The 72,089-nt window shown below is 41.9% G+C and overlaps 2 protein-coding genes and 2 long non-coding RNA genes across 5 annotated transcripts in view; 3 read left to right on the top strand and 1 right to left on the bottom strand.

The window, feature by feature from the left end:
• Positions 1-7,606, bottom strand: part of LOC135234603 (copine-9) — a 112,402-nt gene extending 104,796 nt beyond the window's left edge. Inside the window, exons 1-2 of the mRNA XM_064299381.1 lie at positions 7,460-7,606; positions 591-631 (exon numbers count right to left, since the gene is read on the bottom strand). Coding sequence (XP_064155451.1) covers positions 591-631; positions 7,460-7,536 — 118 coding nt within the window. The 5' untranslated portion in view covers positions 7,537-7,606. The remainder of the gene's footprint in view (positions 1-590; positions 632-7,459) is intronic.
• On the top strand, positions 7,228-7,974 carry LOC135234604 (uncharacterized). The gene is made up of 3 exons (XR_010324145.1): positions 7,228-7,493; positions 7,606-7,684; positions 7,838-7,974. It is a non-coding gene; the product is annotated as an uncharacterized LOC135234604 (long non-coding RNA).
• Positions 7,975-18,228: 10,254 nt separating this feature from the next.
• On the top strand, positions 18,229-22,463 carry LOC135234602 (uncharacterized). Its single transcript, XR_010324144.1, has 3 exons — positions 18,229-18,676; positions 19,358-19,526; positions 20,110-22,463. It is a non-coding gene; the product is annotated as an uncharacterized LOC135234602 (long non-coding RNA).
• A 7,122-nt stretch (positions 22,464-29,585) lies between these two features.
• Positions 29,586-68,829, top strand: LOC135234601 (LHFPL tetraspan subfamily member 4 protein-like). 2 transcript variants are annotated; one of them, XM_064299378.1, is made up of 4 exons: positions 29,586-30,723; positions 54,254-54,490; positions 58,044-58,060; positions 64,000-68,829. In XM_064299378.1, exons 1-4 carry the CDS (start codon positions 30,318-30,320, stop codon positions 64,051-64,053), a joined length of 714 nt encoding a protein of 237 aa, XP_064155448.1. In that variant the 5' UTR covers positions 29,586-30,317; the 3' UTR covers positions 64,054-68,829. The 2 variants fall into 2 exon arrangements, with proteins under 2 accessions (XP_064155448.1, XP_064155449.1); XM_064299379.1 differs by lacking the exon at positions 58,044-58,060.
• The last annotated feature ends 3,260 nt before the right edge of the window (positions 68,830-72,089 follow it).

Below are 72,089 nucleotides of genomic sequence, written 5' to 3'. Positions count from 1 at the left end.
CTCCTTCCACAGTCCATATCTGGCCTTGTTCTGCCTCATATTTTTAATGGAAAAACTGACTGTCCCCTGGAATCCAAAACCATCAGAAAGACCTTATAGCCAAGGCCTGCAGATGCTAGCCCACACACACCTTCACACACCGCCAGATAAATTACCCTCTCTCTCTCTCTCTCTCTCTCTCTCTCTCTCTCGCTAACACACTCTCTCACACTCTCTCACCTCACATGCACTCTCACAAACACAAACACGCATGAACGCACGCACGTGCGCACGCGCGCACACACACACTCACACACACACAGAAACCGACAGAGAACGGGGGACATGGTACTTTCTCAATGAACACACTGGCACAGACCAGTGAAGAGAACCACTTTTCTCAGGGCTCTGACTCTTACAGAGTACATACGGTCCCTACTGGAGTATGATCAATACTGCACATTTTACTTTGTGTATGCTCACATCGTCGGGGTGGTTTGGGAGGGTTTCCAGGGGTTGGAAAGTATGCTACCTGCTTCCGCCATCTGCTAAACATTAGTCATCTGCAAAATGAAAGACATTTGATCACAAAAATAAGAGGAGGCACGTACCGGGATCCGACTTGGAGAAGGTGTCCACATCCAGTAGGTTCCTATGGAAACGAGAGAAAGCAGAGTAATGAATGAGGCGGAATGAAACTGCGTTCCTGTGCCCTGGGGTTCTGCACAGTCCAAGGCGGAGGTTCACTTTCAGTCATTATTTCTGTCTGCCAGGCCTGCGTTCTCAATTTGGCCAAGGCTGTGCTGTGCTCTCACTAACTAGACCCAGACTGTGTTTTTCTCTCATTAATTAGACAAAAACTGTGCCGTACTATTAATAATTTGACCAAGGCTGTGCTGTGCTGTTATTAATTAGACCAAAGCTGTGCTATACTTTCATTAATTACACCAAAGCTGTCCTTTGCTTTCATTAATTAGACAAATGCTGTGATGTTCAGATACTCATTTGATAAGGCATACACAATGTACTCAGTTTAAGAGCAGTGCTGTGTTTCGCATCATCCTTCAATACCATCGCAATAACAGAATCCTTGTGCAGCAGAAATTCTCTGTCGTGGCTTCTGTACCATTTATTACTTAATCAGTAATGGCAATCTTGTTCTGAGATGTCATGAACACACAATGAAATCGCAAATGTGAATGTTAACATTGGCAATTATAACAATATAAACAATCACAATGGGGATATAAGACATTAGATCATATTTACTTAGCTCTGTTATACAGAGTTACAATACAGGGGAAATGTGTACTCAACTGTTTCATATGAGCAATAGTACCAGATTTTTTCACTCACAGCCAATACGTGGACCATTCAGGAATACTCTGCATAGCACTCAGTCACAGCAACAGGAATAATCTGCACAGCACTGAGTCAGAGAGACAGAAATACTCTGCACAGCACTGAGTCAGAGAGACAAAAATACTCTGCAAAGCACTGAGTCAGAGAGACAGAAATACTCTGCACAGCACTGAGTCAGAGAGACAGGAATACTCTGCATAGCACTGAGTCAGAGACAGAGATACTCTGCACAGCACTGAGTCAGAGAGACAGGAATACTCTGCATAGCACTCAGTCACAGCAACAGGAATAATCTGCACAGCACTGAGTCAGAAAGACAGGAATAATCTGCACAGCACTGAGTCAGAGAGACAAAAATACTCTGCACAGCACTGAGTCAGAGAGACAAAAATACTCTGCACAGCACTGAGTCAGAGAGACAGAAATACTCTGCACAGCACTGAGTCAGAGAGACAGGAATACTCTGCACAGCACTGAGTCAGAGAGACAGAAATACTCTGCAAAGCACTGAGTCAGAGAGACAGGAATACTCTGCATAGCACTCAGTCACAGCAACAGGAATAATCTGCACAGCACTGAGTCAGAAAGACAGGAATAATCTGCACAGCACTGAGTCAGAGAGACAAAAATACTCTGCACAGCACTGAGTCAGAGAGACAAAAATACTCTGCACAGCACTGAGTCAGAGAGACAGAAATACTCTGCACAGCACTGAGTCAGAGAGACAGGAATACTCTGCACAGCACTGAGTCAGAGAGACAGAAATACTCTGCACAGCACTGAGTCAGAGAGACAGGAATACTCTGCAAAGCACTGAGTCAGAGAGACAGAAATACTCTGCACAGCACTGAGTCAGAGACAGAAATACTCTGCACAGCACTGAGTCAGAGAGACAGAAATACTCTGCACAGCACTGAGTCAGAGACAGAAATACTCTGCACAGCACTGAGTCAGAGAGACAGAAATACTCTGCACAGCACTGAGTCAGAGAGACAGAGATACTCTGCACAGCACTGAGTCAGAGAGACAGGAATACTCTGCAAAGCACTGAGTCAGAGAGACAGGAATACTCTGCACAGCACTGAGTCAGAGAGACAGGAATACTCTGCACAGCACTGAGTCAGAGAGGCAGAAATACTCTGCATAGCACTGAGTCAGAGAGACAGAAATACTCTGCACAGCACTGAGTCAGAGAGACAGAGATACTCTGCATAGCACTGAGTCACAGCGACTGAGCGAGATTCCGGCAATAAGATACGCTATCGCGCACGTCTGTGTGACGGCCCCAGCCTCCACTGCGCTGAGCGCTGGAGTTCTGCTCCAGTTGTCAGGTAGCATAGATCTACCTCCCGATCTTGCGGTGGCAGTGAGCCTTATAGAAGGAGGATCATTGAATGTCACGGCGGGATAAAGAACGCTGCGGCTGACGTCCATCTTAACCGCCCGAGCGCCTGAGCAAGTAAGCAGGCAATCAATTCAATTTCAGCATCGTCTGCCGCTGCTAAGTCTAAATCATGGGCCTCCAATCTTATCTGAAAAGGGTCAATAGAGGTGCAGGTTTTTGTTTTAGCCCACACTGATTTTACTTATCAAAGTCTTGATTGAAAGCTATGATTAGTGTATTAGTTGAATCAGGTGTCATAGCGTTTAAAAAAAATGGTTAATGGAGTCAGCATTGTTGGGGGCTTGGAGACCTCTGTGAATCAGTCGTTTTGTCATTGTGATAACAAAGCTTAGAGACCTCATCGGCTACCTTTTTCACCCAGAAGACCACTAACGACTATCGATGGCTTTCTAATTACAGTATTGGCTAATTAAGCCTTAAAACTCATCCTTAATGAGTTTCCCCTCATTGGTGTCTTCCCATTGGTCCAACGGCAGTGGACTGCGGCTATCAATTGTTCATTTGAGCCTGGTTTCCTGGAGGGGGTTTCCAGATTCAGCCCCCACCAAACATATTACCACAGTCAGGTACGCAGTTCAGTCTCCCCCGCCCTCCCCCACCCTTCCCCATACCCCAGCAACTGTAAATTGCAGCAAATTAGCCCTGCTCTTCAGACATGGGGGAGATTGTCCTCACATAGTTACCAACAAGCTGCCCTGCGCAGTCAGGAAGAGTGCTCCCTGATTCACACGCAATCACAGACCACTCTTCTGTGTTGATAAGCGCTCCTGCCCCGCTTTTAGAATCGATAGGGCCACTTAAATGCCCCTGCCATCCACATCGTCCTCTCTCAACGCCTCTCTACCTCCTCCCTTCTTTCTAAGGATCTACTTCCCTTTCCTTCAACGAGACTCACCACGATTTCTTTTTAACGGTGAGCCGTTTCCCCCATCCCCCATTTCCTCGACATCGCCCAGAACCAATGCCCCACCACCCCGGTGCATGCTGGGAAATTCACCTGACCCAAATCTGTCAGCCCCTCCCCCTCTCCATTACCCCAGCAGCTCAAGGCCAGTCAGGCGATGAATCCGGGCTCCCAGGTGAAAGCTCTTCCACATTTTCAGTGCAGCCCGCCTTTATGTTCTATTCGCTACCATCAGAAAGCAGAAATGTAAAAACAGAGGGAGACGTCCTCGCAGCGACAGACGGGGCTGACGGACAGCTGGCAGCAGCGACTGAAGACAACAAACAGTCGCCATGGCGTCTCATGCGCTTCTGTGTATAGATCGCAACTTGTTCTACATCCCCACACCATAAGACTTATTCACACAGGATTTTCTATTCATGTTCCGAAATCACTGAACTGCCATAACCATTCATCTGCTTGGTTTTTGTCATGTTTTCATTTTAAAAAGGATAGAATAAAAACAAATAGATGGAATTTTACACCAGCTTTATGAGCAGAACCAGAACTGAAAATCCTCCATTCTGTTCAACCCCAAAATGTATCTACTTTCAAGACATGGGTCATCAGGACCCTCAAGACCCCACCAAACGACCAAGAAGACAAAAGGCTTGGAAAGCATTTGGTCATACATCATGTCAAAACCAGGACTGAATTCCAAAGGGTAAAAAATGAAAGTCACATTGCCTTAGAGAACAGCCAAACGTCCGCGGGTGTAGAATGTATTCACAGAGCTGCTGTTTATTGACCTGTGTCGGGTTGAGCGCTGAGCTCAGGGGGGCCTTCAGTAGCACCTGCCCTGCAGAAGGAACTCACAACCTTAACCTTCGGAGAGCTGTCAGCCGTCGCCCCGCGGAACAGCAACGACTTCCCTTCCGAATGCCATCTGCGGAGCGCCTGCCAGCCCCCGGGCCGGCGTCCCGCCCGACCTTGAGGGTGGAGGGGTGGGGGGGGGAAAGGTGCCGTCTGGCCCGTTCGCGCCGAACGTGTCTCCCGTCCGTTACGGTGACGGGGCGACGAGCCGCGGGGCGCGGGCGACGCCTCTCAGGACTCCCGCGATTCGGAAAAGGGCAGAGCGCTTTGGCTCCTCGCCCAAAGAGAGTTCGCTCGTTAGGGCCCGAGACCCGAGGCTGAACGCGGCGTTCGATCGGCCGTCGCCACGGAGACGAAGTGGCGGTGTGGGGCGGGAGGGGCTGGGTTCCATAGCCACTTCCCTCCCTCGGCAAACACGCCTTGTTGGCACCGTAAAAAATGTAAAGTCTTTCCAAAGAAGGTTAATAATGATTTCAGAGTGAATATACACAACTCTGTTGTTGTCAAAGACGATACTGTTCAGAAATTAAATTAAAAAGGAGATTTATTTCCCCAAGTAAACTCCAAAACATATGTTTTAATAATTTACCCCACCATGATCTCTCTTACAATTCCTTCTTCACTCTCTCTCTGCCATCTCTCCTTCAATCTTTCCCTTTCTATCTCACTTTCTTCCCCTCTTATTTGTGACAAACATACGACATATGTCATGTCCCAGAGACTACCTTTATTGGAGCTATAATAGCTGAGGTTCGGGAGCAGAACCACGCCTTCTGGTTTTTTCCTGTAAGAAATCCTCCTGCCCACCATAACCTTTTGTTCCTGTTTAACATGCACCATGCTTCCCACCCCTACCTCTCTCTCCCTCCCTCTCTTTACCACGAGGTCCAGTGGGGCCGGGCCCAGGATCTATGGTGAACCCTTTGCCAAAATATTCCACACACCATAGGCTTGTCGTCCATACCTTTACATTGTCGATACAAAATTGATTGCTTTCAATTGTGAACACCTGCTCAATAAGCATTGACTTGATAATGATATCATAGTACCAAAGCTGGTCTTGGTATTGAAGTCAACATTTTTCAATCGAAGCAACATTGGTGGGTGTGTGCATGTGTGTGTGTAAGTGTGTGTGTGTGTGTGTGCGTGAGCACCTGCTTTTGTATGTACTGTACATACATACATACACATGCAACGAAAGCTGATCATTACACTAATTACCAGCCTAATGAGGCAGAAATTGCTGAGTTTACTGTTCATGTGTACAAAACATAGCATTGATGAAATGTCATTAATAACAATAAAACAGCCCAGTCAGTGGAACGGGGCCAGGAAGGTACTGAACAAACAGGGACAGTCGCAGGGCAAACACCGGTTATGCTACTCAACACATGCACCTCTGCATCACAAACTGTGCCCATCCCTATAGCAGCCACAGGTTAGCAGCTGTCTTTAGTGAGTGCAACTCTCTTCTGATCTAGGCGAATTTTCCTGTAATGTGTGGCCTGTAGGGTGTAAAACAGTCACTGGGTCTCCTTTACTGTGTGTGAACTGTATGGTATTAAACAGTCACAGCCTCTCCAGTGGTACCGTGTTGGCCTGTAGGGCATAAAATAATCACTGGCTCTCCTGCAGTACTGTGCGGTCTGTAGGGTGTAAAATAGTCACCGATTCTCCTGTAGCACGGTGTGTGACCTGTAGGGTATAAAATAGTCACTGGCTCTCCTACAGTAGTATGTGACTTGTACAGTTTAAAACAGTCATTGGCTCTCCTGTAGTACTGTGTGCAGCCGGTAGAGTGTAAAATAGTCAATTGTTTTCCTATAGAGAGCCTCAAACTGGGTGGTACAGTGCTGATTTTGGATGAATGGTTGTTAATGACAAACTTGGAGGAAAACCTGAGAAAATTTTGATCAAAAGAAGCCAATCACATGAGCATTGTATTAATCATTCTCAAAAAAATCAAAACATAATTTCAATTTCTGACCAACACAAAGATAGTCACTTTGGAACGTGAACAAGAAAAGAAATTGGTTGAATGCTGCATTATCCAGGCCAGACACCGAAACTCTGCCAGTAAAGCAGGATAGAGCTGGACAGAATTCTGGTGAGCACATACACCCAATGCCTGTTTGATAAAGGAACTAATCTGTAGTTCGACGTTATCACCAAACCACAGAGATACTAGAGGGAATATGTGGACAGAACCAGTGCAACAGATCGCAGTTCAAGTCTAAAAACAACTAAATGTAAGAATCGTTTATTAGGGATCTGTGGGACTCCACTGTGGCGTTGGTAGCTTGCCGAGCCCTTATCAGTCACGCAACCGCGGCCCTCGCAAAGAAATGAAGGCATTCAGCTAGGAAAACGGGATGTCCATTGATTGAATCGCCGCTTTCGACGCGGATAACAATCAGCTCCCAGAACACAGAAAAGTGTAAAATCCCTTGCGGTTATAACCTACCCATTAAAGCCGTGGGCTTCACACAGTTCAAACTTGACAAAGCAATAGACAGTACAGCACACGACACGAGCTGATCATTTATTCACAGTACATGAGTCACAGGTCTCAGTGTGATTCTAAACTGACCTTTCTGGGGATGTGATGCTTCACGCTCACTTCGGGGAACAGGTACGTACACACACGTAAACAAAGCCAACTGCAAGACTGAGCCGCAAGGCAGTAATAAAGTGCACAATGCCTGTTGTGATGACGGTCGGAGCGCTTATAGACGAGCGCGTTAGAATGCACGGACTGCCAAATCATACGCATTAGACACCTTGTTAAAATGCTGCACACGCAGTTAATCATTTTCTCTGAAAAGCTGTTTGCAAACTTACAGCTTGGACTGCAACCCCTAATTGTTTGTACAGGAAAAATTCATTCGATACAACGTCTACATTATTTTGCATTGTCGCTTACAACACATATAATCTTTCGTAAATTTAGAACTTACCTACAGGATACCGTAACTTCAATCTTAGTTGCAGGTACGCTGGAGTGTAATGGGTCGAATTCCCCAATTGACGCCATCCTCCGTTTTTGATTTTATGTTCTTGATTCAAGTTTTCACCACTTATATTTTGTTTGATCACCTGTCAGAACATATACCTAATCCCGATTCCGTCGCTAAACCGCACGCGTCTTCACAGAGCCGACGGCGTGGATACCTGACAGAGAGGTGAGTCGGAACAATTGCGGTGCTCCCTGTCTGAGGAGTCGGAAGAGCCAATTTCATTCTTCATTGCGAAGCGAGTATGAGGTGCGCGCCGCGCCGGATCCCTGACGGACTCTTTTCTTCTACTGTTTTTTCATTCTCCACTCCTGTCGGCAGGTGGAGTCAGTATCGCATCTGAGACGCGATGAGTACACTACAAGCAAGAAAAAAGCATATGCTACTAAAGAAAACCACAGAAAGTTTCAAATACACTATTTGACCTAGAAACGCATTCGTTTTTCATTACGACCAGAAATCGCTTTTTAAAATTAAACTTGATCATTGAGTCTAAGTACAATTCTGTCCACTTAAGTATTTTTTTCATATGTTTGCTGAAAATGAAAATAAATAAATAGCCATACGTAAATCCCATTGTGTGTACAGAGATAAATAAACATGACGTGTTATTGTCTTGGGAGTACGCAAAACGAATTCATTATTCAGTTTCAGTTAAAGAGAACAAAAATTGCTTAAACGTGTTCGAGGGAACAGTTATAGGAATTTAGGAACTACGAATTGGGAACTACGAATTACTTTCCACATCTGACAACCTACGTATGTGCGTATGTGCAGAAATAAATCGGGGACATCAGTCTAGCCGCAGCCACATGGTCTTTAGGCTCTAATACATAAATAACAAGGCTGCTCTCATTTATAGCTAAGCAAACCCCAACGTCGTCTTTTAAAGAGCCCACAGGAACATTATCATATTTAGAGTTTCTCGACAACTTTTTGAATATGCTATTACATCTTTCAAGCAGCAAACACGTTTTTAATTGCGAAAGCGGAGCCTACTTCCCTTTCCCGGCTTCATCCACTTGTATTTTGGATTCGCGTCTTGTCTCGTGTAATTGGTCGAGCACTGCCTTCTCTAATTTACAGTGTCTTAACACCACAGTAGGCTACAAAAATCTGAGAAATGGGCGATAGTTCCAAGAGCTTCCAACATTCTTGTGTAGCCTAATATGGCTTTGCCAGCGATGGGCAATTTCGATATGTTTTTTAAAAATCGGATTAAACTGGAGTCAGAGGTGTTTTCTACACCAGTGGTATGAAACCACGGTGCTGGAGTGTCTCAGATATTTATGGTTCCTGCTCCACCTGCACCACTAAAATTGGATTGATTATTAGACTTGTCACGTGATGGAGGTGCTTATCCGGGGACCCCTCGGCCTCGCCTTCCGTTCATTTGTCATTTAGCTGATCTGAATAGCTACTGTTTGATTAGGCTTTGGTTCTCTCATATCACTTTCTCCTGTCCTTGTTTTATAGATCAGCTGAAGGAAGGGAAAAACGTAAAATCGACAGTGCGCATTCAGTCCCAACACTGCTATATGAGCCCACACGGGATAAAATGTACTCCATCAGTGGAAACTGTACTCTTATCACTATAAACTATTCTCTAGCAGTGTTAACTGTTCTGTGTCAGAGTAAACTGTACTCTAAACATAAACTGTGCTCGAAAAGTATAAACAGTACTCAATCAGGGTAAACTGTACCCTATCAGTGTAAACTATATTCTATCAGTGTGAACTGTCCTCTAGGAGTTGATTTTACCTGGAGAATTTTGTGGTGAAAACCATGACTTTAGAGTTTAGAAGATATTCAAGCTCATTCTGTCAAACTGTGCAATACGGTTTATATGGGGGAAAACAAACATATTACAGGGCCCACCTTGCCTGTTCTTCAGTGTCTATTACCTTATTCAGTTTAATATTTGAATTGGTTTTGTGCCACTTGGTCCTTCTCATGGCTAATTGCTAAAGTTATGCAGGTGTGGGCTTGGTTAATACTTTGGTGGCAAATAACCACTGAAAATAAGTTGTTGCTGGGAGAGATGTCATTTCTGAACAGAAATGCAAGGCCCAGTGCCTCAAAAGTACAGTGCTGGGGACAGACACCCACCTCCAGATGAGATATTTAACCAACGTCCTGATTTTTTGTTTCCGCAAAGGACTCCATTGATTCAATTCAAAAGAATGTGGGGTATTAACAGTGTCCTTGTCAAATTCCCACAAAAACGAGCAGCCTACATCTGATTAGCCGCACAATCCCTTGCATTTCCTACGCACACTGATTCACCAGCTTGTCACTGCAAAAGAGAACTGGGTTATATAAAGGTTATGTTAAAAAAAAAAGAATTCTCTCAGGAAGAGCAGACTTTGCAAGTTTACTTCCTGTTTTAATTTTTCGACAGACAACAGAGGCTACTGCAGAATTTCCAGCCTTTCTAACTGATTTTAATAGCACTGTCTCTGTGCATGCATGCTTTTAATGTAGGGTATATGCAATATTTTGAAATGGAAATTTGACTCTAAAATAGTTTCTGATGATAAATTTAATTGACCACTGGTATTAAGCTCCACATCTAGACAAGCAGAACTTTAAAGATATTAAAATTGTATAACCTTCATACAGAGGAGGGATCAATGAAACACAATAACATGGGATTAGGTAGTGATATCCCTTCAAAGACCCCATACAGTCAATTCAAAAAAAAAAAAATGTTGCTTACAAGATTTAAACAAAAAAAAATAAAATAATAAAATCTCAACTGAATAAAAAGGCATAATATCACAGTGCTTGTTTTATTTGGTTCTTTATAGATATAATACTTATTGATCATTTTGCTTTTGTAGGTTATTTATGACATTTTGCCTTTAGGTCCGAGTGCACGCGTTGTTTTGATTGAGGCACAGCAGTCATAACTGAAGGATGACCGTTCCCTGAGGGTCACGAGCCTTCCTGAGCTCTGGGCGAGGGGAAGGGCAGATTTTGAAAATGAGCAGAACGGCGGTCGTTGCGTTAGGACTGCCCGACTGCGGTAATTCCTCTCTCTCTCTGCTCCAGCCAGGGTGTCTCTGTTTGTTCAGCTAATTAAACAAACAAACCAAAAATTAACTTTCATAAAACACTCGTCACGGAACCGTCTCTCCGACTCATTTGTGAAAAGGCATTAGGCTGGTATTAATAAACCTCACTGCACATTGGGGCTGTGATCAATACTGTCATTAATCTTGAGGGTAATGGCGAGAAGCACTGATTACATTTAAGCTATTAGTGAGCCAGCGGTAATACTCTGCTCATTTCCAACAGTACCAGTCAGAGTGTACATCCCCGAGCATGCAAGCGTGCCCTGTTCCCTTACACAGTTTGAATATAGAGCATTCTTTTCCAAATATATGTGCTTTTTTGAAACTGTAATCCATGTTTCACAACAGTAATGTGTATATTACCCATATATTGTACAATTTTGCAATACCTTGATAATATATTTCATTTCAATACATTGCTGTATATTCTGTTCCCATCCCTTACAGCAATGGGGCATGGTCTACTGAAAACATTGCAAAATGAAATATATTATCAAGGTCAGAAAATAAATTAATCCCCTTCCTATATATGGGAAAACATGAAAGTGAATGCCATTTTTAGGTATTGCAATATATACATTTCACATACAAATATATTCAGTATTGTATATATTTTTTTACATTTACAGTAATGGCAGAATATTCCCTTTCCTCAAAAGCAGTGGGTCTGGGGGGCTTTAAGCAAAGCAGTACCCCTCTCAGTGCCCCTGTCAGTGTCCCCCTGACTGCTTTCCATTTCATCATGAGACCAAAATGATGGTCAATCTGTTCTAGATCTATAACTCTTGGCTGTGGCACCAGCACTGTGTTGAAGTGTTTATGATTAGATGGCATTGTTTAATTAGCATATGCCCTTTTACACGGTCGCCTACATTGATCAACTGATCAAAATAAATGTTTCCACCTTTAAACAGATGGATATTTGCTGGAAGGATTTGGGAGCATGTAGCCTACTCTGTGCCCACTGTCCACATTTTTCAAAAAGAGAAAAACTATTTGCTGAGTTTGCCCAGCAAATCACACCCTGACCATCCATTTTCAGCTTACTGGAAGAACACAACAAACTGTCAATGGTGAGGTAAATGGAAGCTTCTGGAAGCTGCCTGGCATCACAGAAATGTCCAGACAAAGCTTTTGGAAATCCATGTCAATCTCTTCTTTCAACTTCGAATGACCTCCAGGTGTCACCTACAGTGCTGCTGGAACGAGCTTCTGAGTCAAAGATAAGCATTATCATCTTCATCATCATCACCATAATCATCATCATCATTATTATTATTATTGATAAATGTAAGTTCATTATCACCAGGTATTTTTCAGCATACTGCAATGCTTGTATAATACAAAGAGTAAAGGAAGACCATGCACATGCTACATGTTTTAACAGTGAAAAGGGGAACAGAAATTAGCAGCTGAAGTACAGCGACACAGCTCACAATAGGAGGAGGGCAGGCATTTAATTTTTTTTTTTTAAATCAGCGAGCCGGGTTCTGTTCGTGGCCTGACGCTGCGGTGAGGTGGCAGATTGCTGAAGTTTCCGCACGCGAGAGCGAGAGTCTGCATAGTGCACCGTGACACGTCCCGCAGGAAGGGAAGAAAGAAACAAGGTAATTAGCCAAGAAATGCCCTGGAACAAGGATCACAGATTGTTTTTTTTTTAAAACAAAAGAGGAGAGAGTTCAAACAGAAACACTGTCTGCCTCGTCTGTCTTGTAATTAATTAATGAGGGGAAGCGACACATGCAGGAAAACCTTTATAATTAGGCGAAGAAGTCATGAAACACAAAACATTTACAAAGTAAGAACCGTCGGGAGGATGACGGCAACTTTTTAGAGAAGCGCTTTTTTAAAGAATCCCGTTCTTAAACGAACCGCTAATAACACCTTCCCCAGGCCTCTGTCATATTCGTTGTCTCTCTACATGGTTTTCTCTGTCTCTTTCTCTCTCTTTCTCTCTCCACTTGCTCTGAATTAAGATGAATGGGTGCTATTTGCGTACGCTAGGCGCTTGCACTGTTCTTGAGTCATGCTCAATTTGGTCACCTGATCAAGCAGAAACTGAAATTTCTCATCCCGGAAGAGAGTCATGGTGGACTGATGGATCATGGAAAGATGGGTTTTTTTTCTCAGTTGGTCCTCTGCTCATCTCTATCTGGAGGGTGACAAGATGATAAACTCCACTGCCTCCCTCCTGGGGGGATTTAATTGGTCTTCGGAGTAAGTTTCTCTTTAGCTTTCCTGTCATCGAGGTTGCCAGTTCCTTAGTAGGGAAGGAAAGCCGAGGCAAGTTCATTTATATAGCACCTTTCAAACACCGTGGCAATTCAAAGCACTTCACACAAGCATAAAAGACAATAGCATTGCAGTTAGACACATAAAAACACAGAAAATGTAAAGATAATTAGAACAATTAAAAGAGAAAAAGAGAAAATATAATAAAAACAATAAAATATAATAGTATAAAAAATAGCTGATTGTGTGCTACTGTGCAGAAATGACTGGCCCCAAAAATTTAATTGATTTTTAACCTGATTTATAAAAGGGCCTAATGTTGGAGCAGACCTCAGATCTTCTGGATTATTCAATTCTTCTAGAACATTCTTTTTTAGAAGGGTCTGTGGTTTTCAAGGCCGAAAGTCTGATGCAATCCAATTAAAATATTCTGGGAAGCTTGTTGGTAAAGTATTGAGGCAGAAGGTAGAAGATTTTTGATGCACAACAATTTCCTCCTGGGTTTCGTGGTCAATGGGATTAAAGTCTGTCATGATTACTAAATATGTTTTATGCAGATTCAAGGGTAACATATACTCATTGTTTGGTCTGCTAACAGCCTGTCTAATTTTCTGATACTAAAAGTACTGACGGTATACGACCGGTATTTGATTTTCCAAGTCTTATATGAAAAGTAAACTCTAGCTTTTTGTAACTGTACTGAAATAATGCTAAACGAAAATGCACTAATAATAAATTTGAGTTTATTATTATTAGGAACATGAACCGTAATGTGTAACGTACAAATGTTTGGCTACTAGGCTACTATACCAAATATTCAAGCAAAAAAAAAAAAAAAAAAGAAAGCTTCTGGGCATGGAAAAAATAAACATTAACACTCTTCTATTGGGTGGTATGACCTTTCGGCTTCTATGCGAACACGTGGTCACAGAAGAAAAAATGTTTGTATGCTTTATTTTATAACTCACTTTATTTTTATGAAAAAGAAATCAAAAGCACTAAATAATTTAGTTTTATTATTATTTCATGATGAAATTTGGGGATATACAATGTTCAGGTTAACTAGGCTTACTAGCAAATTTTCAAGCACAGTCTTCTTGCGGCATGGAAATATTTTGACACTCTCTCTTTGCTGTCGGTATACCTTTTCTGTTTAGCGAACTATGCCAGTTAAGATGTTTGTAGTCTTATTGTGATTGACTTGCAGATTTTTATGAAAAATTCTGCTTATCTAAAATACAATTTTTTTAATTTTCCTTTTTTTTGTGGATTTTTCATCTACAATTAAAATTTAGAAATTTTGTGTGGCGGGTATTGTGGTATTGTTATGCTAAATGTATTCCACATTTCCCAGAATTAATTCTTAAATTTCATTCAGTGTTTTGTACATGTACGTATGTCATTTCTGTTTCCAGGTTTGTTTGTCTTATGAGTTACACAATATGTAAGACGCTTGGTTGTTGGGTTGATTATTTTTTTCTGTTGATAAAGACCTACGGTAATGAACTTCTCATATGTTTCCGCAGTCCATGTCAAACCATTTTTCTTCAAGTTTTGGTTTCTTTTTAAATGTTATTTTTGCCATGTTAGTTTTTATTGCAGCTGTCCTGAAAATCATACACACAGCAGCCAGCTTTACATCTGCTTAATGAGCTAACTTGTTAATGAAAATGACGATGAATATGTATATAGTTATTTCAGTTGAACAAGTTGCATTTATAAATTCACCTGTCTTGTCTGGAGCTCATATGAGTGTTTCATATAATTAAGTGAAACTACTTACAATGCTATGTCTGAGTGTTTCTGGTTTGCCCAATTTGTTTCAGAAACATCAATTTGATTAGTGGCTGAAAGGGAGGTTTGCTGCCTGACAGCAAATGCACTGATATAGTAGGGAACCATCCATGTCAGTGATTGCATAATCAACTACACTTGTCTCACGAGCTGAACAATACATAAGTATCTCTAAAGAGTCCCCTCTGACCCTACCATTAAGAATTTTCAGGCCTACGGCTCGGCAGAGATGCACTCACTCTCTACCACTCTCGATCAACTATGGTATCTGGGTTGTTTCTTTTAATGACTGTTAGTGTGGTGTATAGGGCAAATATGTGGCTGTTTCCCTCTGTGTCAAGAGAGTCAGGTTCAGTCCCTGTTCCGGCATTAAAATTACCACAGAGAAACACATTTCCCTGGGCCTGAAAATGGTTGGTCTCTGTAGGGAGTTCAAATAATTCCTCCTCAAAATACAGCGATTCTAATGGAGGTTTGTAAGCAATCTATACATGCATTTCCTTATCTCCAATGTTTTTTTTGTTGTTGTTTGTTTTTTAATCCACTTTGAGCCATATATGTGTTTTCCCTTTTGTAATAACTGTGACAGTTCCCCTCTGTACCAAACCAGCATTCCCCCGGAGTCTCTACCATGCCTTGTTCTGTTCTTTTTTTATAGAAAGCAATATATTGTCATTATTGCCTGAGGCACAGTGAGCAGGCATATCTTCAGGGCAACATGTCTCTAATAATACTGAAAAGTCAATATTTTGCACATTTCTAAGGAAGTCAGGGTCTGTACCCTTCAGCCCATGTTCCATGAGCAAACCATGATTGAGCTCATAAAAATCTTAAATGGAATTCAAAGCAATAATAAAGCTAATAATTATTTTTGAATATAATTACAGTGTGTTGTTATTTAAAACCCTTTCTGGTTTTTGCAAAACTTTTAAGGCAAACATTTTATTGTATAGCAGTCTTGAGCAGAGGTAGCTGTGTAGCTGCTTTATCTTTATATTGGCTCTGAGGTCAGTGGGTGGTGGAGGGGGTCATCTGGTCAGAGCTGTAGCATAATTGTGCTGCTATTGGTGAGAGTGTGGGTCTGGAGGGGGGTGGTCCGGTGGAACGTCGTGGGGGCGGTGGAGGCGGTGGGGGACCAGATGGTGCTGCGTGGGCGAGCTGGTGTCCGGGGAGTCTTTGCAAAGGCCTCTCGGTCCAGATGTAGGCCATCGTGCAGGTCCCAGGGTTTGGGATTGGGGTGGTGGGCCGGGTGAACATTGGGGATGGTTGTACAGCCCCTGGCAGTCTCAGCAGTAATGCTGTGAATGACGTGTGGGAAGGTGTCTGCATAGCAGAGTGGGGATAACTCCCCTAGCATCTGTATGCTTCTGTGCAGCATTCTCTGCTCCTTTCCTCACTGCACTTTTCCTTTCCACACTTGGTCTAGGATTTGTAGGACCCGTGTTGTTTTGCTGTATCTGATTGTGCCCACTGCCTGGCCAGGGATCAACATTCTGGGGTCAGTGAACTTCCCGGCAGAGTCCATCAGCAGAAGCACTGGTGCGTTGTTACCTGAGGCGGGGTTAGGAGATTTTAGAGGGTCTGGGCAGTGGGGTGTGGCTGTCGGCAGGGTTGTGGCCGTTGGCTAGGTGTCTGTGGGAGAGGCCTTGTCTGTGGATGGGACTATGGGCAGAGCAGTGGGCGGTGTGTTGGCTGTGGGTGGGGTGTTGATTGGGCAGGGCTGTGGACGGTGTGTTGGCTGTGGGTGGGGTGTTGATTGGGCAGGGCTGTGGGTGGGGCTATGCCTGTGGGTAGAGCTGGAGTTGATCCCTTCACTTTCTGTATTCCCCACTCTCTCTCTTTGCATTATGTCCTCCATCACTGTTGTGAGCTTGACTTTCTGAACCTCATTCTCATGTCTCAGGTACCTTATATATTTATTATCTCTCTCTTTCGCTCTCTCTTAGCATGCTGAGAGTTGGGTATGTGAGTGCATGACTTTTTCTGCAGTGTATTACCATTTTCCCTGTTTGTGCAGTATAATAAGGTAACAGGTATGTAAGAGGTGTGCCACACTGAGTGAATCCTTAATTAAACACGGTTAACTGGTGATAGTCGTGACCTGGGATGACATCTTCCACTGTGGGAAGAATGAGGTCCCTTTCTGTTCACTATGGAGTGAGGACATGTGCTAAGTTTCACAGTGGAGGAAGTTGGACATAAAAACATTTCATTTGACTTTTGAATGAATGAATTTGATGTACTTGTCAGGGAAGAGTATATTGCTAATCACCCGGTTGCAAGTAGTGTTTTTCTTGACAATAGTTTTGTTAATGTTTCCCTGATGGCTGTACCATCTGCCCAGATCACAGTGTCAGTGTTATTCACAATGATCTGCTGCAGCGCAAGTTTCAGCATTTTGGGAAGTCTGCCAGCAATCTTAAAACTGTCGAATTTGGGTGTAAAGATCCCAAACTCAATCATGTGCAGTCTCTTCAGAGGCAAGCTTTCATAGTTTTAGAGTCACCTACACTTCATGTGAAACACAGAGATGGGCACTATATGGACTATGCTAGCTCAGGTAGAATGAAGTGCTTTGAGTGTGGGGATACAGGGAACATGTGGTGGTTTGTCCACACATAAAACAGAGAGACTAGGCCTTCTGTGGAGCAGTCAGGTGGATCACAGAGTAGACCTGGGGAAACTGCTGGGGATAATGACAGGCAGAAGAATTAGGAGATGGATCGGGGGAGACTGGTGGTGCCAAGGAGCAGGCAGGTGAGGTATAGGGCAGGACTGGGGCGATTGGTGGGGTAAAGAAGAAGGCAGATGAGGTGCAGGGTAGTTCAAAGGAGGCCGTAAGCTGTGTGAGAACATTCGGTCCACTGGAGCAGTGAATTTTGTGTTGGTGTGGATGCGCTCTGCCCCATTTCCCTCCCAGGGGTGTCACAGCGTTGTGTGACACTGTGCTATATACTTGGTATGGTAATGTGCCAGCTGTGCTGAGGCTGGACTAGGCCTGGTGGTGCCTCCACCAGTAAAGCTACAGCTAACTGTAGGAAATACTGACACCAGAGACGGTGATAAAGACTGGCTGTAGTACTGACTCAGTCATGGAGCAGGCTGAAAACAATGAGGAGAAACTTCAGGAGAATGAGATCTTCTGTAATAGCATCAGAACAGCTGCACTCACTGCAGGAGAATAATGATTTTTTTTTCCGTTGCCAAAACTGTGGAGGTGTCAGATTTTTTCCCCCTGATGTCGAAACATTCATTCAATCAGTGAATAAAATGAGAAAAGAAGTTAGTCTTGAACATTTGTGGAGGCAAAGAGGTTTCATTTATGGAAATTATTAACAAATATAAAAAGCGGAAGACTCCTTGGAGGAAAAAATGTGAATAAGGTATTGCAATCCGCATGTTTCATTTTAGGGATGCCGTGGAAATGTAAATTATTTACGGAGGTGCCTTGGGTTTTAAAAGTTTGGGAGCCACTGCTATACATTACAAAGCATATCACAGAGTTCTGATAATATGATGTGCATTAAGTTTTTTAATCATCCTGTTTTATTCTGATCTATTTGATAGGAGTTTAAAAATAAAAAAAGGTTTCAAGGGCAGGGACAGATGAGCCAATAGGAGAGAAGGCTTCTGTTACTCCCGTCAACCTTTTTACATCAGGTGGGCCAGAGGGCTTCTCAGCCTCCAGCATAGCCAACAGGCAGGGTGTTAGACGCCTGCAGCAGGACCAGCACAGCACTCAGCCAGTCCCCAGAAGCTTAGCCAGGAGCACTGCTCTCTGGAGCCCAGCAGAAATCTGATAAGGGGAAATGCTCACTCAAAAGAGGAGAAACGGAGAGCTGCTGTTTCTCAGGGAAGAGAGTGAGAAGCAGGAGAAGAGAATACAGGAGAAAGCAGGGGGACAGGAAGAAAGAGCAGAGCAAACTGCCCATAAAAACTGCCCAGAGACCTTGTTGAATGTTTTCTCAGACAAAACATAAATATATTTACAAGCGTACTATTGTTGAAAATTAATACTAGGCACCAGCTAAATGCAGGAAGATTTGGACTGTGGCTGGTAAGTTTGTACAAATGATCTCCCATGGCATTTGAAGGTACTGTTCTATTTTTAAAAATCTATTAAAAATTTTTTTTTTTAATTTGGCTGGTGTAGTAGTGAAAGTAGCAGGTACATTTTGTAATGTATCAGCCACTGTTCTTATTGCCTGGCTCTTTTTTTGTCATTAAAATAATTACCATACTATATTGTATTTAATTATCATATTGTAATTAAATATTAAAATGACAATTAAATTATGTAAACTAGTGCCACTTTTTTGGCCTACATGGTTACGTGTTTAAATTTTAATTTGAAATTTAAATTACTTTTATTTACTTTTATTAAATGTCAGTCTTTTGCTGTCTGATATAAATGACAAGCGTATGCATATATTTTAAATTGCACATGAAAACAATTATGGACCACACAGGTTTATAGAATTAAAATATATTTAAAGTGTAATGCATCAGCACCAAACTGAGTAAAAAGAAATCTCTTAACATAAAATAACAAACTTTAACCAGTTTTTCGCACTCCAAACTATATTTCCATGTTTACATGAATACAGTACTAACCGCAGTAGACCTAACTGCAGTTATACAGTATGTAATCATACTTCATCATGTGCGCAGCTTGGTTAGCTGGAGAAGGTACTCAAGCACAACGTCTGTCTCACATCTGTACCCGACTCCTCTCCAGGAAGTGCAGTCCTTCACCTGGTGGAGCTGGTGCATGTAGGTCTTCATCCCCAGGATCTGGCTTTGGTTTCAAAACCTCTCCATTGTGGCAGACTTCGATATGACCAACTGCCTTACTGAAGGCATCATGCTGGGCCAAGCAGGCAAAGCCCAGTCCTAATGTCTTCCAGGTGATTTCTCTGAGGGTAATGCATGACTTTGTGATGTGATCCTGTGAACATGATGACAGACAGTCGTTGACTTTGGATTAAAAAATGCCTGTGTAGTTAATCTGTAAAACAGTCTATAGGCCAACCAATACTATAAGACAAGCACCTCCAAAGTGCATCCCCAACCATGATCTACATTGTGTATTCACTGCATGGCAATCTGGTTGAAAGTACAGTTGCAGAAGAGGCATGGTAGGATGTATGGTAGGATGTATTGTGTCATATCTTGAGCCTGTAACCTGTGAACACACAAGATACATTTGTGGGCTTTGGGTTGCATGCATTGTTACCACAGAGATCACAACTGATAGTAATGATGCACATGACCTGAAGGACACCTCTAGCTTCTTTACAAACATTTATTTGCAAATTTTGGCAACCCTATTTCATGGTATTGATTTTGGCTCAGTAACCACAATGTCTGTAGACTGACATTATGGTGGCTCAGTATTTTGAAGCCCTGCTCATAGAATAAAGGTGTTAATGTGAGACAGGAGAAAGCACCTTTTTCCTCTTTTAATCTCTTTCTCCTTTTTCTCTCCAGGTTAAGGCACCGGCACCCAATCCTTCTTGCGCTGCGATGTTCATCGCAACCTTCGTTATCGATTCGAGAGAGTGCAGACAAGCATGTGTTCTCCTCCGAAGCATGTGATGTCAGACATTTTATTACGTTGCCGTTGGCAAGTCTTCTGCAGACACAAGTTGGACAAAAGGACTTAATGTGCATTTCAAGAGATGGAGTTGGCGGTGCCCGATAAACCAATGGAGGTGCTCAGACAGACCCTGGCGAGTGAAACCCTTCCATTTCTGGGCGATGTTAAGGCCAATTACATGTCATACTGCAGAATCCCTTCACTTAGTCTGAGTGAGTCATCATCAGGACAGGCTGCTGCTGTACTGCTATGGAAGCTATAAGCAAACTGCCATGGAAACACAGCCAACTAATTAGCAAAACAGAAACTGAGTCTGCAATAATTATGTCAAATTACAAAATAATGTAAGTTCCCCCTAAAGAAATGTGCAATAAATTAGTAACACAAAGCATAAAATAACCACAACAGTTATTTAATGAAGCTGCAAACTCAAAATTACAACTGACTACTAAGAAAGTACACTTGGCTTCTAGAGCAGAAATCTAAGAGGTCTAAAATGCCTCTGAGTTTTTTAGTGAATTTCAGCACCAGTGATTCATTTAAGTCATTGTTTATCTAAAGAATCCACACTCCTTGTTCCCAAAGCCTTAATTGGCTTCTGATTGAAAGGAAACCACAAACAAACTGCAGGCACTCCGGCCCACTAGAATTGGAAGTACATCTGCAGACACCCCGGCCCACTAGAATTGGAAGTACATCTGCAGACACCCCAGCCCTCAAGGACTGGAGTTAAACCTGCAGACACTGCGGCACTCCAGGACTGGAGTTAAAGCTCAGACACTGCAGCCCTCCAGGACTGGAGTTAAACCTGCAGACACTGCGGCCCTCCAGGACCGGAGTTAAGCCTGCAGACACTGAGGCCCTCCAGGACTGGACTTGAACCTGCAGGCGATACAATCCTCCAAGACTGGAATTTCACACCCCTGCCTTAACCAGAAAGTTGCAGGTTTCAAAAACCCACACATGCCACCTCTGTAATCTGTATTCACCTCCAATTTAAAGGCACTGTAAAGGGGATTAAAATAGTTAAAATATCCATAAATCATCATAAAGGGATGTATCGACTTCACGTCCACCACCAAATATCTATTCAAAGTAATGCCAATAACACATCTCAAGTGTGACATAAAATCTGTATTGAAAGATCTTTAGAATTGTATGTGCATCATTGGGACTGCTCCACCTCTCACATATGGCTAGCATTGTTTGACAACTTTTGTTGTGACAGAGTTTCACTGGAAACAAAAACACAGGATATTAAAGGTCTACTGTAATTATCTTAGTTGGGATTTAGACCATGAGACCTTTGAACTCAACTGAACTAGAGCCATAATGGCATATCCTAATGAGCAGCAGCTGCACTGCCTTTAATTGGATCTGGTGGATTTAAGCTGAGATGCACACCCCCTGCATGGTTGTTAGAGGTTCTCAAATTGCTTAAACAATTTTTAAAAAATTTGGCATCTCCATTTCCACATGAATTTGGAATCCAATTCGCAAACTATGTACAAGCATGCTCATATATGTCCCCTGCTGCCAGCTCAGGAGAGTGAAGAGTCACAGTTCTCCTCCAAATCATGTGGTGTCAGCCAGATGCTCCTTTTCACACCAAAGCCACAAGCCGGACACACGCAGGGCAGGAGGAGACCCAGTCATACGCGCGTGCAGAGAGCAAGCCCTGGGTGTCTGGTTGGCCAACAGGGGTTGCTTGAGAAATGAACACTGCTATCCCCACCGACTTCCCCTAAAGCAAACTGTGTGCTCCCTCTGCAGGGCTGCTGGTCAGTTGGCAGTGGCACGGGTCAGATTCGATCTGAGACCGTGCTGCTCCCTCATGCACCGCAAGCGGTGCTTTTACCTAGTGAGCTACCCAGCAGCCCCGAGAGGGAGTTTTTAATGTTGACTGAACACATCAGTGTAACACATTACAGATGAGGGGATTACACTCTTTAGAACCACCAACCCCAACACCAAGCTCAAAACTACTGAATGTACCATACACACAGTCTGTGTCTGTACACATTCATTACTTTGTGGGCTTTCAGATGCCATGTGTATGTTTGTGAATGTGTATGTATGCACGTGTCTAAGTGTGTGTTTGTGTGTGTCCATGCGTATGTGCATAGGTGTGTGCATGCGTATACATGCTTGCTTGGGTTGGGTGCATACATGCATGCATGCTTTCATGCCTAGGGTGTATGTGTGTGTGCTTACTTGGGTACGATGTGTGTGTGCACGAGAGAGAGAGAGAGGTCTCCTTAGTAAGTTTAAATAAAAATTTAAAAAGCATAATAGCTTTTTGGATCATAACAAAACTGGCACCATGAAATCTTAGTCTGCGTAATTAATTTGAATACCGCTGGCTAAAAATATTCTGCATTAAACATTCAGGAGACGCTGGGGTGGGGGTGGGGGGGTCTGTGTTCTGTGCCCAGCAAACAGCCGAAACACAGAACCTCCCCATCTCCACAGCTGTCACAAGCCGACCTTGAACTGCTCACAGACACCATACGCTTTTTAAAAATGGGCCACAAAAACAAAGTAACGAAAAAATATAAAAGGAAAAACATCCATATGAAATATAAATATATATAAATAAATATAAAACAATGTTATATGTGCAAGTATGGACGGGAGTGTAGCACAGTGGGTAAGAAACTGGACTTGTAACAAGTCAGTTCGATCGGTAGACTGCCATGTACCTGAGCAGGTACTTAACCGAATTGCTTCGTATATCACTGTATAATGGATGCAATGTAAATGCTATGTAAAGTTGTGTAAGTCGCTCGGAAAAGAGCGTCTGCTAAATCCTGAATGTAATGCAATACTATCAGTGCAAAATTACAAAATCAACTTTATGATACCTTCTGTTAATAAAAGCTTGTCTCCAAACAGCGAATCATGGCTGCAACTCAATATATAAAGCATGGAGACATGATGAAGAGTCTCCGCTGTGGTTTTACCAAACAGAATGTCACAAGACACGTGATCTAGATGACCTTGACTGCGGTGTGATTGTTGGTGCCGGACATGGTGGTTCCTGTATTTCATAAACAGTAGCCCTTCTGGGATTTTCACACGCTACAATCTCTAAAGTTTACAGAGAAGGGTGCGATGAACAAAAAAATCCAGTGAGCAACAGATCTGTGGGTAAAAACGGCTTATTAATGAGAAAGGTCACAGGATAATGGGCTGACTCATTCAAGCTAACAGAAAAGCCACTAATGCTGAAATAACAGCTGTTTACAATGGCGGTGTGCAGAAGGGCATCATTCAATGCACAACGCATTGGACCGTGAAGCAGATGGGCTACAGCAGCAGAAGACGACTACCCCTCCTTGTCAGCTAAGAGCAAGGTAATCTGACAACAGTGGGTACATTATCACCAAAACAGGATGGTTGAAGATTTAAAAAATCATTGCCTGGCATGATAGTTCTCAATTTCTTCTGCAACATGCAAATGTTAGGATCCGAATTTTGTTGTAAACAGCATGAATACATCCTTCCTTCTGTCTACGGTACAGCCCTTGTTATACATAGCATGGGTTAATACTCCCCACACCATTACATCACTGCCAGCAGCCTGTACTGTAGACACAAGGCAGGATGTATCCATGGATAGCCTCGTGTCTATGGTACAAGCTGGTGGTAATGGTGTAATGGAGTGAGGAGTATTAACCTGTACTATGTATGAAAAAGGCTGTAATTCCCACATGGATTACCTGATATGGATGTAAATGCCCTCAGATTAAAACTGACAGTCTCCTCTTTAACATCATATTCACTGTTTTATTTCAAATCTAATGTCGTGGAGTACAGAGACCTTTTTACAGAACTTTTAGGCACTTCTTAGCAAACTGTCACCTGGCCATTTTTTTTGTTTGGCTAACTAGTGGTTTGCATCTTGCAGCATTGCCTTGCCTATTAAAGGTAATTCTGATTTGCTGGACAGGAGTTTGGGTTTTTTTTCTTCATTATGGTAAGGACAGTCATGAACTGTACAGGTCCTCCTTGGCCTACTAAGCTTTTGGTGATTACTGAGCTCACCGGTGCTCTCTTTCCTCTTAATGATGTTTCAGACTATTCATTTTGGTAAGCCTAAGGTTTGGCCTATATCTCTGACTGTTTTTTCTTATTATTATTTTGCAGCCTCATAATGGCTTCCTTGACCTTCATTGGGAAACCTCTGATTCTGCTGTTGACAAATGCCAATAATAAACTCCAAAGGCAATCAAAAGCCTATCAGGGCTAGATTCTGGAAGCTCTCTTATACCTACACTAAGGAAGCAGTTGAACACTCCCAACTAATCAGGAAAACTTGTGAAGCCATGTGTCACAAACATTATTGTGCCCTGAAATGGCGGTGATGTATAAAAAGTGTTGTAATTTCTACATTGTGAAACCAAATTGTGTACATTATTCACTTTATTTAAAGAGAATCTGAACATTAACCACATGTGGATTGTTTGATTACAAATCTAAAAGCATGGAGTACAGAGCCAAATGACAAAAAATATATATTTCTCACAAACATTATGGAGCTCACTGTATATACTTCTTGTGAAACACTGCCCCCTGGTTTTGCCAAACAAAATAGCATTCAAACTCAAACTGCTGTGGGTCTTAAAGCAGAGCAGGAGTCTTCATAAGAACCACAGTAGTGAATGTATTCTTCATGGATATTTTCAGACCGGTGACTCTACTGATGAGTAACATTAAAATTCACAAGCATAGTACAGTAACTCCATCTGTGTCTGTACTTAAAGTCCATCAGTCCCCAACAAAGTCAGCCAATTCAAAGGGTCCACTTAATGTTTTATTCCATTTGAATCAACGTTTTGAGCATGTGCTTTCCCAGCAGAGTACAGCCGAGTGAAATTACAAAAGATTGGCGGTCTTATGACAGCGTCCTGAAAACCCGGGACATGCAGGAAGTGCTTCAAGTCCACGTTCATCTCCCTCTTCTCTCTACACCTGTCCTGGTGTTTACGAATGTAAGAATACACTTTCCCAGTACATGGCTTGGTCCTGCAGTCTGTCATCTGTTATGGTGCTGTTCCAGTGTGTGGATGAGTTCCATGGTTATGGTGTAAACCAGATTTTGGGACCCATCCATGCACGAGCTCAGAGTTGGGAAGCAGGTTCCCTGGAGTACTTAGCTTGTACTCATGGCTCACTGACACCTCTGCTTTTATTATAACACACTGCAGCTAACCAGTTAGCCAACTAAGGTCATTAAATGCTTGCTTACATTGATACTTGTTTTTGACACGGTGGAACAGATACAACAAAGCTTCCTGTCATAAGCATCTGGGTATCATGTTAAGCCTCTGTCCGGACCACGCCAAAAATAAAATAAAAGTAAACGGTAATTTAGTAATTCCTGATGAGGTTTTGTTTTGTTTCTGAGCTAATTATTTCCTGTATGAACAATGGAATTTTGGTAAATTTGGTACACTATTGTAACGCTTGTGATTTTACCAGTTATTACAAATGGAGATCAGGCAGTTTCCCTGATACAGAAACAGTACAGCAGTAAGCCAATTAGAACTGAGTATTAATCCAGGTGGCGTATTTTAGATAGGGCTATAAAAAACAATTTGTGATTAAATACAGGGCATTCATCTCAGAATCATTCAACCATTTGAACAGAACGTCTTTGCTGACGTAGCCACGCACAGCAAAAAATTAGCAGAATCTGCCGTTTCATTCCTAAACAGCAGGTGTCACTGTTATACTGTGGTGTTATGAAAAGCGACCAAGTTTCTAAATGAACGCAACCAACATTACCCAGTGACTCCATTGTGAAAAGAGTTTGTGACACTGAAGAATGCACCAGTGATGATACAGCAAACTGTTCATTAGCCACTGAATTTAATGAAACAGATGAGAAATATTGTCAGTTCTAGTAAGTGGCAACCCTCAGCAGTGCAAGTGCACTTGCAAGTGATGAAATCATTCCCAAGATAAATGTTATTGTGATATACCTACTACATCTCACGGCTGCAGCAAAGCCCCAGAAATCTATCCTAAATTGAGTACAAAAGAGCATGCAAATGTGCTTAAGCAATTGCACATGCGCATGCATACACAGACGCAGACACTCACACGCGAACACACAAATGCATGCACAGAAACACACACATCACAGTGTAATATATTTTACATATGGTAGTGCATGGTGCATTTAATCCCTTCGGTCCATCACTGACTGAAAAAGCATGCATTTTTGCCTTTAATTTAACTGAACATTGTAGAAATATAACATGCTCAAATTGCATTAATAAAATAATAGTAACAGGGTTAATGTATGTCCATTTTTATTTTATTGAAGCTTGTTTTGGTACAACATGCTGTAGGCTATTACAAGGTTTGAGTCTTTGATGGAGCAGCTCTTGTAACTGGCAATGTTACCGTGAAGGGGGAAGGAGCACTCGGCATCAACACTGCTGACCGGGGCCGTCAAACACCTGATTGCACCAACTGACAAGGACCGGGATCTGGATCCCAGCACATTCCAGGATCTTTATACATTGTCACACTTTTTTTAATCCCACAGACTGCAAGTGAATCCTAAAATTTTTACTGCGCTCAAGTACAGGAGTGAACCAACGTAGTTTAGAGCTGTCAAAAAACCAAAACCAAGATGACCGAATGGAACAAATACCATCAGGCAGAATGGGCCCTCCAGAACCAGAGTTGTGCAGCCTTGCCTTAGGCCTGTACAAAATACTCTGTATGCTACATAAAGGTTGAAAATGAATATTCTATGCTGCTGCAAAATTTTGGAAAGCACTAAAAATGGGGGAAATCAGATAAAGGAATGAACAGCAAGCGAGGCTTCCGACAAACACCCAGCTGTAATCATGGGCACTGTAAAGTAGCAACAAACGAGCAGTCAGGTAATGGGGTCAGAGCAAGAAAAGACTCATGGGAAATACCAATCAGGTAATGGGGTCAGAGCAAGAAAGGTCTCATGGGAAATACCAAACAGAAATGAAACCTTGCCTTTGGCTTCACAACATTAAAATGTAATCGGCATTCATCCGGTAGTATAAAAACATCACAGTCTTAATAATAGATGTGCAAAGTGCAAACAGTAAACATTAAAACAATATGGAAGGTGGTTAGAGCCAAAACCTAATCACATTGTAAAAGGCTTATGGAAAGATTTTGGCATGAACCACCCCCCCCCCCCCCCCACCCCCCCATGAGCAGCCAAGCGGAACCAGCAGCTGTTTTTACTCCTGAGCTTTGAAATACACTTCCGGCATGTTTCCAACTCACATAATTTTGACTCATAATTTTTATTTAGCACAGTGCTACTATGTATATATCTGTAAATCGGATTTGTAATGGCATATTCAAATAAACAAACCAAAGGAAAACTATATATGCAATGCCAAAGGGAGCCATCATCCTCATTGTCATTATAAGGGGGCCAAGCACCAAGGGCACATAGATCCTATATTGTTTTTGCCAGGATTACTATTAGGGGGCCAAACACCAAGGGTGTTTTTGATAGGATTCTTCTTCTTCTTCTTCTTCTTCTTCTACCCTTTCACCCCTTTCCCATGCTCAAAAACACACAATTCGCATTGCATGTCTGCAAATTTATTATGACACCCATGCAACCCTGAAAAAAATTATTGAAGCCATCCTGTTTCACATGCATGCACCAAATTTATTGTACAACTTCTCATCCTGGACAAATAATGTCCGCCACACACGATTTTCTATCAGCGATTTTATTTACAATATGGCCTATAGGGGGAGCTTTTTGTAAATACTAATCTGCAGTCGTTCCATGAGCCCTAATTGTATGAAATGTGAAGGAACAGTCAGTGAGCTCCCCTGCAACAGTCCAGAGAAGCATGCCCAGCCCGCTCAGTCAAAATTCTAAAAGAGAATTAAACATGAATGTGCATTGTGCAAAATATGTGACCACACCTCCTTTAATTCCAACCTCTATTAAAATTCTGTGCTAATGTACTAATTGAAGAAGGATCCATGTAGGTCATGTCTATTGGATTTTGTGCCACTACCATCCTAGGTGGCGCCACAACACTGCTTCAAAAGTGCAATTTTCAAATAATTATTACAGATGTATATCCAATACGCACCAGAATTGGTATGTATGGTATTTGGTTTCGGTCTGCAGGTCATGACAATATACCCTCAATTTGCTACAGCTAACCCTAGCTGCTAGCAGCTATATTTATTATTATTATTATTATTATTATTATTATTAATTAGTAGTAGTAGTACCAGTGAATTTCAGACGGAAAAGCAATACTTCCAGCGAATATCAGAGTGTGCAAATGTATACAACTGCGCACAATCAGCAAGCTTAATCCTGGAAAACTCAGATCGCCTAATTTCAGTTTTCCCATTCTCACCTTTCCCAATACTACTGTCAGCTTGACTGTCAAATGTTAGACAAGCTTGTTTTGTATCCTTTGAGCTAAATTGAAAAAGCGTGATGTGAAGTGCTTCCTTTTATCCTCCGTTTGGCATTAAGCCCTTGTTTCGCCTTTCTTTTTTTAATCTGTCACGTGCTCTTTAATTGAAATGCAAATTATGTGGGGAAAAAAAGGAATTTCATTTTAGCCTTACGCTACATCACAAAGGCGCCATTTGAAACAGAGCACGGCACATGCAGAGACAAAACTATGTCAACGTCTGTAAATAAATACGGATAAATACATCGATAAAGGCGTCGGTTATCAAGCTTTACATATTGGAGGAAGAAACTCCACAATTTTTTTTCTTTTGGCTGAATTTAAACCAAAAATGTCCTGCCAAAACACATTGCGGTTACAATAGGATGAATAAGGGGTCTCCTGAACGGTGCGTAGTGAGACATAGGAAAAGCTACCTGTAGAGCGGATGGTTGAGCATCGCAATCCTTTCGCTTGCACAATCACCCTTCCGGCACTTATCCTGCATCACGTGCTTGACACACTAACATATTCTCTTGTAGTGACTTACGTCGGTCGCATTTCTTTGCACAGAAGAATGAAGGGGTACTCTACACTACATATTGAGAACAGTCGAGTTTTTTTATGCAGTAGCCTACGCCCCTCCAGGCTTTCTCTAAAACACCTCATGCATTTATGACCAAAATATATCGATTTATAGTCAAATTATTATTTTTAAAAAGACTCAGTTTAAATGCAGTCCCACATACATGTGACAATTGGGTTAATGTCATAATATTCTTGGAACAGCCTACTACACATAAAGAGTGCATACGGTGGAATGAATGGCCCCAGTGAACGCTCGGATTGAGAGTCATATGATGCGCGCGCGCGTTTGTGTGTGTGTGTGTGAGAGAGAAAGAGAGAGAGAGAGAGAGAGTGTGTGTGTCATGGAGTCGCGGGAGCAATGGCTTGCAGAACGAGACCGAGGACTGTCTTAATTCACCGGAGAGATCATTTCCGTTATTAAAAACATAATACCATGATATCACAAGCCATTCTGCTCGTAAGCCTCCTCCAGATGTCTGTATAGTGTGTTAGATCCCGGTTTTCAAGTTGAAGATTCATCACGGACATCCGACAACACAGCAAATTCATCATTTCCGTCGTTCGCTACGAAGGGGGGCAAAACAAATTCATCATTTACAGGTGCTTAAAACTAGAAGACAAACGCGTCCTGACCGTTTTGCTGTGGAAAATGTGTTTAATGTCGACTTCGTTTTAGGTCAAATCGTATGGTTTGGTCTTTAAGCTTTGCAAGCAAAATAACTTTATGGCGTGTTTTTTCGCCTAACAACATTAAATCAACTGACGATAGGCCTACTTTATTTATTTTTGTTGATCAAGCATTTTGTTTCTTGAATTATTGGCTTTAAGCATTTACAGCAAGATCGCTCGATGGTGAACCTGGCGGAATAATGAAAATTGGGTCGGAATAATGAGACTGCCAAATGATTACAAACAGGACAGTTTGCTTACGAATACTATTCAATTTTTGAAAACCACAGTTTCAAAAATCAAGCGGATCTTCGGCGACCAAAGGAGGAAAGCTTGGAGATACGAGTAGAGAGAGGGAAGCGACCAGTGGGAGTTCCGGGGGAGGAGGGGGTGGGTGAAAAATGTTGCCCTCTCAAGAAGCTTCTAAGATTTACCATGACAACTATATGCGGAACTCGCGCGCCATTGGCGTACTTTGGGCTATTTTCACCATTTGCTTCGCCATCATAAACGTGGTGGTGTTTATTCAGCCCTACTGGATCGGGGACAGCGTGAGCACGCCGCAAGCCGGCTACTTCGGCCTGTTCCATTACTGCGTTGGGAACGGATCCCCCAACCGCGAGCTCACCTGCCAGGGCACCTTCGCCGACTTCAGTTCCATCCCCTCGAGCGCCTTCAAAGCGGCCTCCTTCTTCGTGCTGCTCTCCATGGTGCTGATCCTGGGCTGCATCGCCTGCTTCATACTCTTCTTCTTCTGCAACACCTCCACTGTCTACAAGACGTGCGCCTGGATGCAGCTGCTGTGTGGTGAGCAAAAGCGACAGCTGTCGTGGCATTGTTTATAAATATGTTCTTCATTTTATTTTGACCAACGGCTGCTGGAGAGGACCCCCCCCCCCCCACCACACACACACACAGACACACATACCCACTGACACACGTTACTTTCGTTTTTGGTTTCTACACATACTAAATTTAGAGTTAATGATGTGCTGAGAGACATCAAGCTGCTTTTTAATCGTATTGCAACCTTTAATAATAACATTCGGTCATGTGAGTATTTTAATCTGTATTTTAGATGACAAGTGCGTAGGCTACGTTTTCTTCTCGGTTGGCATTGTATCATCTTAACTGCAACATCAAATTTTGCGCTGCATGTTTTCCTTCCTTCGCTGCGTGTGGAATGAGTGTGTTTTGAGAAATTAACCACACGCTCATGATAAGTTTACACTGTCTGCAAATACAATGATTACCATTAGCTCTAAATGTACATATTGACCTACAGGGACGAACAACAACGGATAGAGAAGGAAACTCGAATCAGTAACGAGTTGCCTAAAAAAACTGTGCAGTAAATTGTTTTTTCATTGATGCTTTCAACAATTACTCAACCAAAGAAACAAAAACATATTTTTCACCTAGATATAAATCAAAAGGCACCTTGCACTAGGGTACAACAGTGCCCCACACCTGCAAATGGAACCCACAACATCTGAGTTTTTAGTCCTAGTCCCAGTTTCTTAACCATAATGCTACCCTGCCACCCATCCTGATAATATATTTTCAATTAATGGATCTGTCAAGTCTGCATGAAAAGAATTAGCTTTTTTACATCACAAAAATTGTGAAGCTACCCAGAATGCATCACTGGGAATTTAAAGTCTTGTTGCTGCAACATTGCCGAGTGGCTTGTTCAGGGCCTCAGTTCCTAAAAGGAATATGGAATTAGACCTTTGACCAGTTTGAGAAGTTCATTTCAGTCAGCGGCTGACTGATGGCCACAGTGGCAGCGAGTTTTAAGTTCCATCTGGCTTGCCACACTGTAAAAGACTTGGCAATTAATTCTTGCCATATCGGCAAATGTTAGAGACCGCAACACAGTGTAAGCGCAAACTTAGACTTGTATTTTCAGCAGTATTGAATGCTACCTCCATCACAGGCTACTGGTGAAGCGACAGTTAGGCGCAGGCTTAATCATTCATGGCGAATTGCAAGAAGTGAAATGCTAATAAAGGCCTACAGGACAGCAGAGCTCTGCAGTTCTGTATACGAATCTATAGACAAAAAGGCCTATTCAGCGTGAAATCTGCTGAATTACATTCTGCAGTGTGCATGCTAAAAATCCCATAAGGCAAGTGGCACAGGCACGCATTCATATGTGCGAAATGGGCAACTTTGCTCAGGAACAATGCCTTGTTTTTGCATATTGTTTGACACCAGGGCCGTGTACAAAACAGCCTCCTAATGACTGTGTACTCAACTGCTTGTATTCAACTTGTATGCACCTTGTATACTTAATAATAGGCGAGCAAACTGCTTTGGACATGGCCCTGTGGTTTACTTCCTGTGAAATTAAAATGAAATGAAAAGAACCCGGAAATCAGTATATCATCAAGTGTATGCAATTTACATACTCAGTAGTAGGCAAGTAAGCTGTTTCTGATACTGTGTGGGCCACAGTGAGTTTTCACTCTAAGTAAATCAAATCTCTTGACACACTCTTCACAGTGGGTGGTGGCAGAATAGTACCCCAGACATTTTTATTTTCAAGTTAACTGCACACAATTGCCAACACATCTGGAGTTGTTCAATATGTTAATTTCTCATCAATCAGCCGCCTTCCCCCCCACAATCGTGCTTTTGAAGAGATCTCTTGTTTGCTTTTCTGAAAGTGATTGGCAAAATTACTGACCAATGGCAATGGAAACATGATCAGACATTATTTTGGTAAGAACATATTGTATTATTACAGAGTAAAGACTGCGCAACATAGCATAACGTAGAGAAAAATGTATTTTCAGAGTAGTAGTACATGGCTAGGACAGATTGTAGTGCATGTGAGAAATATTGTAGCCTACGTGCACTGGGTTCAGAATTAATTGATGGTGCTGCACTTGATCATTCCCGCTGGGCTCAATGTTAGACGCCATCTTAATTTGTGGGAGTATCCTGGTTATTTCTTTTTGTTATGGTAAAAGAGCAGGGGAGCATCATGGTTCAAAAATTATGTTTTCCTTTGATTTAAAAAAATAAGGTGTTGTCCGCCTACATATGCTCTATGGGACAGGGCAATGAAGCATGAATTAAGCCCAAAACATACCCTACATGATTTCAGGAACGCAGACGCTAGGAGCTACATGAAAGTAGATTTAATTTGTCATCGCTTTCCAAAATGTGTCTCCTGAAATTCTTAGCTCAACACAAGCTGCAGTGTTAAGTGCTGCACCAGGGGGGGCGCTATAGCAGGTGACAACAGGTTGAAGCTGTCTTCAATATGTGCTTTCTTCCCCTTAGTCTGTTTTTGTCGCAACTGTCTTGAGGAATCGGGATGATTACCTACAGTACGCAGGGACATAAGAACGCACGTGGAGTATGTGCTACCGGACCAAAGCACTGCAAATGCACGGCCCAGCGTTGTCACTTTCATTAGCATGCTTATGTAGGGAATGTTCCGGGCCTTCGGCCTACCTACCATGTGGTTCACTTGGCATCTGCCCGTAGTTGCACCAGCACTCCTTGTGGATTTCTCATCACTCAGAACAAGCCCCTGATTAGACTAGGTGCAAATGAATCGTGGCCTGAACGCACACTAGCTGCTGTCTGTTAATTCTGGTGAGAATTGCTTTGAATTAATCGGCTGTGTCACATCCCCAGTCATTTTGCATTCTTATTTGGGTCCCGGTCATCACCTTAATGCTTCATTTCCTTTGTTACACAAGGAAATGTTGCAATTTCACTTAAGCGTGTAGAAAAAAGTGCAAATATTTTGTTAGAAGTGCAAATATTCAATTCTATCATATTGTATTTGCATGACATGGTGTAAATGTGTATTTAATACAATGTAATGGTCTATGTTGCTACCTCTTGCCCAGCCTTTCCTTGAAGAAGATACTTTATCTCAGTAGGACTTACCCTGATGCATAATGAATAAATCAGTTTAATGGAGTAATAGATCACAGCATGCTCTTCAATCTTAATTTTGTTATCTCTAATGCTGATAATCAAGGTGACAACACCTTAGTACTGGGTGCTTTCTGATTGGCAATATTGTTAAATCCAATGGTGCTCAATATTCTAGGGTGGTTTTGTGTTAGTCAATGGATGATAAAGTATTCCTCACACTCCATCCTAGCACTAGTAATGATGGTGACAACCTAGTAATTTAAAAGCATGCATCATGTCTGGGTAAACACTAGGGTGACTATATATTTAAATTAAAAAAGGTAGGTGTGGCTAGAGGCAGGTGGGTGTGATGAACATAATGCTTGCTCCATGCTAGGTCTATGGAATGAGAAAACCTAACCAGATGTTGTTAGAAATGTAGAAATCCCAGGTGGATGGACATGTTTGATCCCAAAAAGAAGAAACGTCCTGGGAAAACAGCCCATCTGGTCAGGCTAGTAGTAAAGGAAAAACATTCTGAGTTGTATGATGACTGAACAGTAAAGAAACTCCATGCTAGTACCGTGCTAGTCCAATACTCATTACATTAGTAACATGCTTACCTATCCAATTAATATGTTTCTCTCTCAATGGCTGTAATCTACACACTAGATATCCTTCAAGTCCATAATCAGAACTCAGATCCATCCATCATCAACAGTGAAATTCATGAGTCTATAATCACTAAACAGCAGTCAGGAAGTCCAGACCTGCTCTCAGAAATGGGGGAGGGGGTTGGGGTGGTTTTCTCCCTCTGCATCCAGTTGGGCAGTACAAGCTACTGGGTGGAGAGTTCTGAGGAGTGAGGAAATGGAGTGTGAGGGAAAGAGTGGCTGAGTGTTCCTTAGCCAGATTTACAGAGGGATGTTTCAGGTCCTGAGACAATGTCTTAGAGTTCTTTATTCAGAGTTAAGGGAGGCAAAGTTATGCAAGTGTTCTCTCACTGAAAAGGAAGTTTTTGTGCTCGGAGTCATAAATTAGTTGTTCCACTAACAAATAAATTGGGCCACAAATTCATTAATTAAACAAAAATGTATATGATGTCTAAAAACGCAAAATAAAAAGAAAAACAATTGACTTGGCTACTAGCTGTAGGCAGTTCTCCTGGCATTCCAGGCTCCTACAGGGTTATTAAATGAGTTCCTTCCTTATGTGTGACTTTTATTCTGGAAAGTACCCCCAAGTCATCTTCGCAGGATCCCTGACCTTTTCATCAGCGCCCTGCAAAGCTTATCAAACTCGGCCTCCCACGTTGCTGGGAAGGTCACATCCGAGCCAGCAGGGGTGTCGCCACGACGACTCTGTAAGACCCCGTTTGGTGCAGTCATTACCCTGGCCATTGAGATCATTAGCCCTTTCACATGCAGACACAGACTCAGAAAAACCTAAGAGTAAAATTTATTTATGCCTATTCAGGGAATGTGGCCTACATTAGCACAACGTGAGACAATACATGACAGACACAAATGTTTTAAAAAATGCAAATACATTGGCCTCCAAAGTTATTGACACTCTTGATAAAAGTGAGCCAATAAATAAACCACACATGCAATAAGCTATTATTTATTACTATAAATATTATAAGCTAAAAAATGTATTATTTTATTCTAATACAATTGTTCAAAGAATAATGTTTTGTATGTACTCATTTACTTAAATAAAAATATAGGTGTCAAAATTCTTGCCACCACTGTTTTCTATACTTTGTATCCCCTATCTTCACAAAGATAATACTCCCAAGTCTTATTCTATTGTTTTTAATGTGATCAGTGAGCAAAATAGAACATCTCTGACCATTCCCCCCATACAAAATCTTTTAAAACCCTTCAGATTCTTCAATCTGACCTCTTCAATTGAAAGCACTCATTGTCAAGGAGGTTCAAGTCTGTGGATGGAAGACGAGGGCGGTTTACATCTCCTTTACAAGGAAAGTGGCTACTCAGGGGGTCCATGACCTACTAAGGGTATGGTTACTAACATGTGATGTTTCATGTTCTATTGTATATTTTATTTATCTGATGCTTATCCAGATGAGCCTCATTGCCTATAAAAATCTTTTTTTATCTCCCAGCCAAGAGGTTACAGCATTCAACATAAAATACAATAAAAACAAAAAACAGCAACCACAGAACAGAAAGAGTTAATGAGTGTACATCCCACCGGCGCTATCTGCCAAAGCAAGAACATATTTCAGTTTTTACAATTTGTTGTAAAATCACTCAAAGGGATTCAGTTCTGAAGATGTGCTTGTTTCATGCATTGTAATATTGTTAAATTTAGTGTCACGTGTTGTGTTTAATGTATTACATGAGCATGTCTTCAAATGCAATCCCTCGCTCCCTCTCCACACATTCAAAACTATGCACGGTGGCTGAGTGACAGATGTTTTGACACACATATGCCAGAACGATCGGCTGACTGACCCACAAGAGGCAACGGTTTTTATGCACTGTCACATTTAGCATGAAATTAAAGCTATAATGGGGACAGGAAGTGATGATGCATTCAACTCGACACTTGTTATACGATATGTTAGTCAGGGTTCTGTGTTTTAAAGCGCACTAAACTTGACCTGTAAGCAATGAAGCGACTTCTCAATTTTTCTTGTATAATTGCTATATCTGATAGCATAATAACTGAGAATAATATTTATGAGTTACCAAAGTAGCACAGTGATAATTCCATGGGGGCTGAGGCCTAGATTCAATCAACATTTCGTCCTTAGCTTTGAGCTTTTAATTAAAATGCAATTATTATTGTTTTCAGTTTAGTGTGAATTCAGCAATCATAAAAATTAATTCATGAAACTGAGCTTGTGAGAAAAAAATAGAAAAGAGCTGTATATATTTTGAAATCACTGAGAACAAACACAAATTGAATTCAATCCTGAATCTGATCATACAGGAAGGCACTCCATACATAATCAAGCAATTCAATTGTGGTTCAAGTGCACATTCACAGTTTTTATTAAAGGGTATTTTTATACATTTTGGTTTCACCATGTAGAAATTACAGAACTTTTTTATACAGTGTCATATATACATTTCATGGAACCATAATGTTTGGGACAAATGGTTTTACATGTGTTTCTGATTAGATAGGTGTGTTCAATTGCTTCCTTAGTACATGTATATGAGAGCTTTCTGTATCTAGTCTTGATTCTAGGCTTATGACTGCCTTTGGAGTCTGTTATTGGTGTTTGTCAACAAGAGAAACAGAGTTGACCAGAGAAAGTCAAGGAAGCCATTATGAGGCTGAGAAATAGGAAGAAAAAAAAACAGGAAAAAATGTTTGGAACATCATTTAGGAAAAAGAAAGCACTGCTGAGCTCAGTGATCGCAAAGCACCTGGTAGGCCAAGGAAGACTTCTACAATTGATGACTGAAGAATTCTCACCATAATGAAGAAAAACCCCCAAACACCTGTCCAATATATCAGAACCACTCTTTAGGAGGTAGGCATGGATCTGTCAGTCAGACTACTGTCCACTGAAGACTTCACTAAAAGAACAGGACACAATGAGCATACACACATTTGTACGAGGTGCCGTGTTCAGATGTGGTCCCATTTCGGCTGAGTTTGCCTTTGTCTTAAGTATACACCCAGCTTTATAGCTGCACCAAGGAAGCAATTGAATATATCTGACAGCTAATCAGAAACACCTGTGAAGCCATTTGTCCCAAACAGTATGGTGCCCTGGAATGGGCGGCAAGGTATAAAAACTGTGGTGAAACCAAAATGTATTTTTAAAAACCTGAAAAAAATGCTGAAAATCTGCAAAGACTCATACACGGACTTGCACTCATACACACACACACATACACTCATACAAAAATACTAATATACATACATACACACAGTCGTTCTCTCCCTCTTTTCACATACACACTCATCAAATCACTTCATTGATTCACTGTAGAACATGTTTATGGACAGGTGTTAGCATCACTGATGATTTGTAAATTCGAGGACTAAAAACCAGAATTGTTACTGTGGGGGTTTGGGCCGTGTCCAAACACAAGCGAGTGGAGCCAGTCTGGTCCCTCGCTTCCCATGATTCAACATTCCCCGGGCCAACGCTAGCCGTCAAACCTCATCTTCACACCGTATGTTGCTTCCGTCTTCTCTGTGCAAACCTCTTTTCCTCACTCCCTTTCTCCTCTTCTGTCAGTTCCTCTGCCCCTTTGGCAGCTCACAAAGGTTGGAAAAGAAAAGGCTTCTTTTCTTCTTGATATGCACTAGGTAAAAGGATATGAGGGTATAAGGGTAGGAAGATGTGAAAGGAAGAAAAAAATGGATTTTTTTTTTGTGTCTTCTGATATTCATCCAGGTTCCTCCTACTCAAATTTTCTGTCTGCAGGAACTCCTTTCTTACACAATCGTGGCTATATTCAGAAGAGGGTGGTACCTGTACAAACAACTATACCATAGCAGCAGAGAGAGTTTTTTTTTCTATAATTTTCCTTTTTGTTTTTTTCATATGACAGTGTCAAGCACTGGACTGTCTGTGATAGTCATCACCAATCACTCAAGTAAAGCTGTCACATTTACCACTAATTAGTAAAAAAACTAAAGCTGTCACATTCATCACTAATCACCAAAAAGTAAAGCCATGATATTTATCACTAATCACAAATAAGTGAAGCTGTACTTCACCTACATTTACCCAGCAACTGTGTGTACCACCAGTGTGCAACTTTTTTCTTTTATTCTTTTACTCCCCAGTTTGGAAAAGCCAATCATTCTCACCTTGCAACGCTCAGCTCAACCCCTCAACTACCTGCTATCATTGCAGGATATCATATGAAGCAGCTGCTTCTTATCACACCATAATTTGTAAGTTTGGACATGAGTCAGAGGAAGACACTTTATGTACAGCTCAACAGATGCCCAACAGATGCTGCACATGAAGCAGGGCGCCCAAACGACCAGCGGGGGTCACTGGCTTGTAATGAAATTCTGTTGTCACAGATGACTGGAAGCATCCTCTCCCTGGGCGATGCGAGACGCCAAACTGTCACCCATGATCAGGAAACCTACAATATTGATACTGTAGAACCAGGCCAGGCAGGTTTGGGTTGTTTAAACAACACCTCCCCATTACCCCTGTGTGGGACAAGCTGTACATGTTGTCATGTGGGAAAGTGCTCACTGCAATCTACAGCGTGTCTCCCAATTGAAAAGATTTTAATCTGCCGATGGGCAGGCAACAAGACTGCCATGTTGCTGTGTCTGTGAGAACTGAGAGACTCCTACCTTCAGCAATCAGCCCCAAAGATCCAGTGTGTCAGTGGGTGTGTGTGTGTGTGTGTGTGTGTGTGTCTGTGGGAGTGTGTGTGTGTATACTCTCCTCTTATTAGCGAGGGTGCTGCAGCTCTACTCTGTGGTGGCAGAGGGGAGCCTGTGGTAAACGCTCAGAGGGAACGCTGTAATGGGATTGGACACGGGCCTAATGCTCACAGCCCAAGAGGAGATGATAGTTTAATCTGAGCCCGCCATGCTGCCGCTCTGTGTGCCAGGCCACAGCGGGTCCATGGAGAACGCACAGCTGCTAACCGGGCAGGCTCAGGCCTGTAGCCCCGCCCTCCACTAAACAGGCAACGCCCCCCTCCCCTCCTGCTCCATCCTTAACTTTTTTAATTCTGTGCGCTGTTCTTAAAGCGGACTCACTACATCTCATTTGCGCTCACATGCTGATGCAGAACTGCATCGTGGGTCGGTGAGCATGTTTTGACCTCTAAATACTGAAGTGGAGAGGGTAGACAAAATGAACAATCAAACATAGACCTTTGGCTAACTGATTATTATTATTAGCAGTAAGTTCCTAAATCTACCCCCACCTAAAACTTATATTTATTTCCCTTTTTCCTTGAATGAGCACTTTTCATTGATTGAGCACCCGTGAAACACACATGGAAGCTGACCTTTACAGAAGCAATTCAGTTTAAATACTTTGATGAGGGGTAGAACTCTACAGCACTCTACCTGGAAACTGTATGCACAACCTTCTGTTTACAGCCCTAATTCCTGGACTTCACCTTCATATTAAATTGCCAGCCAGGCCCTCCACAGTCAATCTATTTGCTAGATCAACTATTTATTGGCAACACAGAAATATAGCATGGAAATTGTAGCATTTAAAAAGTAGCACAACTTTCCAGAAAATAAAACCATGTATTTTTCATTGGATAAATTTTGCTTCTTAAGAAGACTAGAATCATACATTTATAGATACATAAATAGTCTCTTCTTTACCTGCAGCTAGTGTGATTTATGGACATCAACTGTAGAGTAGAGCTGAGCAATACTATGCTTCTCTTCATGGCCCCTCCCTCCCCTATCTCTCTCTCTCTCTCTGTGAACTGATCTGACAGGATCTCTGAGCTGTGCTGTCCTCCTCACATCTCCCAAAGCAGAATTTCAAACAGCACAGGAACGCTCTGTGGGATTATTTCAATCACGTAATATAGAAGGAGAGGGGAACAAGGAGGGAATGTGGCAGACAAGATGAAAGCAGACTGAAGGACTAAAGGCATGTTCTCAGTGTACTCGATTCCTTGTGGCGGAAGGAACCTGCCGCCAGGTCTTAAATCAGGAACCCTGCAGCAGGAAAAAAACCCCATAATTCATTTCTGTGAGATCATTCAGTGCCAGAGAGCAGGGCTTGCAAGGTCAGCAGAGTGTGCACAAATGGCCCACATCACTCCATACTGTTTGCAGTCACTCCGTTCCAAGGGTTGAATGCAAATGAAAGACAAACCAAGCACAGTGGGACAGGTCAGAAGTAAATTTTGATTTACAGAAGTAATTCAGGTTAAGTACATTGCTCAAAAGTTTAACCGTAGCATCCCAGCTTAGAATTGAAGTTAAAACCCCAGTTTCCTAACCACTATGCCACCCTGACATCATCAGTAGCACCATAGGATGACTGTATAGAACAGATCTTGGTTTAATTTTTGAAGAACAAAAGTGAAAAAGCGAGTTCTCTTTGCTACAGAAAATGTTGTAAATGCAAGCAAATGGTGCTTGTACCTGTTCTGCAGTAAATTTCACTTATTGAGCTTTTTTAACACCTTAACATCTATGGCATCTTTGAGATTTCCTATGCTGTTTATCACTTTGATTCATCACTTTTAAATACAGGAGTTGCTCAGATGGCTCAATTTATATTTCTCATGTCTGGAAAAAATGCATGTCGGCAGAAAACTGCTGCAGTATGTGCCCTTTTTGAGTTGGTTTTCCCTTCATCCCTGACGCAAAGCGAAAGGTATATAAACCTGTGAAAAACATCCTGAGATGGGAATCAGAATTCATGCATGCGCTCAGGTCAACAGATCCTGTGCCATCAAAAGGACCAATCGTTTATGAACCATCGATCTGTAAAAATCCTGTGACATCCAAATCAATCATTTTTAACAGCAAAAGATAAAAAGAAAGAAATCATATATTATGATATTAAGGCTATTTTATTCAGTTATGATTTTAAGCTTTTTTTATGACCCTGAAAGCATCCTCAAAAGGAGGATTAGGTATTGGTAACCCTCAATTGTTGGACCTACAATGTGATGACTCGGTGTCCCATGATTCTTGTGTAATTAACATGCTGTTTATATTTGAACTAATCAGGGCATGACCATTTAGCAGGCTGCCAATCAGAGTTGAACTTGAAGCTTGAGGAGGTACTGTAGTAGCTCTCAGTGCCAAATCGGGTGGAGGGGGGTGGTGGAGCTTGCTGTTTGTGTATTTATCATGACAGACTGGCATTCACCAATATTGCTGTCCTCTCGGGCCCGATCCAGTAACAGGGCCGCTGTAAACTTTCCAATCCCAGCCCCCTGCGTTTGCAAAAACGAAGCACACCAATCAGAATCTCTGCTCGGTAAACAGGGCCTCTGTCCTAAAACTAAGCAGCTAATCTATCAGGTAAGCAAGTCAAATCACTGGGCCCATTTCATCCAGTCACACAATCCTGAACATGATGGTGTAAGGAAAACAACAATGACACTGCAGGGAAAAGGTGAACTGCCAACGCTGATCCCAGATTATCTTACGACCCAAAAATCCTATTCTCAGCAACCTGACCCTGGATCAGTGCATACAGGCGCTTTCCAGCCAGAGCTCTTGATACACAAGAAGTTGTCATTGTGCTACTCCTGCAAGCATTACGTCTTGTTAACCTTCCATTTTTAATTCAGCCTGTATTTTGAGGCATTAGAGCATGGGAAAGCTGAGCCCTTTGACAGAACTGCATTCGCTCGCCGAAGGCGCATGGAAGAGCAGCTTCAACCAATCAGATTTGGCTGTGGCTGCCAAACTGCTTATTAAGAGCAGCAGGTGAGCACTGATCCCTAGCTGTCTGAGAATGATGTTTTATAATGTACAGAAGACATCTCTGGCTGGAGATAATCTGGCCAATCAGAAACTGCTGGCTCCCCATTCGCTAAGTGGAGGTGGTGTGCTCTGTGCAGTGGCTGACATACAGAGAGGAGCTGTATTACCCTGTTTCATTATATTTAGAACAATGGCACAGGTACACAGCCTCACCTCAAAACCTAAAAACAAAATCCCATGGGATGGCCTTAACCCAATACATTACTTTCTGTGATTTAAAAAAGATAAAATTATTTAATTGGTAAAGATGGTACAGTGATATGATTTTCCCAGGTGTTGAGCACTGACCTACTGCTCTTTACAATAGTCGGGTGTATGACAGAGTGTATGACAATCAAACTCTTGTTCAAGCCGAGGTGCTTGTTGTCCCTGGTGGAAGAGGGGGAGGCCATCTTAAGCAAAGTAAGCTGCAATACTGTGAAAGAGGGGATGTAAGTCATTTGTAGTCAGCCCCGCCCCCCGTGGTTGGTGATTGGTTCCCTCAGCTCAGCCCTGCCCCCTCCCATTCCCTCGGCACCAGATGCAGCTGAATGGAGGGCTCTGCGGATTTCCATAGTTACCTCATTTCCCGATCGCATCAGTGGACAGCTTCTTTATTTCTTAAGTTTGCAGTGGTGTGCAGTCACACACATGCACGCGCGTGTATGCGCACACACACACACACACGCACGCAGGTTTTTTGAGGCTACAGATGCATGTACGCACATTCGTGCTCTGCAACCACATACCAGGACACACTTCTTAAAAACACAGATCCACTCTGCAAACACATACAGCACACTGAAAACGCGTGTGCACATGCATACACGCATTGCAAACACACACACACAAGCACGCACACACTACAAACACAACACAGCTGTTCCCTGCGGTGTTGGTCAGCAGGGGTACAAGTCAGTGTCCTTTAGCAGTTGGTCAATGTGTTCACTCTCTCTTGCTCTCTCTCTCTCTCTCTCTCATAAATACACACGTGTGCTCACACAAACACACACACATACAGTAGCGATGATTGCAATCTACATTATTCATTGTTCCTTTAAACTTTGAACAATCTCCTCAATTCTGTCACATTTTCTTTTTAAACCTTTGCAAAATCAGTGAAGTACTCAATGAGACAGTATATTTTAGAGTGCTCATAAACCAAATAATAATTGAAGAGAACTTCCAGTGTTACAATTCATTTTCATTGGAAGGAATACCTCACACAAATGGACTGATATGACTGGACTGATTCAACATCCAGTACTTATCTTTGATGAGCAATTAAAGTTAAAGCAACATATGGATGGTCTTCAGTGAGACATTTTATAAATTTTTTATAAATTAACGTTTGCTTTTTTGAGGATGAAAGGTCACAATAAAACTCTTTAAGAGGGTTGCTGGGTGGCTTATGCGGTTAAGGCACTTACTATTCAATTTCATGTGCGGGCCCTGCAGTCTGGTGTAATATCCAGCCATGCCAGTACCCAGTCTGCACAGTCTGGCCAGAAGCTCCACAGGGCAAAGCACAATTAATCTAGCATCACCCTGGAAAGGGTATCAGTCAGCTAGGATGAGAGCATCTGATTGCTCACTAGTGACCCCTGCTGGTATATCGGGCAGCCACAAGTCTTCCGGTTGAGCTGAGCTTGAAGTGTCTTCCTTTGAATCTCTGTGAGCAATGGCTTGTCAAAAACAAGTGGCAATGACATCATATACTTTGGAGGACAGCACATTCTTGTCCACGCTCTTCTCAAACTATAGCAGCGTGAGCAAGATTGGGCATCTCAAACTGGAGAAAAAAAGGGGGAAAAGCTTAGAAGAAGGAAAGGGTACTATCTAATATCTCACATTTACACCTTTATTCTCTGAGCAGGACTTCAAAATATCAAGCAAACAGTCATTTTGGTTTCACCGAGCCAAAATCAATACCATAGAATAGGGTTGCCAACATTCCCAAATAAATGTCTGAAAAAAATCTTATCGGTGATGTCTTTGAGGTCGCAGCAAAGAATGCGCCTTCCAAAGTACCTGAGAAAAAGGAACAAAGGGACAGTAGGTAGATAAAGGTAAGAACTTGGACTGGTGTAAAAAACATCATAATCTTTATGAGGACATTTCCAGAGTGATTTGGCTCTTTTAAGACCCCGGTCTTTTTTATTATTTATTTTGCACCCAACATGGGGCTGATCTCCACTTTCTACCCCAATTTGGAATGGCCAATCTTCTGTAGCCGCTGATTCGAAAGAGTGGTGACATCCACGGTTCTCAGAAACACCGTGTGTCACCAGATGCTTCTTTTCACACCACAGACTATGGCTAAGCTTTGACAGAGAGGAGTTGGAGGATGACCTTTCATATGCAGCTTTTGCATGCGTTCCACGGGTGCCCGATAGACCAGCGAGGGTCACTAGAATGCGATGAACGTGGATCCCTAACCACCTGAACCCTCCTATTCTCTGTGCGATTCAATCATCGACTGTGTGTTGCCCTGTGGAGGTACCGGGCACAGTGGACACTGGTGCTGGGCTTTTTGAGCACAGGCATGCAGAAAACTCCAGGAGGGATAGGGAGCGGAAAAGAGGCAGGTTCAAAGTGGTATTTTAGCCACTCACGGTAGAGTGAATCGCAGACATTGGAATGGCTTCTGGGAGCAGAGGGAAGCAAGGAGGCAGAATAAAAGCTATCCTCGCTCTCATTAGGATCTCACCAGGTCGTTTACCACATAGGGGAAGGAGGCACCCTGCTGGCTCTCTGTCATACCATCTTCTCTAAATCCTCTCATTACTTTCTCTCTCTCCTCTCTCCCTTTCCCTATTTAGGACTCTCTCTCTCATCAGTTTCTCCATGTGTGTGGGTGCGTAAGAATTTGTGTGTTTGTATGTGCGTGTGGGTGTGTGTTTGCCTGCGTATGTGCCTATGTGTGCGTGCATTTGTTTGCGTGTCTATGCATGTGTGTATGTATGTACGTGTGTGAGTTAATGCGTGTGTACGTGTGTGTGTACATGCTCACTTGTACATGAATATGTGTATCCATCTGTTTCCCAGCTGCTCTCTCTCTCTCTCTCCTAATTCTCTAATTCTACTGAAGTACTAATTCTAATAAAAGACCCCCAGGACCAGTCCTAGCTTCACTACTCTCAGTTGCTACGGTAACCCTCCCTCCACCTCCTCCTCCTCCTCTTCCTCTCCGGTGGCTTTTCCAGATGAGCTCAAAGTGAACGGCGTCCTGTAGAGGCATCTGATCCAAACAGAAAACAGCAGAATGCCTAAAGTGGGTCGGGAGGAGAGCGCGTCGGCGCTGTGGCATCCTGGGTTTCGACGCCCTGCTGCAGCTTCTTGCTCAGTCCACGCTGGCGCAGCGCGTGCTCTACACCACCTTGCATTATGCGTCATCACGGGGCAGAATCAGCACTGCACGTGCACAACGTTTTCAACAGCCTCATGGGTGTTTGCCTGATCATAGGAGATCACACTGACGATTCAGAACATAAATCCAATCTTGAAAACACACTCATATGTGTGTGTGTGTGTGTACACATTATGCATGTATTCATTTTGAATAGGTAAAATTTATGTCCAGGTTGCTTTTTGGCTGCAAAGACAAATTCCAAATTTAGAAGGAAACCGCAGAGGGCTGGGAGTCTCTGTGTTATCATGATGTCATCCAGGATAACAACACAACTGTCAATGCCCATTAGAGTAGTTACCGTGTTTATGTGACTCAGTTTCCTTGTGCCCAGAGCATTCTAAAGAGCTTAACGAATTTCTTTTTTCAACGTTTAAAGTGTTAGGTAAGCGCACTAGATGCTCGCTAGAGTAGCTACCATTTCTGGGTGTTTATGTGACCCTGTGAATTTTTTTTGTGTAAGCCACAAGATAAATATATATACTTTTTCCACATTTCTGAAGTGGAAAATTATTAAAATTTGATGTAAAATATATCATTCCTAAACACAAGAGCTAAGGGGCTGGTGCTGTTCTGCACAAACCCTCACCTTTCAATGGCAGACCACTAAACAGAAGCATTGCTGATTGGTTAAATTATATATTTCCCTGTTGTCTCCAAAAGGCCTGTACCACATTCACCTGTAATGGGCTGAATAAAGCAAGCTTAATATTATAGAAGTTGTTTTCTTTGGTTTTTTTATGTGTCCTATCTTTCTCAAGATAAATTTTTAATGGGGATAATGTACAGGAATATGGATGCCTGTTTCATTGGGACAGAGAGACAAAGAGCTAAGGGCCAGATCTGGACTCCCTCCACCTCTGAATCATTCATAAGTGCAGCTCTCCAGACCTCAGGGCTCCCCTAATAAAGGAGTACCCCAGATGTACTCATTACTGCCATTTGTTTATTCTTTTATTCCTTTCACAGGCACTGGGTATCTTTCTCCTGAATACACTATCTTTGCTGCATCTAGCAGAACAAGCACACAACTGAAATCTAATGTTGCTCTGTCACAGCCAGATTTTTCCACGCTTGCTTGCACTGTGCTAAAAATACATGAAATATTTTCCCCTGAATAAGCATTAGGGCTCCCAGTGTAAATTAAACTGAGTCTATTTAAATGTGTTTGACAGTATGCTAATAGGTTGTGTGAAATTATTTTATAAAAAAAGTATATTTATTTTTTTAACGGTGCAGAAAAAAAAGATCAACGACCTGTTTCTTGATCTGATTTTTGGGTACTTGCACAAAAAGCATGGTAATGAAAAGCTCACATTGCTGGAAAATTGTTTATTGTACATTTTGGAATGGACTGTTGCAGGACCTTTGATGCTAATGTGTCTGTCCTGCTTTTGATCGAAACAGGACTTTGTCTAAGTCTAAGAGCTCTCCCAAAATGACTTGATTGTTTTTGATCTCAAACTACATAATGCACCAACTACAAATGAGAAATGTCCATGCTCAACATTTTTATTTAAGACAAGACTAAAAGATTGAAATGTTACAGCATCCCCACCACAGGGAAACAGAGGCTCTGATTGGTTGTTACTCTCTAATTAGCACATACCCCCTGTGTTTGTATACTGGCAGCAGTCTTTTATAGCCAACTCTGCAGCATCTCTACCACAGGGGGTCTACACTAATTAGAGAGGAACAACCAATCTGAGCCTCTATTTTCAGGTAGGCTATTAATGAGTACTTAACCCATGGCAGCAAATCCATAAACATACATTTTAAATAGACTATACATCATTCAAGCTCCCCATAAGCCTTGCTATAACTCTGTCCCAGATGCCCCAACTCCAGGACCCCAAACATCTCCATATATGGAAGTCACAGTGGCATCAGTGTCGAGAAAGGAACTGTGGTTGAAAGGTCAAATCCTAGTTGGGATTCATAGATCATGTCTCAATGTATTCAAGATAAAAGTGCAAATATGAATGTAAAATGTATTGTGAATGTAACCAGAAATGCAAGCGGCATTGCTTTTTATACATCCATGAAGAAAATGAGTCAAATTGTATTGTATCAGACCCCAGATAAATTTGACCTGTTTGACCCAGGTTAAATTCACCTGTTTGATCGGGACTAAATTCAGGCAAAAAGAACAACGTGTTTGTTTGGCATACAAACAGGAAGACAGTTCCAATGATATCAGCATGAGAGTCAGAGTCTTTTATCATAATGTGGGAGATACAAAAAGGAAAAAAGATTTATGATAGCAGCCTCAGACACATAAGTCTTGGGGCAAAATTGAGACCTAGCTTTTAGCTTGATGAACCTGCAACATTTTAGCATTCACTGGGGGGATATCTGCCCTTGACCTGATATCTCAGTTCACTGTTGATCTGAGCTGATTGGTCAAACAAGTCTATTTCAGAGCGGAGATTTTTCCATCCTTTCATAAATGCACATTTTGTTTCATTTGTGTTATAGATATATTTATTTTTATGTTGGCACTGATATTTCCCTCCTCTGTCGCAAACATTAAGATGTCAGTTGTTCTGAATGAGGAGGACTAGACTCCTGTACAAATTACATTACATTACATTACATTACATTTATTTGGCAGATGCTTTTATCCAAAGCGACGTACAAAAAGTGCATTTCATGGTCATAGACAACTGCTAAACACAGGTTCAGTAAGGTACAATACTTATTTTGTACAGCTATTTCTAGCCAAGAACACAGTTTAGTTCACACAGTGAACACTATTCAGACCTAACCTCTGCAAAGCCAACTAGGCAGAAGAATAAGCTACAGTATTAGGACAAATACAAATTACCAAAAAGTGCTGGGATGGGGCAACATGTAACAAGTGTCATGAAAAAAAAAGGGGGGGGGGGAGATTTAGAGTGAAATATACAGCGTGGTGGTGGTCAGTCTAGGTATAGTCTGAAGAGATGAGTCTTCAGGCCACGGCGGAAGATGGGTAGTGAGGGGGAGGTTGGGAGAGGGACGGGGAGTTTGTTCCACCACTGGGGAGCTAGGGTGGAGAAGCTCTGTGATCCCTTTGGGCGGGTGGGAGGGGTTACAAGGCGCCCTGCTGCCGCAGAGCGGAGTGGTCGAGCAGGCACATAGAATCGAGTCATGTCCTGCAAGTAGATGGGGGCTGTCCTGTTGGCAGCAGTGTAGGCAAGGGTCAGGGCTTTGAACCGAATCCTGGCAGCGACCGGTAGCCAGTGGAGTGATCGCAGCAAAGTAAATTATTACTTCTAAATGTATTGTAGAGCAAGTTAATGTGGTTGTGGGATCAAGGATGGATTGAGCCAAATGTTTGGACATAAATTTATAAAGTGGCACTGCATAGATCTGGATTTCCCAAACTTCCTGGACCCACTTTGCAAGAAAATGAATTTCCTGCTCCACAACCTTCATTAAAAAGGCTGACATGTTGTATATATGTTGCATAATGTTTTTATGAAATGTATTTTAATGAAATACAAAGTAATTGCATGCACAATTGTAAAATTACAATGACATTGTCATGATTGGATATTTTAATTGGAACTGGTTACATTCCGTGCCTGATGATTTTGAGGCTTGCTGTGACTAGCTAAATGTTTCCAGGTTGTTGACAGCCCGACTTGATTTAATCTGAAATGTCTTGAAAATTCATTCTTAATCGATTTAATCCTAACAAATGCTCCTCATAAGTACTCAGCTGCTGCTGTCTGCAAATTACATTAGTAAGCACTGTGTTATTGCTACCGTTAGAAATACAAAATTTCCTAAAACCAAGCCACAAATCATTATGAAGCGTAACATAAAACATTTTGTGAAACAAGGACTCTGTCATGATCTTTTGTGCTTCGACTGGGAGAGAATTAAGCTTATTGCTGGTGTTGAAAGTGCATGGAAATTCTCTGCCTCTGTGTGCTCCTGTACTTTAATGATGGCTTTCTTATTTTTACGACTGCGATTGTCTTTTTCCTGGTGTAATTTGTTACCTTGTGTTCTGTAATCTTTATTGTCTGTAATTCACACGGTATACGCTCCCTGTCTTGGCCAGGACACTTGAAAGGGAGTTTTTTTAAAATCTCAATAAGGTTTTCCTGGTTAAATAAAGGTTAAATAAAATAAGTAAACAGACATAAAACATAAAGCGTTCTGCTCAGTTTTCGTCTTTGGGAACTGGACTTGAAAACTGCACCGTGATCAGAAGCAGTTGCTGACATCAGTGTTTCACAGAACACTCTTGTCTGTGCTCACCTGAACGCACAGCAGAGGTTGTGGTAATGAGCGCAGATGATGAATATGAATATGATATAAATATGGAAAATAGAAGGGGGCATTGGGGAACAATGGGAATTGCAAAAGGGAGAGGTGGGGGGGGGCTAAAATGGGTCCCAACTGATGAACAAGCAGCACGGCATTTTTCAGAATTATTTCTCTCTGTTGGCTCCACCGTCGTTGCTGTCTTTGAAGTTTTTCGGCGCCAGTTCAGAAATGAGGAGTCGGGGCGGGGGGGGGGTTAGAAATTTAGAAAAAAAACTTGAAAGCATCACCACTTTCCAGAATAAGCTATGTAGTGAGTATTGATGTTCAACCTGGGGCGTAAATCAGCACCCGAGCAGGCAGAACGTAGAACGCAGGCTTAGAGCAGGGGCAGGGAGCAGCCATGGGGTAGGGGGCATAGCTTCTGCAGAGAAAACTGTCCTATGACCCTCAATTAATTGTGGAAAATACAGCTCTGACAGCTGCTTCATACAAGGGAAATGACTGCGGATGGTGATAAGACACAGCCAATTAAAAAAACTTCCTAAAACTTCTGAGTCGCGCACCCATCCTACTCAAACCTGGGCATTGCAGTGCGTCGGAATGCGTTCCGGACTGTAAGCGTCTGACGTGCGATGCAGACAGCACATTGTTTAATTGCATGGGCCACAGCAGAATCTGTAAAATGCCCGTCTGTGTGACAGAGCTGATTTGTCTGGTTAATGAGCCTCTCTCTCTTTAATGGCCCTTGGAGGGAGAGGAATTACATGTGCTATTAAATTATAAACGCCCCTGCACCCACCTCCCCCTCCTCCCCCATAACCCACATCACTGGGTCTGTCACCCGCTCTTTATGGCGCTACCTCATGGCTACTGTACAAATTGTAACTTTAGGACCGGCAGGCTGAATTTCACCCAGCACTGACAGATTGCTTGGTGTTAAAACTTAGGAAAGCTGTTGTTTTGTCCCAGAATAACTTGTATTTTTTATAACTGTATTTTCAGATTGCAAAACTGAAATTGCTCATTGTTGACATGAATTAACTCCCTACTGTGGGGTATGTCAAATTCAAGATTTAGTAACATGACTGTGATTGATGATTTTTTTTATTAAAAAATTTTAACTTTGAGTAGAAGTGTATTTCGCTCTTATTTCAGACGTTTGAGGTGCATAGATTGAAATCATTCAGGAACTACATTCAGCAAAGATCTGTAGTCATCATTTTAGTTAAGATGAGGATGAAAGATTCAATCATTCTGGCATATTGCCTGTGAGATGGTGTTGTATGCTGATGGCAGTCTTACAGTATATGCTCAACTCTACAGTATCACCGCAGGTGTTCAAGCTAATTAGAGGAACTACAGTGCCATGAAAAATTATTTGCCCCCTTCCTGATTTCCTCTGTAATTGCATATTTGTCACACTGCATGTTTTCAGATCTTTACACAAAATGGAATATTCACCACTGTTTTGAGTTTACTTTGTGTTATCTTTTTTTCTAATATTACATTTTGGCCAAAGATCTGAATCCATTCCGAGTGCCATATATGCGATAATGCAGGAAATCAGGAACGGGGCTGCTACGTCTGCCCACAACACAATAACAAGGACAGTATGACATGGAACGCAACAAAGCCCCTTCTGCCCAAAGAAAAAAAGGGCAAAACAAACTACAAACAAACATTTATTATAAAGACACACAAAAACTAAAAAGCCAAAACTGTAATTTACAAACAGTTGTAGATGCTGGACAAAACAGGTCAGGCCAAAGCAGGGTCTACAGAAGACTACTAAACCTGATCTGCTACAAATAGTCATTTTTCTCCTGATGAAAAGAAATGGTGAGTCTTCTGCAGGTTTCCTACTCTGACCTAAAACCTGCACATAAAAGAAAATGAACATTCACTGTCCAAACACGATACATAAAGAAATCCCCAAACAAGGCCACAAGTCTACAACATGCACAGGATCCAGCCACAAACTGCTCCACAAGAGCTTCTCCTGCTCTTCAGCTGCAGCAGGCCTTTTGTAGGGCCACCGGCAGGTGAAGCCAATCTGGCAATCAGCCGCTCGTTAAGGTGGAGCACAGGTAGAGAGAGAGCACAGATCACATGTAGGGGGTTAGATCAAGCACCTGCATGTAACAGGGGCATGCACTTTATCACAGCACTGTACCTATCAAAACCTTTATTTTCAAGTTGGCTATCAATGAGTACTTCACTTGTGGCAGCAAATACAAAAATTCTAGTAAATTTAAAGCAGAAATAGATTGCACTTTTTATATTCATGGCCTGTTCCTCATGGGAAGTGGCATAAATTTTTTTTGTAATAAACCTTTCGAACTTTACATAGATTTTTATAGATACAAGTTAAAAACCTGGCACAATCAAAATTTCCAGCTGTTGTGTTTGGAAATGGCATACTTTGCAGCAGAAATCTGAGTATTTATTGTCAGCATACAATTTTAGAGAACTAAAGACATGTTTGTCTTATTTTTGGCATGATGAACAGTAACTGCAAGAAAAAATTTGTTGTACAGGATGTTTGACAAACAAATAATACTTTCAGTATTAACAGATCCCTTTGACTTCAATGTTGATTTTTATAGGGGCCCTGTGGTCTTATTTAGTGAAACAGACCTTCCCACCCATGCAATCTGATCCATATATTCCACAACAAAACTACTTTACTTTCACTCTCCACAAGTTTGTGTTTCTATTTCAACGTGTGATCCAAGGGCCTAGTGCAGGGATCCCTAATCCTGGTCCTGGAGTACCACAAGGTCTGCTGGAGTCCACATCTCTAGTCTTGGATAGCCACAGGGTCTGCTGGGGTCCCCAGCTCTAGTCCAGGAGAGCCACAGGGTCTGCTGGTGTTTGTTGTTGCTCAGCACTTAGCTGCTCAATGAAAGCCTGATTACACAGATAATTCTCCTCACCTGAACTCCTGGGTCTGAGTGTTGGGTCTGAGTGTTAAAACCAAGCCAAGCATAACGTGCAGCTCTCCAGCAGCTCACAAAATCGGCTGCCCCCGTTCCTAAGGGGACCTCCGGAACGCGCAGGTTTAGAACCGCAAGGTCGCTGCGCGCGCGGCGATGTCGGACGCTGCGTGTCTGTGCACCTGTGCATCTTCTATCTGACGCAGTCAGCCCAGGCCCAGAGCGCCGGTCCCAGTGGAGCACAACAGTGCACAGCACGCAATTTCACAAGCTGAACAGACCGCACCGAACGGCACAGGTGCATTGTGGGGGAAAATCAATTGACTTTTTCTGTTCTCAAACTGTTCAAGAGCACCGCTAGATCATTACTAGGCACTTTCTGAGAAAAAAAATAATGTTAGAAAGAATTGACAGGGTCGGAAAATTTGCTGTTTAGCAACAAAAAATGCTGTTCTGGCAGCACTGTGGACCGCTGGCTTTCTGACGGTACCAAGGTCTTTTTTGTGGCTTGCATAGTGTGTATTATAAGGTGCTTGGCGATGCACATTTTGATTTGCTGAATTCAAATAGGTTGTAAAAAATGTAAATTAATATAAAAATGCATTTAAACTGCATTCATATGGGCTATGAAATCAGAACTGGGCCAAGGTTATATAAAAGTTATATAATTAAGGTACTCCCAAAAAAGATGTCTGCTGCTTACTGTAGAGTTTTACTCTGATAGGAAGGGAGGAGGAATTCCCTTGAGACTGAGGGCCTGCTCTAGTTCTGCCTGTCTTCTGTGATCTCTGAATCATATACCTTTGCTTTCTTTATACTTTCATCTTATTGCTCTTTCTTCAGATCTTTCTCCCCATCAATAATTTCCCTGGTCCTGTTCAATCCCAGCTTTCTCCCTCTCTATCCATCATTATTGATGTTTAATCAAGGACAACCTGCTTGACTGTCTCATCTACATCCCAGAGGGAGATTGAAAGGACCAACTTTTTGATTAGAATAAAAACTGTCACGCAATTCAGAAATGGCTGCTTTTCTACTCACCTTGGACGATGGCAACATTTGACAGCTTTTAAAAACATCGGATTTAACCCTTTTCACCCTTTGGAGAGTAGGATTTTTTGGAATGTATTTTGTATTTTTCAGAACTCTAAGGCAATGTTTTAGAACTCCATGGCTGGCAGTTGCCAGTAATGATTGTTACATCAGCATTTAGAATGTTTGGTTAAGAACATTTTAATCTCACACCTTAAAGGGTTAAAAACACCCCTGCAGCAGACCCTGGTATAGGGTGAGGTGTTTGGTCAAAATAAATGCTAGAACATGACTGCTCACCTGTGCATTTGGCTAAGTCTCCTCCCCTTCTCCCCCCTCCTCCCCTTCTCTGACCCCTCTCCCTCCCATCCCCTGCCCCCGGCAGCGGTGTGCCTGGTCCTGGGGTGCATGATCTTCCCAGACGGCTGGGACTCTGAGGTGGTGCGGGACATGTGCGGGGAGGAGACGGGGAAGTACACCCTGGGGAACTGCTCGGTGCGCTGGGCCTACATCCTGGCCATCATCGGCATCCTGGACGCCCTCATCCTCTCCTTCCTGGCCTTCGTCCTCGGGAACCGGCAGAACGACTTCCTCCTCGACGAGGTCAAGGCCGACAACAAAGGTCAGAGGCTGTTGGTGCCCAGCAGATAAATTACTGCACTGTTTAATCTTTATTTTTTTGTTCACTATTAATGATTGGAGTCAGAAGCTACACATTTTAAGCACGTTTCCACAAATGGACAGAAAAGTAATTCTGTTCTCTTGCTGTAGTGCTGAGAGATGTCTGGGTTGCGCATGCATTCTCGCTTGCTCTTTGCACTGTAGCATTTTCAAAAAGCATATTTTCTAGATTAAAAAGAAACTTTTCACTGCGACTTAAAGTCATTTTACGATGGGAATTTCACACAAGGAAGTTATTCCAATGCTAGTTAGCTAATTCTGTGAGCACCTTGTAGAGGTCAGTGTTGGGGAAACTACTGCTCTGAAAACGCAGTTGTGCAAACTATAAATTACTTCACACTGAAAGTTGTTTAATTACAGCAAAGCTACCCTAAAGGGAAATGCAGCTTGCAAAACTACAATTACTCAAAAAATGTAGCTCAAACTACTTTGTAAAAAAATATCCAAAAATTATCATTATCATGTTCCCTAGATGCGATGCCCATGTGAGTCATTCCTTCGTTTTGCAATGTAGTACACACACGCACACACACACACACACACACACACACACACACACACACACACACTTCCGGACACACACATACACATACACTCACACATTCACATGCACACACACACAGATGTCTGATTTTGTCTTATTAAGCTTTCCAAATCTCTGGTTCATAGTTTGTAGTTTCCTCCTCCACCAATGGAATGCTGTTCAGCCAAAAGGTGGAGGCACCTGTTTCAGGTGTTCCATCATTAATAAAATAATGAACATGATAAAACTGCACTACTGTAGTGAAATATGAGCTTTGGGGTTACTCTGGTAGCACGGAAGTGCACCGTGTGCCTTACCTTTAGTGGAGATGATTAATAATATCCCTAAGCACCTCTGCTGAATTTTGCTCCTCGTATCCGTTTATTATTATACCATTGAGTACATGTGGTGCCCCAGCAACCTTTTTAAAAGGTGGGTGTGCATCATCCTGAGGATGTATCACCATACCTGCAATCATCTGCATCAAAGGAATGAGCCCATGTACTCCCCAGTTATTATACTTAAGGAAGAACAAGGGTGTGCCTCGAAATTAGCAGTCTAATTAGAGGTCTGCCTACAGCAGGAGATTGGGTCTAAACCTTTTTTTATGAATCACTTTTTATTGAGTTTGCTAGAAAAATATGAACAAAAACAGAAAAGAAAAAAAAAAAAACAAAGACGTTCCAGAGGAAAAATATACACGACAAAGAGTACATGGTACAGGGGTGTTCAAGGTCATAATTAATCGATCATCACATCTCATGCAGATTCAATCACACGTGACCATCCAGAAATTGTTGAAAACACAGCACCATGCAATTTGGCAGTGGATCTTTATAATGTTTTAAAATGCCTGAAGATGTAAGAACCATGTTCCCGCCAGTGGTACAGCAGGTTGGAATCACTGTTGTTGTTTGTTTTTGCAGCGCTAAGTGGTGCCAGTAAAAATTTACGATGTGGGACAGATAGGTTTATGCTAGTGCCATCATTAAAAAGAAATATCATAGATGAAGGATAAATCTTGCTTCCAGTCACATTGAAAGTTACATCTGCCATGAATTTCCAAAAAGCAGAGAGAATAGCACTTTCCCAAAACACATGGAGTGTAGTTACAACTTTATTTTGATTGCACTGCGGAACCCACAATCATCAAAATTTGATGATATATTTAATATAGCATTGAGACTTTGTATCCCTCGAGATGACCACCCTGGTGGCTAAATGGCTAACCACCTGAAAGTAGAAAGGTATTATTCCAGATTGGTGAATGTCTTGTAAGAGGAGAATTTATCCCCATTAGCTTGTCTGCTTTTTTCCATATTATTAAGGAGTGACACATAATAGGTCAGTTGCAATACTAATTCCCAGTTCTAATACTTATTGATTTTGTTTGGTGGGTTGAAGGGAATATCTTTAAGGGTGGGGCCGACTAATGGGGACTCGATTTTCCTCCATGGTACTGACGAGTCTGGGTCCAGCCAAGCACTTAAGGTTTGGAGGTTGGAAAGCTAAATAATATAATTGAAAATTGGGTACCGCACGCCCTCCTACATCTTAGGATCTCTGTAGTACAGAGGGTCATAGCAACGGGAGTTAACAATCTTTGCACTTTCATTATGAGGCACAAGAATAGATGTTCCCCAATTTATTTTAAAACCAGAAGCTTTTCGATCGTGATTGAGAACCTCCAGAGCTTTTGGCAGATCATTTGACACCTCAGACAGAAATACCACTATGCTGTCTGCAAATAATGAAATATGTTGTTTTATGCCATTAATACAGATCTGTGTCAACTCTGAGCACTGTCATATATCTTGGGATAAGGGTTCTAAAGATAAACAAAACAACAAGGGGGATAACAGGCAACCTTGCTCCGTGCCTCTGTCTAGTGAAAAGGGGAGGGACTGTATAGAGCCAGTTTGGACGATAGCTGTGGGATTACTATGTACAGTGTTAACCGTATTGATAAAGGTCTAACCAAAACCAAATCTTTCCATAACTAACTAAATAAGTTCCATTCAATGCGGTCAAATGCCTTTTCAGCATCTAAAGAAAGCTGCACAAGACTGAAGCTGTGTCATTATATGACATAAACGTTGCAGATCATCAGAAGCACATTCCCCCCTCATGAGCCCAGTCTGATAAGGTGTTATGGTGATGCCTGACTAATGCTTTAGCTAACCATTCAAGATATGAATTAATAAATAAAATAGGACGATAACTGGGACAGTGGGTCCTTCTCCTTCTTCAGCAGCAGCATAATTAGCAAAACATTTTGATCCTGGCCCTATTTTTATGTAAATGTTAAAAGATTCCAAAATAAGAGGCCCACTAAGTCCCACATTGCTACAAACAGTTCTGGGGGTAGTTCACTCATCCCAGCCAATTTCTTTGGTTGTATAGTTTTAATGACCGATTGCAGTTCTTTCAAATTTAAGGGTCCATCCAGATTATTGCGTTTTTCTTTGGAAAGTCTCTGTAAATCTAGCTTCCCAAGAAACTTTTTGACCATGGGCCAAAGCATATCTCAGAAGAATATAACTTGGTGTAGAAATCTTTGAAACATGAAGAGACCTTGTCAGGATCTGTAATGATGTCGCTTCTAATTGCATTTACATTAGCCAGATACAAAATTCAAGTCTCCAAGCTAACAGTCTACTTGGCTTTTTTTGTGTTCACAATACATCTGCTTAGTTTTAAGAATTCTAAATTCAGCTTTCACAGAACAAAGGTTGGTAAATGTGCCTTTTAATATAAATAATTGTTTGACCCCGACATCAGATAATTATTTCTTTTGTTCTCTCTGAAGTAATAAAATGTCTTCCTCTGGTTCTGAAATCTGAATTTTATGAGACAACTTCAAGTGAGAAGCAAGGGGTTTCATGGGGTCTAAACCCGAGCCCGCCGAAGGGTCACCTACGTGAATCTTGCCACCTGAAACTAAAACAAAATTTCTATTCTGTCTTTACAGATTTCGCAGTATCCAGGGTAAGTTGGCTGCCACCGTGGGTCTGTACCTTGTGGTCTGTGACTGTTGTATAACAGTGCTGGTGTACAGTGCATTGGTGTGTGGGGTTCCGTGAGGTTGCTGTACGGCTGCATTAGCTGAGACACTGTCTGGGTGAATAGTAGATGTAGCGTGTCACAAACCTTCGACATGTCCGATCCTTGACATGCCAATGCATGTCACCCTTGTGGAACCTCTTCCCACTTCCTCATTTAGCCAGTGATCAACATTGAAACATGATCATGATGAGGAAAGCACATACAGCTATAAATTCACACAAAAAATTTCACATGAAACATCTCACGACACAATATCACACTACACAACATCATGTTACATGTCACACTAAACAACAGCGTGCTACACAGCAATAAAAATGGCTTCCCCCAAAATTCGATGAACTGACTACCTTGAAGTTCTCAGTTTCTATTGGCTGTTGAGAGTACTCATTGTTTTGAACCTGTAGGATTAGGAAATATTGGGAATGGAACATTTCTGAGGTGTCAAAGCTTGCATTTGACACCACTTCAAAATTGCAATTTTCTAAATAATTATTACAGATGTACCCTTGCATCCAATATGCACCAAAGTTGGTATGGATGGTATTTAGATTAGGTTTGCAGTCCATGACAAAATACTCCCAATGTGCCATAGGTGCTTGGGCCCCAACATCACTGCTTGCAACTATATTCTTTTAGTTATTTTAGTTCATGGTTTTCCCCAGGATCCATTTAAATATGCTCTCTCTTTCTTTCACAATTAAAAGCAGGTGAAACTTTCCACATTTCCCTATGTCCAGCTATTCCATCCCTCTCAGGATCGTCATGCGGCATGTGACCATCAGGTTTCAGAAAGATTCTGGAACTAAACTTCAAGATTAACGAATAAAGAATTACAAATCTAAAAAAAGAATACCCTAGACCGTATTATAAACAATTCTCATGTCCTCGCTGTTTGCACATGCTGAAACAATATTAATCTATTCCTTATTGTAGCTGATGTTTAAGGATAAGAAGACGAGAAATTGAGATTAATATAGACAGAAAATAAAATTAAAAATGTCTCAGTACACTACTGGGCGTGATAATTTTTAGAGGTAATCCTTGCTTTGTGAATTTGCATGCATAGACAATGCAGTAACTGTGTTTATAAGGAATTTGCTCTGGCGTATCTAAGAATTGAGATTTCTCCCAGTCCTGTCTTTTACCATCAGCATCGGAATTAAAAGCAGCCCCGGAGAACCTTAAAGCAAGAAGTTTAGCCATTCGTTTCAGACCGGTGAGTTCAGTCTCTGATCTGCAGAGCCATTCTTTCTGGAAACTGCAGATTGGACTATTTGTCTTTTCCCCTGATCTGTGTGAGCCAAAGTTCTCACTATTAATTAATGGACAGGAAGAGCTGTGGCAGCAATATATTTTGTTGAGGGAAAGGACGTCGCAGAGACACAAGCCTCAGGAGTACTTTCGGTATAAACTGCGCCTGGAATTTATTTTCCAGGTCTGAAATCTAATAAATTGTAAGAACTTCTGAGGATTCCAGCTATTCATCTCTTTCTCTGCGGGGGCTTTGCGCAGTCTCAACGGGCAGGAAGCCTGGCCGTAAACATTTGTGGATAAGCGCCTCGGGTTCTTTCGCTAATTTGTTTCGTCGGAAAAGGAGGATTCTGGGCCGCCCGTAGAGAGGAGCGTAGGTTCCTGGGCGAGCCTCCTGACGCAAACGAGACGGGCAGAGGGAATGTTCCAGATGGCGTCTCGGCGCTTCGCTGCATGTTCCGCGCAGGAATGCGGAGACCTCCTCTCTGGCTCTGTCGCCCATCTTCCTTGCCAAATTTGACACCTGCTCTGGCAGGAGTATTGCTATATTAGCCAATTATTAATATGCTGATACATGCCTTCCTCTCTGAGGGATCCCAGCATTGTTCTTTTTTTTTTTTGGCTTCATGAACGTATCTGTTTATTTCAGAGCTGCATATTTATTAACTGTACAGGATCTTACAGGATGACTCATCCGGTTGTGCTAGTTAGAGTTAGCATCTGATAATCCTTTCCCAGTTGTTACATAACACTTGTTGTCACAGTCCATGTTGTTGCTGCTGTTAATTTTGGAACCCTAGAACCTCATAATGTGACTGAAACATGAAAACCCAAGAGGTATTCCATTCCAGTCCCTGACTACTGTCTCGACTGTGCTGTCATCAGTAAAGAGGTATTCTGTTCTATTCCCTGACTACTGTCTCCATTGTGTTGTCATCAATATAGAAGCAGTCCATTCTACTCCCTGGCCACGGTTCCTACTGTTACAGTTAGAGTTTGAAACCATTTTGTCAGGATTTTGTTTCTTCAGAAATAAATTCCAAAAAAGCAAACAACTGTTATTTTATTATTAGTTGTTGATGATGAATATATTATTAGTAGTAACTGTTAGTATTATTCAATGTTGTTATTGTTGATGATGATGAAGAAGGTTTTCGTATTATACAACGGGACTGTAAATTCCATATGGTATGTGTTCGGTCCGAACTAACAGACGATGACAGCAGATGGTGTACTTGGGTTGCTCTGCTGTGCGAGAGATATCTCTGCTGTTTACAGTTGCAAAGTCAACACATCTTAGTCAGCAGGGACCCACAGATCAGTTTAGCTGCAGGAATAAAAATAGTTTAGATTTACAAAGAAGAACCAAATGGACAGTTACTATTTTTCTTACAAGGTTATGTTTGTTTTCTCTCTTCGCTCTCAGTCATGGGCTTTATGAATATTTTTATTTATTGGTATCACTCAGCACAAAAAAACTGAGTGAGTTTTGAAGGTGAATATTTGTTTGTGTGTTCTGGTCTTGTAAGGACTAGGTCCCCACAAGCCCTCACTTGCTCATAGTTGTTGCTGTATTAGGAAACTGCTTTCTGAAGCGTCAGGAAATCCATCCGTGTATGGAGCTCATTGGTGCATGAGCCCCCACAGACAGGCAAATTCTTCAGATTTTTAATTGCATCCTCAATGGCACAATAAAGATCCCCCGCCCCACCCCGCTGACTACAGAACGACACCCCTTCCAAATTAATTACTTTCCCCTTGGCACAGAGATACACCCTGCCTACGGTAATTGCACCCACCAACAACCCCCCTCCCCACCCAAAACCTCAGCTTCTTCCTCTGAATCACCAACTACCCCTTCCACAGAACATTCATAGACTTCAGGGGAAATTTTGCACATAATCACAAACTACACAATTTTTTCAGAAAACAGCATTGTGGGAAAAAGTGACTTGAAGCTAATGATAGGGCAGTGGGAGTGAGAGTGTACTACTCTTACTATTACTGAAATAGTAATTGGAACCCCTGTAGTACTGTTTGTGGCCTGTAGTTTGTAAAATAGTCGCTAGCTCTCCTGTAGTACTGTGTGTGGCCTGTAGGGTGAGAAATTAAGTGCAAGACGAATAGTCCATACCCTCTACACATAGTGACCCTTGATGCTTTTATGACACTTGTCAATCATAATTTCCCCTGCTACCATAATTGCTACCATTGCCATACATTGTAATTCAGCAGCCTTCATGAATTGAATTGACCAAGTACCTTTCTCTGTGGAGTTACCATGTCCTCTCCTTGTCCACGTAGATTTCTATTGGGTACTCTGATTTTCTCCCACAATCCACAGATATGCTAACTGGCTAACTGGAGACTCAGAATGGCCCATATGTATGAATGTGTGAGTAAATGGTGTGTGGGCCCACCCTGTGATGCATTGGCAACTTGTCCAGGGTGTATTCCTGCCTCTTGCCCACTGCATGCTGGGATAGGTTCCACCCCCCACCCCCACCCCCACCCCCTTTGCCCCCTCTGTGACCCTGACCAGGACTAAGCAGTTCAGAAAATGCGTGGATCGCAGTAGATTCACTATTACTGACGGTTCGACTGTTCACTTTGGGTTAATTGCGCAAATTTGTCTGTGGTTCATGTGAGCAAATGGGTCAAGCGTTCCACACTGCGTTACAGCTGCCCCAGAGCAGAATCCATTTTAACAAACTGTTACATATCAAAATTCAGTGACGATTTGTGAAGGATGATCCTCGCTCACAGACAGTGCAGAAGCCATAGCTGAGATCTGTTTTCGCGGTCAAGGAGAAGGGGCCGCAGCAGCGAATCCCATGACTGCATTTTGTCTGTGCATTTATTTTCTTCTACCTGTCCCAACGTAGGAAAATATCAGAAAAGACATTGCGCTGACTGCAAGTAAACATTCGTTACAGTACTTGAACAAAAGCGACGGAGAGGTTTTAAGAAAAGGCTCCTTTTGTTTCAGCCCAAAATAAACCCCACGCTACGTTCCGGTTCCCAACACTATTGTTGCAGCTGCAGAGCTTACAGGATTCATTAATTAAACATGCACACACTGAGGCCTGCAGAGAATGAATAATTAAACATAATCACTGTGGCGTAACTTCACATCTGAGGCTGCACAATGCCCAGTACGTTGCTCAAACACATTTCTTGCCCTTTGATGTATCCCAGTGCGGTTTCATTGGGTAGTAATTACTATCCGTGCAGCGTCGTTACTTTGCCTTATTCTCTTTTTACTTTTTGGTGCCCGCAATATGTAACCTGGTTACACAGGCCTTAAAATAAGCTTTTCTCCCCCTACGGCTCACAGCGGCAGCTCTAGCTCTGCCTCGGTTATGTAAGGCTACAAGAGCGGCAGCTCGACTCCGCACTCAATCACGGACAGACAGGGCACACCCTACCTCCTGCCCGGCTCATAAACTAGCTTAATTACTGGCTCCTCTTCCTGCCAAAATCCATAAAGGGCCTGAGCCTCCAGTTAATAAAAATGGCAGTGTGTTTATTAGCTTTCTGTTCAAATCCACTCGTTTCGCCCACCTTTTTTTCCACTTACTGCAACGCTTAATGTATTTTGCAAAGGGCTGTTTATTAGGGGGCTAAGCACCAAGTGTGCGTAGGACCCCTGTTGTTCTTGCTAGAATTCTTCTTCTTCTTCTTCTGGCTCTCACTACATTTACATCCTTTTACCATTCTCAAAAACTCAGATGAAATTCGGCAGGCATGTCTGGTATGGCTGCCAAATTATTATGCATGCCACCCATGCAACTGATACCCCAGGGGGCACTGCAGAGCCACCTGCAAAATTGCAAAGTATTGTATAAGTGCGATATGGATATATTTAAATTGAGCTAATACTGAACCCTAATTTTTTTTAAACTTTACTAACCCCACCCATACTACATCTAAAACTATACTGTATTAAACCCATTTGCTTCTTGAAGCATTGCATTCTCGGTCTCCCTTTTACACTTACTATCATGTTTATTTTGTAGGTGTTTAATAATGTTTAATAAAAGATATTAAAAACATAAACCTACAAGTAAAGTAGTTTTGTATTAACAGCAACTATCGGACAAATAACGGACCCTTGAGTTTGGGTGCACACTAAGGTAAGAGCTCTGCTAATAGCGTCTGCTAAGTGCCTAAATGTGAATGCAAGTGTAATTTGCAATGCAGCTAGAATGTGTTGGTTTTCAGGTGGGAAGAAAGGATGCTAAAATATCGTTATGCTCCACAGCAAATAAATTTGCATGTCATTTTATTTTCCTGTTGCCAGCCATTCTACTGTTGTGCAGGAACATACTCTCTCACATTCCTGGACTGCACAAATGCCAAATGCTTGTGTGTAGTCGATGTGGCCTACTTCAGTATTTATTTTGCTTGCCGTTTAATATTTTTAGGGGTCATGGGAGGGGTTAAACAGCACCGGTACCATGTGGCTTTTGCACTGCATTGTGGCCTTTCCTGGCATCCTCATTGGGTGGAACTAAGGAAGCTAGGAAAGGATGCAAGGAGGTAAAAATAAGCGATTGGAAAGAATACTGACTCACTCCTCCTCTGTATGCTGTTTGCTTTTTCAGATTGAAGTACGAGGAAGCAGAGACCCGAATTTCAGAGTCCGTCAGTACCGCTGAGCAGACCCCTCTCTCCGCCACCGCCTCCCTGTCCCCTGGGCTTCCAACCCCCCACCCCCCATCTGGTCCTCAGGTCAAACACCAGACAACTTTTGCTTGTGAACCCAGAAGACAATTGTTTGTGACATCCTGGTTTAAAAAACAAACCAAGTACAAAATTATTAAATACAGAAAGGTGTGAAAAGAAATAGATAAAGCAAATAAACAAACCACAACAGCTTCAGAAAAATAATCCCCTTGAGTAGACCCTTGGAAACACAGTACAGGACTTAAATGCTATTTCTATGACTATCAATGACGCTGATTACTTCTTCGCTGCAGCAGTGTTCTGTCATTCTTACTTGTCCGTTACTTAACTTGCAGATTTTTTTGTTTTCAGATTTTTAAAAAGGGACTTTGTTGGAGAAAAGCTATCGTTGCCAACTAACTGCAGGCACACTGGTGCTAATTTAGAACAAAAAATTTAAACAGCGCACCATGTAGTTTAGGAGATTATGCTTCAAAGAAGACTGCTGCCTGACGGAAAGCCTGCTCTCTAAGAACTAAGATCAATGCTTGTCAGCTGCAAATACTGTAACTGACACCTTTCTGAAGAACACAAAAGAAAACACAAGAAAAACAGGGTAAGAAGTGTATGCATTTTCTGCACCCTAAAACAATCCTTTAGAAAGCCTACTTCAATGCTTTACATCATGTGATCTGGTCTCCATCGGGGGTTCCAAGTACAGATTTAGGAAATGCACTGAGAACCAGTGATTTCTTTTCCGGACCTAATCTCCATCTGACCCTTGACCTCCAGTTCCAAAGGAAGGTCTTGCACTACCGAAGGGTACCGCACTGGAAAAGACATGTCGGCGAATCAAGCCATCCCCCTGAACCCCGATTTAGGACTAATGTAGCCTGGCGGATTTCCTTTTGAGACATCCTTTGCTTTCAGTTCATGGTTTTGTTTCAGTCAGCAATGGTTTCTTCTGTTTAATGTGGTTATTACCCAAATGTGAGGGCGGGTGGTGGGGCAATGCTTGCCAGCCAATGGTGATTTCTGACTGGTGCAAACCTATTTGATGTTTGCCTGAGAGGAAAGCTCTCCATGCTCCAAATTCCGTCGGGGGTGGTGGTGGTGGAGGGGGGGGTATTTTTTTCTGTGTGCATGGACATCCTCCCACCTTCCACCTGACACAGTTACAGCGACCAACACACACTGTGCTGTCCCGACTGGCTTTCGCGCTTTCCCCCCATGTCTGGCTTTCACGTCCCAACGTTATGCAGGTCTCCCAACCTGTCTCCGCAGCACCACAGAAATGCATGAGGGGCCGCAGGAATCCTGCAGTGGGACTTCTTGTAAGCTCAAATTTAAGACCCACATAGAAGAACATGAAACCAAAAAATTTTAAATTAAAAAAATAACTGAGAACAGTTTTCTAGTAGTCTAGAGAGATAAGTACTGTAGTAGTAGAATAAGGTTGCCAACTGCGTTCAGAACACACAGATTAATTTTTATTAACCGATGCAATTAAACATTTCTTTAAATAATAAAGAAGCAAATCTGTTTGCCTGTGTCTTAAATTATCTGTATCTGGATTCTGTGATAATACATTTTCAACTTTTAGATGAGCCGTATAGACAGACAATGTCACAAGAATCCAGTTTGTTATGCTATAATAGCATCTCCTGGATGACTGAGCCTTTGTGTTCTAAGTTTTGTTAGTACAACTCAATAGACTGAGTCTCATAGTTTTAATATGTATTTGTAGATCAGAGCAATCTCTCAGGAAGTTGCACTGTAAACAAATAAGAAAAAAGTAAGAAACACTAACGGCTCATTTTACATGAACCCTGAAGAGCATTTCCAGCCTGCAAACCATGGCGTACGAGGTTAAGGGACATTAAAGATACGTTTTCATGAGCACAGAATACATATTCCTTTGCACTCTTCCACTCCTGCTTCTCTGAGCTAATCTGAAAGTTTTTTCGGGAATCTCGCCCAGATTTGCGGGTGGATTTCGAGACCGTAGCAGCCTTTCAAAGCCGAATGGAACATCACTATAATGCAAGGAGTTAAACGTCCCATTTTGATCCTTACGGTTTCTTACATTACTTCAGGAATATACAAACACAATGAATATAAATGATAAGAGTATTGTCAGTGGCATGCCTGTGTCATCGCTGATAAAGGGACTTTCAAAAAGCACCTTGTTCCTTCTATCAGTACAGTGGGCAGACTCATTACGACTGAGCTAAAGCGAGAAATCATTCCCTGAGAGAAATCGAGCAAGACAGCCCTCCTCGTCTCTCTGGCAGCAGTGAGGTGATGAAATAAACGGATCTGACAGGAAAATGTTCGACAGCAGCACAAGTTTCCTCGAACCAATAAAAATACAGCAACATTTTGTCAAGAGAGTGCCAAGTACACTTTCACAGACTTTGAAAAAATTCCAGAGCGAAAATGGTAAGGAGACTCAAGGTGTGGAAATACCATAGCAGATGAGAATACCTCTATTACAAACTTGAAGATGACCCTGGGTTGTTTCAGTCAATATGAGTAATGTGTCACAATTCAATGTTTAAAACTAATAGAAAAATTGACATCTTTAGCTATAATGACTACTAGTTTCAAAGCACCACAGCAGTGCAAATATATGCATCCCATTTGATACAATGTTTACAAAATGTTTACAGTAAATATAATCAAAATCGTTTTTTTTTTTTGGTTAAAACAGTATTGGTATTAAAAACAGTATTCTGATTTGACAGTAATAAAATGAAATGTTCATAAAAGCAATTTCAGCATAACATTCTGTTGAATATACTAGATAAATGAATTATTTTATCTTAAATCTTATTCTAGAAGGTACATTTTATGCATATTGGAGGTGCCACTGATTAATTGACTTTATTAATATATTGCCATTTATTGAGAAATGTACGTTTTCACACTCAAATATCTTATATCTTAATGTTATCACTCATTTTGGGACAATATGTGCCTAAGTATCTCTGCTGCCCCCTTAATAGTCAGTGGCATGGGGCTGTAGTTCTATGGTATTTTGCTAACATGTATAGTACTGATTTAACAATGACTTAAGCAGCACAAGGTGCCTCAGGATCTTTCCCCCAGGGGGCTGGAAACAGTTTGAATGATAAAGGGGATGTGATATTTCGACAGATTTATAGAAGGAAGAAATACAGCAATGGTCCAAAGTGTTCACAGTAAGGACCATTTCAGCCATGCACGTAGAAGCTACATCAATGAAACGCATGGGTCACAAATACTGTCTCGCATTCTCCAATGAAAAGTTCACCTGTGATTCATTTGCAATGAGAATTCTTGCCCGAGTGAGAAAATGGATTTTAGCTAATCAAGCTGTAGGACCATGTAGTTTTGGCAGATACGTAATGGTTTCAGATAAACAGTGGTCCAGTTTCAGTGTCTAGATGGATTAGTGTGTGTGTGTGGGGGGGGGGGTGTAACCTGGTGTAACCTGTGTAAGCCAATAAACTATTAGATGGTCAAAAGGACCGCAAAGAGAGCTGTGGTTATGTGCTGGAGTACGTAGGAATGATACTTAGAAGTTATGTGGGAGTTGTGCAATTGAAGAATTTACTTGTGGTTCACACTATAAATAAAGAAATATATACATTTTAAAAAACTGCCCTTCAGGCAACCTGTCCACACTGTAAGACAAACACAGTCAATCAGATGTGCCAAAATATGATGTTAACAATAATGCCAATAAATGTTTGACAACTGTAAATAGGTCATTATAATACATATTTTATGTCCAATGTGTCTCTTGGAAATATCCATCAACATCCATCATAAATAACTTGCTGAAGGAATCTCAGCAGCATTGAAGAGCTGAATTAGAGATCTTAAACAAACAAGCACACACATAAGATATGTGCATGTATGAGAGAGCCTGAGATATTTCTTCATTAACAATGTGAACATCCATATCTTCATTTGTTTTTGTTCTAATATTTTTCCAGAATTGTAATCAGTTTTTTAAAAAAAGGACTTTGCCAAAATGAGATACAAAAACTGTGGAAATTATTTTTCATTTATGTATTATTGACTATGTATAACATGAATTGAGTAATATATATATATACATATATTTTAATTTTTGCTTTGAGTAAATGTTATTTACTTTGAGGAGATGCTGTGCTGTCTTTTGGTGTTATGAAATGGAGATATTTATGAGAGATTGTCTTTCGGAAGCAAGACATGATGACTGCTATCACTTCTCACATGTTCGCTGTTGTTTATTTATTTTTATTTTTTATCAAATAAAGGTGTGAAGAACATGCATTCTCCAGACCACACATGGTGGCTAAAGGCAAAACATCTGTGCACAATTGACTCAAGTCATTAAAACAGGTGAAAATTATTTTATGCCAATACTGGAGAATAACAACATCTTTCTTGCAGGATTCTGCAGTTTTTACTTGACATTCGCTTATTTAAACTGTATATTATTTCTAAGTCTTTAAACCTTGGTAATGTGAAATGGAAGCTTGAAACTAAGATGTTTGACAGAGTAAATACTGTAGCATTTAAGAATCGTGTGGTGAGTCTGACACACTATGTATTAGGGGTGTCGTCACATGAGGAGTTCAAATTGGGGCGGTGATCAGACCAATCATGCTCTGAGCAGCCCCGTCCGTGTACCCCGGTAAACTGTGAGAAAGTGGTTCAACCTCATGAAGCCAAAATGACATGTCTGATGAAAGTTCATTGGAAAGTTTGAATAAAACAAGTCTGACTTGAAGGAAGACCACTGTGTTTTATTTCAGTTTGTCTCTTAATTTTATTAATGTTGCAGATAATGTTACAGATAAATATATTTGTACTATAATTCAAGATTCAGAAAGTACAAATTGATGCATTTAACAAAGAGATCCAGAAGAATCCTCACAGAAAAAGAAAATGTTTCAGTATATTGAAATTAAATATATAATCGGGAATAGATAATGCAATTTATAGACAAATATACAAATTATTGTACAGCACAGTTTTCAGGGTGTGATAACCCTGAAAAGGCCATCAGAGCCTGAACACATAATTTAAAACAACATTATTATTTTATTTATATTATTATTATTTTTTATTACTAATACTATAGCTGTTGTTGTACTGAAACTATTTCATTTGTAATAGTGGCAGCTCGCTCTGGCACAGTCATACCCCCACCCCATGCCCTGCATTAGCACCTGTTTACATGAACAGATTATTCACATTCCTCCCAAGGCAATTTCATTTTTGTGCCAGAAGAGAAGCAAATCTGCTCATTGTCATTAAAAGAGCAGGGAACTACACTGCCTGAAAAGCATCCAAAAAAAGCACGTAGGTGCTGCTGTTCCCGGTGTCGATGATGAATGTGGCAGGGGTGCCAGCTGGCCAAGTTTTGGGGAGGAGCAGGGCCAAAATTGTGGGAATCCCTCCTTCCCTTGCGGGCGTAATACGTGCAGGTTGTCTGTCAACTGCGGTACTGGCCGAATAAAATGCTCGCATTCTGGTTTCACGATTCGCCCTTGTGAAAAGCCAATGATGTGGGAGGAAAAGAAAAAATTCAACTAAATGGGCCGCAAAAAGTCGGGCAGAGGCTCTCATTCCACACTGGGGTTTCAGTCACCCGTGATTCGCTATGTCTGGGGTTCCAGTCATCCCTGATTCTCCATGTTGGGGTTTCCAGTTATCCCTGATTCTCCATGTCTGGGGATTCAGTCACCCTCAATTCTCCATGTCTGAGGTTCTGCTTTCCTTCCTCTGCAGGATCCCACAGAATTGAGACACTCAGTCCTGAGCTGATCCCAGCCAAACTCAGCCTGTGTTACACTGAAATGGATAGAATTACTGACATATGCATCACTTTCCAACATAGCTTTGACCTGTCTGCCATTACTAGATTATAATCTGTTACTGGTTGTGAGATAATCCTGCCAATGCCACTAGTGCTCGGTCCAGTGATTCCCACCATGGTGCACAATCAAACCGAGAGGGGGGATTTGGAGGAGATGTGTGGGCATGGAGTCTTCTAGCTGGCTATTCTCTGCCTCCACAAGTAACAGCACCCCCTTCAGGGGCAAACAGTGCCAGCGATCTGCCTGTGCCAGTGGTGTCAGCCACGCGGTCCTCTGGCTCAATAACTGTACAGGTCAATCGGTTGTTTCATCGAATGAGAACAAGTGACAGAACACGCCTATGTGAGAAACCTACATCTGCATAGAACAAAGACAGACGGACATACATTCTATGCAAATACAGAACCAACGATGGTACCACACCGCTCGCTGGACTGCTTACATCATGTACAGTGCAGCCTGTCTATAGAAAATAAAGATTCAGTGTGAACCCCCCTTTTCTGTCAGGAACAGTCACTTTTGGTCAGAGCCAGACTCAAAGGTGTCCTGAGGCTGCCTGGCTGTATCCACAGTAAACATCAGCACCAGGCCATGCCATTAAACAGCCTTTCTCTTTAATGAAGCCGAGGGCCTTCTCAGATGAGCGCATTTTTTTTCCCTCTCACATTCGTGTTTACCAAAAACAAAAACAGTTTTGGAGTGTTTTAGGTTTTAGCTTGACTGGGCAGGACCCGGGCACATGACTCAGCGCCAAGAATGCGACATGCCTCCTCTGCAGCGGGAAAACAGCCTTTCCGCTAAACTCTGGGTGTAAACATGGCATCAGCCTCCCAGGTGGAGAGAGAACTAATGCTCATAGAGTTTAATTTTATTTATTTTTTTAATATGGGGAATTTATTACAGTTTCTTCACTTGTCCATTCTAGAGTACTTGGATAAGGTCATCAGTCAGACAGAACATATTCTAATTATTTCGCAAACATCGGTTACATTTAGCAATCTAATTTCACTGTTGATTGTTGAGACGAAACAAATACAGATTAAATATTTTGTTCAAAGGGACAACCCACCTTGGATTTAAGACTTGTAACATTCTGGCAGTATCTCAGAAATTACATGGCATTCCAGCCTGAAGATCAGATGTGTTCATATGAATTAATCTGTGACCCAACACCCAAGATTGATTTCACATGGAATGCCCCAATGAGAAATGGTGGTGTTCATTTCAGAATGGTGTCCTCAACTGCTTGTTTTTGAGTTCCCTTTAAAATCAGCAATGATACCACACCCATGGATCCAGGTGAAGTAAGTGTAACCTGTCTAATCAACTACTTTAATTGATCAATTAAATGTTGAGTAACAATAAAAACCTGCAGACCCTGTGGCTCATCTTTCCATTTCTATGCTGACATGCAGGATACTGGTCATCAGGAGAATTACACAGAATAAATAAGGCAGAATTTCAGTTCGGCTGGTTGCTACTGACTAAATGAGACAGCCTACAGCACTGCAGGGATAGCGTATCATGACCCGGCAGGCTAATGCAGGCACAAGGACACCCTCATAAAGGTCAGTTGCAGCTTCAGAAGGGGATGCCACAAATGCTCCCATCATGGCTATGGCTTTGTCTGCTTCATGTAAGAATGCTGGCTAGTAATATATGGGTGTCCATTTCTCTTCCTGGAAGGGTGGGTATGTATGCAGCTTTTTTTCACCAAGTACCCTGGTTCAGTTAGGTAACTAGCCATATACACCATTCACTCATAGATTGTGCTGGAACGGAAATGAATGTGTTCTTATTCATGAAAAGGCAGCTAACTGCTATCCTGAAGAGCATCCTAAAAAAGCCCATGGGTGTTGCGGTTTCACCAGTCGAGGGTATAGTCGTGGGTATGCATGCACATGTATCATTATGACCTCTGTCGTAAGTTTCACCCTACCAAGCCGTAACTTGGCGGGATGGCATACCTGCCATCCCAATGTTTACAATTATTTTGATGTGTGTCTCGTTCTTCTGGTTCATCATAAATTCGGCCGTTTCTGTCTCAAACTAGCCAGATGATATAGCCACGTTTGGTTCAATTCATAGTGTGGAAATGTCACTTTGTAGTTAAAAAAAGTCAGCACTGCTGGGCCACGATTGGCGCAGATCAAACCTGGAGTCGCTCAGTA

Source organism: Anguilla rostrata, chromosome 11, assembly GCF_018555375.3.
Source record: "Anguilla rostrata isolate EN2019 chromosome 11, ASM1855537v3, whole genome shotgun sequence".
NCBI lineage: Eukaryota > Metazoa > Chordata > Actinopteri > Anguilliformes > Anguillidae > Anguilla > Anguilla rostrata.
Note: the sequence above shows the minus strand (reverse complement) of the source record. Positions and strands in the feature narration are given on the sequence as shown.

Coding starts and splice junctions, on each gene's coding strand:
- LOC135234601 (XM_064299378.1), top strand. CDS start 30,318: ATGTTGCCCTCTCAAGAAGCTTCTAAGATTTACCATGACAACTATATG. Junction 30,724..54,253: donor CTGGATGCAGCTGCTGTGTG/GTGAGCAAAAGC, acceptor TGCCCCCGGCAG/CGGTGTGCCTGGTCCTGGGG.